The sequence below is a fragment of the Podarcis muralis genome, chromosome 6 (genome assembly GCF_964188315.1).
Source record: "Podarcis muralis chromosome 6, rPodMur119.hap1.1, whole genome shotgun sequence".
Classification (NCBI taxonomy): Eukaryota; Metazoa; Chordata; class Lepidosauria; order Squamata; family Lacertidae; genus Podarcis; species Podarcis muralis.
The window spans coordinates 52,020,930-52,093,018 of NC_135660.1; the positions used below are offsets into that span (position 1 = coordinate 52,020,930).

Here is a 72,089-nt window from a genome sequence, read left to right on the forward strand (position 1 = left end):
TCCCCTTAAAACACCAGGATGAACGGCCATTATTCATCTTCCCAAAGCTGCAAGCTTAGTTTTGCAATAGCACTGAAGTTCCTAGTTCAGGGGATGGTTATTCAAATTATACTGAACTGTCTGTCTATGATAATTCGTGGGATTGTTTGAAAAACCAGTTTTGTGCTTTTAAGATGAATACTTCCTCAAAATTAGCCACATGGAACTTTAGGCCTTGTTATTGCTTTCCATTTTTTTATTTTTTGGCTCTGTTGCACATTACCTCAAACCCAGCCTCATACATGTGTTTTCCAGTTTAACTGATATTTTCCAGCATTAGTTTATAATAACCACATGGAAGACTTTCACATCAGCAGAGTTCTTGTTAACTGTTTAATTCAGTGAACGGAGATCTGCAGAAATGACTTAATGACACCTGCACACTGAACCGTGCTTTCAATAGTTGAAAGTATAAAATGTATAGCAAATTAATATTTCTCCTTTCCCAGTCATTCACACTTCATCTCTGCTTATCTTCTATTTGCAAACAAAGTAAAGCAAAATAATTCATATCATATAGTAGAATATTAAAACACTACAAAAGAAAATAGCAGAAAAAGTTAGTTGAATCAGGCCCAGGGATCTCAGGTTGAAAAGAACTCAGGGTCTACTCCCATTGCAATTTAATATCTGAAGATGCTGCCTCAATCATAGAAATAGTAACAGGAATAGTAAGAGGATAATCTCTCTCTCTTTCCCCCCTCTCTGACTAACCCAGACATCACAAATATTGAGTAACCAGGAATGAATCCATTTATTTTATGGCATTTGCGTTCCACCTTTTTCTCCATTGAGCTCAAGGTGGTGTACTTGATTCTTCCCTCCTCATTAATCCCCACAGCAACCCTGCAAAGTAGCTTAGGCTGAAAGATAGTGACTGGCCATGGTAACTCATTGAGCTTCATGGCTGAGTGGGGATTTGAATCCTGGTCTCTCAGGTCCAACACACTAAGCACAGCAGTTCCCACACATCTATAGTACAGTGGTATCTCGGGTTACAGATGCTTCAGGTTACAGACGCTTCAGGTTACAGACTCCGCTAACCCAGAAATAGTACCTTGGGTTAAGAACTTTGCTTCAGGATGAGAACAGAAATCACGCGGTGGCAACGGGAGGCCCCATTGGCTAAAGTGGTTAGGAACAGTTTCAGGTTAAGAACGGACCTCCGGAACAAATTAAGTTCTTAACCCGAGGTACCACTGTACTGGTGGGATGAATTACAGACAGACTAAAGACAGTAAGACAGTATAACATAGGACAGTTAGAACAAAACTTTCTGCAAATGTGCCACAAGCTGGACAATCACCCTAGAGGGAAGACAAGAGCTGTAAAATCCTTCTGTCTGTGGGTGAAGAGAAGAACAAATTACCCAAGAGCTTCAGGATTGAAAGAGTTGGATGGTGGATAGACACAGGATTTGAAATATCTTGGGTTAACTGGTGGCAGTCCCTGTGTAAGGCTGATGAGGCAAAATGGATAGTCCCTTCCTTGGAAATGGCGTGGTTGTTTCTCTTGCAAAAAGGTGAAAAGGACATCTATGTGTCTGTTCATTGTGGGCTCAGAATTTCAGGTGTTCTCTCCCCCACCCCCAGTTGTTGTTTGTGAATGCCTGAAATGAGTGGTGTGTTGTGTGTGCAAGAATGAGGTGCAGTGCTGACAACTAAGGTCTCGTGACAAGTGGGAGCCTGAATCACAGAGGGGCCTCCCACTGGCCACATTGGGACCTTTGTCTCAGGTGGCAGATCAGGGCCCACCCACCCTCTGAACTGCTGGCCACAGTCTGCCACTGTTTTGCATGCTGCTGCCAGGCACTTTTGCCAGGTGGTTCCCCCTGTCACCTTTCCCCCCTGCCCACCCACAGAGTGCAATTCATTGCAGTTCTCAGTTGCTTTCACCCAGCACTTTAAGCTAAAAAGTGCAAAGGCACAGGAATTAGAGAACAGGGGGCAGAAATTTATGTATCGTAGAATATGAAGAATAATAGTCATGCTTTTGGTAGGAGTGTGTTCATCTCTCTAGGCTTTGTGCAAATTTACACCTACTCTGAATTGGATTTACTGCACCGTAGAGCACACACACTTTCCTGGGCTATTATATTATGGAGATTCTGAACCTACAAATACATCAGGGGTATAGTTTAGGAGCTGCAAAAGTTAACCAATCAGTCGAAATCCAGAGGGGGAATTTTGGATTATGTGATAGCCTGCTTTTTTTCCCAACACTTCCTATGGAAATTATTCCCAGATTTGCAATTTAATTTTGCATATGGACACATTTTGCTGATGCCAAATTGCATGTGGTTTTATCATAAAGAGGGAGCTCAGTGCTGTGCTTGCTTCAGTCAGATACTGACCTGAGTACAGAACACAGAAGAGATCCAGAATAATACCCAGTCATTGTTCTCGTCCCAGAGGACCTAATCACGCAAGGTGCTGAGACCCCCTGATCTCCAGCTAAGTCCGTGCTCAGCACATTCTAGAAAGGGGGGGCTGAAATACTTTCCAGCCTCCCCCCTTCCTGTCTGTGAGTTGAACACATATAAAAATCAATTGTTAAAATAAAGTTGATTTTTCCCCCCTGTCACCTTTACAGGTCTGTTCCCCAGGATCGTAACTATTTATGTTTTATCACATTTTCACATGGAAAATGTGTGACAATGTTTTTCTTTGGACTTTTCAGGATCAGATTGATGAAGCAGAGTTCAAAGCCAGACATGCAGCAAAAGAGACAAAGGTTTAGTAATGAGCTTGAAATTTACAAAACACAGAAGCAAATATGGCTTTAATACATGATGTGACCCTTTATAAGGCTTGAAATTACTCTTCAAAAATCATTCTGGCTCGACTTCAGAGCACAGTGTATTGTGGGATACCACAGATTGACTTTGAGTAGTGGGCTGGTATTGCAGGAATTTTTTAATTTCCTGTAACTCACAACAATTCTCTTGCAGTTAAACCTTAGAAATGATCTTGCTGCAGTCCTTTTCTGAACAGGGTGTAAGTCAGTTCAGACTTATGCACACATGGATGCAAATCAAGGTGAAGTAAAACATGAAATACGAAATTATACACTTATTAAATCAAAATTTGAAAGTCTATAAACCATCAGTTTAAGGCACACTTAAAAAGCAAATTCTAATAAAAAGTAGCTTAAAACTGCAATCCCATAGCAGTGGCCTGGGAGTAAGCCCCAGTGAACTTAAAAGGGACTTGTATCTGAGTAGACATGGGCAGGGTTGTCCTGTTAATATGCACTCACAGAGTGGGGAACAATTTGATACAACAAATGATCCTATTAGTAGCTTTGAATAATCCTTTAATTGACTCTTCAAACACGTTTCCCCAAAATATATCACGATGCTGGTCCTGCATATCCTATGTTTATTCTTTGAATAAATAAAAATATCCAGCCAACATAGTCTTCTTTTCATTTCTGCAGGCAAACCACCATGGTAGTGATAACTTCTTGAGAAACAATAAAAAGAAACATTGAACATTAGCGGAATTCCCACTTAAGTTCCATTTCCCCCTTCTGTATAGCAGCAGGACACAAGCAATTGGCTTGGCTCCTTGGCCACTCCTCTGGGGATTCCTGCCAGTTCCCTCTTTGGACTGTAGCCTCCCATCATCCCGTAGTCTACCCCAATCTTTGAACTTTGATCAGAAGCACTGAAATAACATGGGGGGGGGGAGGCAGGGTCCAGGGGGTTTCTCAGGCCAGCCCCTTTCCCCACCCTCACTGCACTTAGCAGCCAGACCCCTCCTACTCATGCATTTGGCCAGCATGTGAATGGGCTTTCTGCGAGTACTAAGGTACATGTATAGAGCTCCTTCTCATGTGTGGCAGTTTGGTCCAGTGTGCAGCCAGAATCCATGCAAGGGAGCGAAGTATCCCTATCAGTATGCTGAGCAGTTGACTAGCAGGGGTTTCAGATTCAGCACTGATTGGGTACTTATTATTATTATTTATTAAATTTATATACCACCCTTTATTCGAAGGGTGGTTCACAAGATAAAAATGCAGAATAAAAGAACACAAAAAATAGTTCAAACAAAACAATAACACCCTCCACCACCACACATTTAAAAGGCCATAGAATATTAACCAGCCCAAGGCTAGTTAATTAACAGTGTATAATGAAGGCGCCAGAAGAGCCTCCTTGGGGAGAGCATTCCACAAACAGGGAGCCACCACAGAAAAGCCTGTTCTTGTATTGCCACCCTCTGGACCTCTCATGGAGGAGGCACATGAAGAAGGGCCTAAGATGATGAACTAATGGACTACTGATATTACTGATGGACTGTACAGACCAAAGTTCACAGAGTCTGGCAGAATACACACACCTCTGCAAGTAGTGTCCTGCAACAGGAATCTGCACATACAGGTATGGTCAGAGTAGAGATCCTTCCTTCCTCCTCCTTTTCTCCCCTCTTAGGCGCATTTTGAACACACACACACACACACACACACACACACACCATAAAGCAAAAATTGGGTATGGCATTCCTCACCCCCATCATTAATTTAATATATTCCTGCATGTTCAAAACAAATTCATATTAGAACAAAATGATAACATGCACAACTGTAGCCTTTTCCAGAAGGGTAGCTGTGCTGAACTTTTGCAGTCAAAAGTACAAATATTTTTTTGGCATTGAAAAGGCTAACAAATGTGTTCATCAGGCACACGTAGTCCACAAAATCTTATGCTATAATAAATTTGTTAGTCTTGAAGGTGTTGTAAGAATCTTTGTTCTTTTTACATAATATTGTGTGTTTTTTTAAATTAACTATTTTAAAACTCAGTAAATTACAAATTGTGCTGGACAGAAGTGGGGAAAAAACAAACTTGCCTTACAGTGAAGGGAATTCTGTATACAAGAAGGATGCCAATCAAAATATTAAATGTTCATTTTAATATTTTGATCCTGACTTTATGCCTCTAAGAATCGGGAATGTGAGTTCTGGGTTGGGTTTTGTAGAAATGATATACAGCAACAACACTGATTAAAAAAGGTAACTTTATTTTATATGTTCTTGGAATTTCCCCTTTTTAAAAATAACACACAAATGATTGAAAGTTAAGCCATCTTAAGCAGACTAGAATCCTTCAAAAACAGGTCATAGAAAGAACTGAAGCTGAGCCAGTGACAAAACTTTAATAAGCAGGGAACATTTTATAATATCTGAGCCAGTAACAGAAAGATCCAAGCCCTTTGAAATGAGCAAGAATTTGATGGAACCATAAAGATTTTCTTTCCTGGAAAGAAGCAAGTAATTCATGTTTAAATATTCAGTGTAGTCACTTTCTAGTAGACTGCTCACCTCTTCACCAGAACCTTTGGGTTGTAGCCAGCTAAGTTATACACAGAGTAGACCCACTGAAATAGATCGAACTAATTTAACCATGGTCAATATTTGAATGGCTGTCCTATGTGTAGGACTGACATCAGAATAACCTATAGCCTTCCACAAGGTAGGCCCAACACCACCCCTTGAACTTTGTGGCTGAGTGGGGGCAGAGGTGGGTTTAGGGGAGCACGACCGGTTGAGTTTCACTGGGTGCGGAGCCTTGAGGGCACTGCAGCTGCTGCCATGAGTCTGAGGTAGAATGAAAGGTGAGAGGCAGGGGGGAGGGATTTTGGTGTTGCACTGGGCGCCACTGAAATTTGATACCCCAAGGTCCGCCACTGGTGGGTATTCGAACCCTGCTCTCCCAGATCCTAGTCCAGTACTCTAACCACTACATGACATTGGTTCTGCTGTATTCACCATAGGAACTTCATTAATTTCATCTGTTGTTTTTTTTAGTGGCATTTTGGTGCTGGTTTTTCTTGACCTTGTGCTATTCCACAATCCCATCAAATTGTGAAGGTTCCTCTATCTTTTTGTATGTTGCGTCAAAATTATTGGCAGCATAAGCTGTTGAAAAAGTGGACTTGAAGCAGTGATCTTGGCATGGTATGCAACTCCCCCCCCCCCCGACATTGGTCCCCTGATTCCAAGAGAAGTGTAACAGTCTGTATGTATGTTTGGGAAATACATGAAGGTAAATATGGGGACAGCTGAAGAGGGAGGGTGCTCATTTAGTTCCACCTCAGTATGCCCATGATGCCAGTTTATGAATTCCTCCATAATTCCTCTGGAGAAACAAACCATCTGTTAAGAATCAAAAGGAAGCAACATTTATGCATTTAGTCATACATAAGAAGAGTTGGTACATAACTTTCTGTTTATACAATTCCCATGACTTCTTCTCCGAAGAATCATTGGCAGCCGATATATCTTGTTTATAAGCCTTGAAATAACAATGTGGTTGCATACATTTTGAAGGGCTTCACAGAAAACACACAAGATAAAGATAAGCATAATAAAATTGAGCTTAAATAGGCCTTTTAAAAAGAACAAGTGCTGCCATTTTATTGGGATCATAGAGTTTACTCATGAAACTGCACTTCTGTTAATTTACCTGTTAAAGTCTAGGTAGTTTCCTATCCATGCTGAAATACGAGTTTCCCAGAAATGCGGAAGCGACATAATCAAGGAGTTATGGGCGTGCATATATGTTTGTGTTCTGTGGATCATGGTTTCCCAAAGTGTGGGTTGCCATTCCCCTAGGACTACGGAAAAAGTGGAGTGGGCTCATTAGCCCATCATTGCTGTGAGCCCGGATGTGGCCCCTTGAATCTCTCATACACTGTGTTGATTCAGAAAGCACCAATTAGGTAAGATTCATCTTCAACCTTCATTCAATTATGGCCACACAAAGCCTTCCCAACACACTTTCCATTGTGCAATTCACACATAAGTGAACCTACAGGGTCATCCTTCTATGACACTGTCACAAATGGTCACCTGTGCAACACCTCCAAATTTCACTCAATTGCCACTTACTGTTTTCCTTCTGGAAAAAACAAACACCTGTGGCATGAAATGACTGAAAAATGCATCTAATTTTGCCATGAGGGTGTGTTCATTACCTCAGCCAATGGGGTAGTAAAACACTTCATCATTTTTTCATAAGCAAATGGTCAGGGAAAGGTCAAGTAAGGTCAAGAAAGTGTGTGAGGTGTCAATTGGTTGTCGCAAACCATATTTCTCCAAGCAAGGACAGTTTTCTTGTACGTTTCTTAATGGAGCCAGAGAAACGGCCCACGAAACCATTAATGTTAGTTGATGTTAGTTCTGAATTGTAATAAAGTTTTTTTCTAGACAGCCTACAATATATTCATAACATTCTTACTGTAAAAGATAGTTTTTGTTGTTTGTAATTGAAAACAACCCCCTGTACAGTGGAAATATCATTGGGGTAGAAAATACACCCCCAAGCATTAATGTGGCTTTCCCACACACACATTGGAAACTGAATCAAATTCTAGGCCCTGTTCCAGTCCCAGCCCACCATTTGCAAGGCTAGAAGGTTGCTGAGCAACTGCAATGGGACGGCAACTCTTCCCTGCATTGCCATGGGGAGGAGAGTTGCCGTTGGTCTTTGGAGGGTAAGGAGGACAGGAGAAATTGAAAAGAAAGAGCAGCATAGGCTAGCAGGAGAAAGGAAGTTAGCTTGGAATATCCCCTCCAGTGCATCAAAAGCCATCCATCTGGTTTTATGCCATATATTGCATCTTACTGAGTGTAGGTGGGAGGGCCACACCTGCACACTATTTCTGTGCTGACATGTCATAATAGTAATAATAATAATAATAATAATAATCTCCTTGCTATTCAGAAACAGGAAAAGGTTTCTATTGGCACACACAGCACCAAACATCCGAACACATAAAAGTAAAGCTGAAGCTTTCATGCCAGAAAGGAAGTTGTTCTAAAGAGCCTCCAATAAATGCGAACAACACATGGCCCCCAGTTTGAGGATTTTATCAGCTGCCATGGAACAAGACTCATTATGATCTAAACACTTCTGACAGTTTTTCTCATGACTTCATCAAGTCCCCCTAATGAAATCATCAGCGTCGAAACCTGGGCAAGGACGGCTAAGGTATCACCTTGGATATGGGAATCGATATTATATGAAACAATGTCAGTGCTGGATTTTGCTGTGAGGAATGACCTCTCAATCTGGGGCTGTTATTGTAAATAGGGGATCAGCTTTCCACGGCTTTGTTGAGGAGGGCTACGAAAAGGACAAAAGGCTCGAGGCCAAAGCTGAAGTGCAGATGTTAAATGCAAACAAAATCAAGAGTTGAAGCATGACCAATTTAATGCCTGCCCTAACTTGTACATGAGATATCCACTTGCAAGCTGCCCAGGGAGGTTGTGATTTTGCCTTCTCCTGATGCCCTTCCATTTCCTTTTGATCTTTTGATAGCAAGAGCCAGAAGCTACTGTTCCTTTACTATAGCTTGCATAGATGACAGTTATATTCCCCCTTAATGCAGACAGATGATATGGGCTGAAGTGTCCATTTATTTGATAGCTAAACCCCAGTGATCTCTGCGAAAATAAAATAACATCGTTGTCTATGTGAGCAGGGAAACCACACAGAAGACAGCTTTTGAGATACTGGAGCCCCCAGTGGACAATTGTTCGCCCATTTCAATTTACACAGCTGGCTGTCATGTCCCAAGAAGATGCCTTAGGACTCAGAGCCATGGAAAGTAAATTACCATCTCATTCCAAACAACATCATTTCCCTTTGCTCTGGGCGAAATTTGAGGTATGTTAATACAACAATGTTAGGAAATCAGCATTGCTTCTGTTGGCACAACATTTAACCTGTGTAGAAATGCCAAACGCATTGAAAGAGTGAAAGTGAACTTTTCTTAAAGGAGGAGGGAGACGTAATGCACATAATTGATGAGGCTCTTCCATTTCTGAGAGATCAAAAATAAAAAGGAAAGCTCAGCGGGGGTAGGGGTGGGGTAGGCAGTCATATGAGAATAGCATTTGCTGTTATAGGGTTGCCATACGTCTGAAATTTCCTGGACATATCTGGAATACCGCATTCGGCAGCAGCGTGCAGGCGGAAATCGGCAAAAAGACACTGAAAATCCGAACGTATGTCAGCCCATGCTGGAGGTTTTTGCTGATTTTACATAAGAACAGCTAAAAAACAGCAATTCTTAATGCGATTATGCCAAAAAAGCTCCACTACTAAAACTAAAAAAGCTCAAAAATCTTGGCCCTCTGGTTTTTCATTGTTTGAAATACGGCAACCCTACTGTTGGATTAAAAGAGAGAGAGAGGGAATAAGAGTGATGTGAAAGAGTGCAATTATCTGAAAGAGCTAACTTTCAAAACAGATATGAATACACGAGTTTTAAAAATGTATATCATGCCAGATAAGTTCACCTTAAAGTATCTGCCATGCCATAGGTACTGTATAGAGAAGCCTGCTCTTTTAAAGTTTCACATACTTCTAATTCTCTTAATATGAGAAAAGTTCCTTGCAGAACATGGTCTTCGGAGCAGAACTTCAATTCCTAAGAAACTCAGTTTTCACCTACCAAATAAGGAAGGCATGGCAAAGCAGGGGTGTCAAAAGACTTGGGGAGGGGCAGGCCCATGACTTTAATTTGCATTCAATTTGTGTGTATTGATGTAAATTTAGGGTGACTTTCAGAGGGAAAACCATTCTGCAAACAAAGCAAATAAGGCAACACAAAATGGGAGAAGGGGCAGGAGGTCTGGGGGCTAGTGAGAAAGATCTGAGGTGGTGTTCTAGCTCTCCTAGTTGCCACTTTTTGATTCAAAGCTCACAAAGTCAGAAGTGCACCTGGTCTCATTCACTTCAGTGCTGGGGGCACTGCTGCACACATAATGGTGACTGCTGGCCTCTAGAGTGTATCTGGACCAAACCTCAATGTTCAGCTTTTCATTACATTCGCAGCTTCCTGCCTGTCTCTCGCAATCCCATTTATCTTCTGCGACTCATACTTCTTAATGTCCAGAGCTAGCTTCAGAGGGTAGCAAAGTAAGGCATTTGCCTGAGCCCCAAGACCAGCAGAGGGCCCACCACCCTAGCTGTGCTGTCATTTTCACTTTGCAAAGAATTATTCAAGAGGATCAGATGCAACCTAAAATAATGACCTTATCCAGGGGGCTCGCTGATGGTGCTGTGACCTACAGCCACCCCAACGGTGGAACCAGCACTGCATCAGTTTCTTGATGCTAAAGAATTCTCATCCCAAATGCTCCAAGTGCATAGAAGCTGAGAAAATTGAACTCACACATAAACACACACATGGCACAGACAAAAATACTGATTTCATCAGCTCTGAAAGAAAGATGTGAGAAATCAGGGAGAGCCCTTGTGTATCATACAAAAGCCCTATCTAACCCAGCATCCTATTTTCCACAGTGGCCAATCAGATGCCTATAGGAAGCCTGCAAGCAGGACACAAGGGCAATAGCCCTATCCCACTTTTGCTGCCCAACACCATGTGTGGAACTTCGCTGTCTGCACACTATTGGAGCACATTTCTGGTTTCACATGTGGAAATCCCATGTTTACATGCAAGCATACCTGGCGCAGCAGGTGAGGGAATCACATTTAATTCTGGTACGATATATATGGTTGAGAGCCTCGCTTTCTGTTGTTTTCTTTATTTCTTTATCCGCAGAAGAGAGAGAGAGAGAGAGACTGAACTTTGCACAAAACAGTGTAAAACATTAGATGCAAGCCAGTGCGATATATTTCAAGGATTATCAACAATTGCAAGGGAGTAATCTGACTGTGAATTCATTATCACTGAGGATACTTGCACATGCTGAGTTTATAAATTTGATAATGCTCGGTTTATGAGTTTGATTACTGAGCTGAATTACAGCTCATACTCATTATCTCAATTAATGCATGCTTTACCACTGTGCTGAAAATAACAAAACTCACAATCAAATGCTAATCAAATAAACTTCTCATAATCAATGCCTATTATATCTGAAACCTCATGGCACAGTCCCGCAAGAATGGAGAAGAGCAAATATAGACATTAGTCCCAATTCAGCAACACCAGTGCAAATCTCTCTCTCTCTCTCTCTCTCTCTCTCTCTCTCTCTCTCTCTCTCTCTCTCTCTGTGTGTGTGTGTGTGTGTTTATATGTGTGTGGGGTGTGTGTGTGCAAACTGCAGGGCCCTTGATCTGGATCAGGACATACTACATGGTAGAACATTTACTCAGCTCTCCACAGTGGTTTTTAATGAATTTATTCCCCTCAACCCCCCCACCCCGCCCAGTTATTTGCCCCAGTAGAAAAAGCTGCTTTTGGAGCCAATTTCTATTGTAAGGGCATCTAGCCCCCCCTCAATGTTACTGCACTATAACTTACATAAAAATGGGAAGTATCTGTTTCTTATTTTCCAGCCTTAAGTTCAGCTATTCAAATTCTGTATCACTTTGCAACATATATTTTTGCTCATGAAAATTTGTCAGCCTTTCTGTCTAAACAACTCCTAATATACACATTTTGAAAGCAATGTTCCTTAATACGATGCCTTTTATGTTATTTTCATTAACATATGCATTTTAATACATACCTCTCCCTGATGTAGACTGTCCTGGCTCAAACATAGAGCTCACACTTTACATGAAGGCCACCCCGGGATCAATCCCTAGCCCAAAGGAAAAGATAGCAAGTGGTGAGAAAAACTTTGCTGAGAATCCTGGAAAGCCACTGCCAGTCCTAATCGACAGTCCTAGGCTAGATGGATGAATTGTCTGGCTTGGTATCAATTACCTTTACCTTTATTCCTGAGTATAAGGCAGGTGATAGGCTCAGGACTAATTGTGTTTACCTCATTGTGCTGGGTGGAAGGCGGGAAAGAAGTTCTTACCTACTCCGGACTGTATAAAAGTAGGGAGGCTTTGCCATGGAGGAAAAGGCCACCAGTGACTACTCACCATGATGGCTATGCTCTGCCTTCATAATTGGAGGCAGTAGCCTTCTGAATACCAATCGCTGGAGGGAAGAGTGCTCTTGCGCTCATGTGTCTTGCTTGAGGATTTCTCACAGGCATCTGGTTGGCCTCTGTGGGAGCAGAATGCTTTACTAAATGGGTCATTGGAGTGATCCAGCTGGCTCTTCCATCTTCCGCATGGTGGCTCCCTTGTAATCAAGCTTGTGATCACTCAAATGGTGCAATCCACTCACAATTGCATCTCAACATTCATTATAATTTTCCTGCCACACTTGCCCCTCTGGAATATTCCTCTTTGCCCTCGCTCCTTACGGGCCCACAAGACAGCAAATTTGTTAATTATTAATACAGAATTCTCTAATGTGTTAATTTCCAACACGGAGAGACAGGCCCATTCAACTGAAAATAATGAATGTATGTGCTTGTGGGAGCGGACCAGCAGCCTGGTCTCCACCCTGAGCTGTGAGCATTCATTATAACAACAAGATTATCTATCCACTATCTATCTATCTGGAAGATATATTTTTTAAAGGAATCTTGCTTTTCACAGGTTCTTGGTCACATGGAGAAAGCTTATATGTGCATGGGCTTTCTACAGATGTTATAACAAAGGCATGTAGGCCAGAGTAGAACCTGCAGCACTGCCATCACCTGAAACCCACTATATCTGTTTATTATCTCCAGTTGGACAAATGTACCCATAACCATCCAAGAAACTCATGGTTTGAAACCAGGCACAGAGAAGATGCTACCTCCTAGAACAGAAGTTGGGGAACCATTTCTGTTCAGTGAGCCAATTCAGAAAGAGGCCACCTCTATGTAGGTCACATTTGGCAGGTGGGCCACCAAATTAATAGGAGTATTAATTTGGAGTATAGCATCTAGATCAAGGGAAGTAATAGTGCCACTGTATTCTGCTCTGGTCAGACCTCACCTGGAGTACTGTGTCCAGTTCTGGGCACCACAGTTCAAGAAGGACACTGACAAACTGGAACGTGTCCAGAGGAGGGCAACCAAAATGGTCAAAGGCCTGGAAATGATGCCTTATGAGGAATGGCTAAGGGAGCTGGGCATGTTTAGCCTGGAGAAGAGGAGGTTAAGGGGTGATATGATAGCCATGTTCAAATATATAAAAGGATGTCATATAGAGGAGGGAGAAAGGTTGTTTTCTGCTGCTCCAGAGAAGCGGACACGGAGTAATGGATCCAAACTACAAGAAAGAAGATTCCACCTAAACATTAGGAAGAACTTCCTGACAGTAAGAGCTGTTCGACAGTGGAATTTGCTGCCAAGGAGTGTGGTGGAGTCTCCTTCTTTGGAGGTCTTTAAGCAGAGGCTTGACAACCATATGTCAGGAGTGCTCTGATGGTGTTTCCTGCTTGGCAGGGGGTTGGACTCGATGGCCCTTGTGGTCTATTCCAACTCTATGATTCTATGATTACCTGATGTCATATGATGTAAGGTGGACTGGATCTTGCTAGGAAGCACCTGAGCTTGCATGCAACACCAAATTTAAAGCATGCTGGCTGCAAGCCCATCTGCAAAGGGAGTGCAGAGTGAATTTGGTTTGTGGGCCAGAGGTTTCCCACTGCTCTACCAGCAGATTGCACATGTTCACATATTCCTGTGAAGTGAAAATAAAAGATGTGCATAAGAAGCAGAGGAGTGATAGGTCAGGACCACAAAGGAACACTGTCCAGTAGCAGCTTCAAAGCTTTAGTTCAGATTTGTATTTTCTCTGACTTCACCTAAACTCTCACACCCTACATGAAAGAAACCAAGATCAAATGTTGACATTAAAATGGTCGTGCATCTTACTAAATCCCTGGGAAATCCACACTTATCATTTGTTTACAAGTGGAGCAGGAAATGATCTAAGCTTCATCAGCTGTAAATTGAAACCCAGATTTCCTTAGATCAAGTGGGCTTACTCTTCATGCAGAAAATTAGATATGATAGCTAAAGCACAAAAAGCTCGTAAGGTATTAGCCAACCTTTGTCATTCTGTCAAATGTGATCACCTGTTTAGACCATTCCTTGCACTTGATATAGGTAGTAACATTTTGCAAGATGGTTGTTAAAGGCACTGTGTCTCCAATCACTTTTTCTTGAATACAATAGCAACTAATTACTTAAATGGGGCTTAAAACCTCTTTCTTTGACTGCTTTAATGTGTCACACAGTGATCATGAAATGAGATAGCACTTTCTTTTCACATGTACTTTGATATTACATAATCATTACCATTGTCTGGGAGTCATTCTTTCCAATCCCCAGAAAATGTGGCCCCACCAGGATTCCCACCCAATTTTCTTTTCATGCCTCTGCATCTTTCTCAAGTATAAGAAACGCAGTATGCAGGTAAGCAAAACAGGGATTTTAATCTTCACCAGTGCAATGCTCCTTGCTTGGCTTGTTTGACAAAGGAACTGAATAAGCTCAATGGTGCTATTCTTTACAATTCTAATAAAATACTGCCAAAATCTCCATCACCACTTTAAGCCAAGGGTTTCATGCTCTTTGCTAAAAGGGTCCCATAAGGGATTTTATATTTTATTGGATTCATCATTTAACAGTCCTGCTTCTTGCTGTAGAAATCGCATAATTCTTTAGTTAAGGTATGCCTAGCCCGTTCACTCTCAGATTCATTTGCTTGGATCCTGACTAAGGCCACAATCCTATACCTGGGAGTAAGTCCCTCTCAACTTAATGGGACTTACTTCTAATGTAGACATGTAAAAGATTGTGCTGTCAGTCTGTTTGTTGCCACTGAAATCAATTAGCTACTTGTGATTAAATTTTCACATATTTTTTTCATGAGATCTAAGTGTGACTAATTTACTCATCTGGATCAAACCATCTTAGCTTCTTCAGATTCACAATTCAGTATTTTGCTAAACCAATGGATAAGTTTTGATTCACCATATGGTAGTCTTTGGCTACAATCTAAAGTAAAGTTTGCCGAATCACCTGGGATGTATTTCTGAACAAAGATTGGGCTTGTTGAATCACTGGGCCATTCCACAGCCCTTTAAACTGCTGCTCTAAAAAAGTAAGAATGTTCTTGGACTGAGCTGAGATTGGTCACGTTTTTGTCTCAGTCATGGCTGACAAGGGATAAACCTCTCTTCCTCCTCAGCTGAAAGACCTTCTCCCCCAACTATCCATTAATGAAGAAATAGCAAAGGAGTAACTGCATGCTATGCAACCTGTGTAATGTGTAACTTGGCCCTGTTCCTTGTGAAGTTTCATTCATGAATGATAGACTGTGGCTGCATACACACCAACCCCTCTCTAATCGTTTTTCTCATGGTCAACATGATGCTCTCAAAGTCGACTTATTCTAGATTCTGCCATCCACAAGGCTTCCTGGTTCATGCAGATTTTTCCTGCTCTTTGAACTACCATATTTGTGACTATGCAGCCTTCATACACACACAGTGTGGAATTTCATGTAGGACAGCGGCACTTCTGCAAAGAGATTTGAGGATCATTTGCCCCAAAGAATGGATGTTTCCCATTTTTTGCATGTCCAATGAAAGCTTCCATTATGCTCCCTTTCTCGAAGAAGCAATTTTCTTATTCAAACCAGTCAAGAGGCATTTTCCTATACAATAGGCTTGTCGTTGATTACTCTCATTATTGCTTCCATTCTCTGTTAGAATTGGAGTAATTGATACTTTCAATGCATGCCTATTAGAAAGGTAATTTCATATTGTACCTGGTATCTGGCCAGGTAAGGAGCAAGGTTCTGAAGGCAGTTTCATTACCATAATCATTTAATGAGGTCAATCACAAGTCCATACAAACTCAGATTAGTATGACTTAATTAAGCTTTTAGAAAATGATCAAGTACCATCTATTAGGATTTTCAGAATATGATTCAGGCCAATTAGACCGTTTCCTCTTCGATGAAAGGGGTAATAGGAGGTACTCAGGTTACTTTCCAGGTGAAGCAGCAATTTTGCCATTGTTGCCATAGAGTGAAAAAGCTTGGCCAGTGAGAAAACACTAAGCATCAAGGATCACAGACATTTCATATCGTGCAGCTGTGATGACATGCAGGGAGAAATGGTGTAATCTCCCTCCTTCTGACAAAGCATTGGTAATGACAGCCGAGACTGGGGCAGGGTTGTGCTTAAAGCTCTTCCAGCTTCAGCTCAAGAAAAAGGAGGCGACTGCGGCAACACACACACACACACACACACACACACACACACAGCTTTATAAGAGAGCAATCATTCAGTTTGAAAGTGCATCAAAACAATAACCGCTGGCAGAAAGATCTGAAGTACACCCTCATTATTTCCAATAGCCTGGAGAATATATAAAACAGCCAGTGCAGCAGGGACCCAGATGCACTCAGAGCTCCAGGATGGCCAAAAGCCTGAATTTGCTGCAGCAAAGAGAGGCAGTTGTGCGTCCCATGACTTGTGTTGCTTGTTTGATGATCAGCATGGAGGTGGTTGGCAAAAGGAACAGCCAGAGAGACCTGGAAAAGGAGAAGCAACAGGAGGCCCCAGTCAACAAGGTGTTTTTCCACGGTTATCCGCACTGTTTGAGTTTTCATTTCACCCAACTGCTCATTTGATGTAGGGCTAGGGAGCCTGCGGCCATCCAGATATTGTTAAACTCCATCTCCCATCATCCTTGACCAATGGCCATGCAGGCTGGGGCTGGTGGGAGTAAGAGTCAAGCAAGGTGTAAAGGAGCTGCAGGTTCCCTGAGTGAACGCTAGGTCAATGTATTCTGGAGCTAAAGAGAGAACATACTGCAGTAAACATTCCAGAAAGAGAGATATCATTCAGGGCTAGGTCAAGTGTTGAAGAAGAAGAAGAAGAAGAAGAAGAAGAAGAAGAAGAAGAGGAGGAAGAGGAGTTTGGATTTGATATCCTGCTTTATCACTACCCTAAGCAGTCTCAAAGCGGCTAACAATCTCCTTTCCCTTCCTCCCCCACAACAAACACTCTGTGAGGTGAGTGGGGCTGAGAGACTTCAGAGAAGTGTGACTGGCCCAAGGTCACCCAGCAGCTGCATGTGGAGAGCGGGGACGCGAACCCGGTTCACCAGATTACAAGTCCACCACTCTTAACCACTCCACCACACCCCCTCACAGGAAGTTCTTTTCCTGACCCCAGGCATGTGAGGGGCATTTTCTTGGATACTTGCCATCAATAGTAACACAAAGGCATTCTGCATATGCTCAGAGGCACTGCTTTAGTTGCTGTGCAAGTTTACAGGCTCAGTCCTTAGCATATACTAAGCCGCTGTATTTGGTAGCAACTTCTTTGAGTGTATATACATCCCAGGATCCTTCTTTGCTGTCATTTTGGAAACACATTTATAAATTCAAAACATGCTCTGGATCAGGGCCTGCTGGGCTACAGGAAAAGGCAGGGCTGCCAGGGTTGTGATAAAATTCCACACCAATCTTTGCTGGTTACTTGCTGGTACAGCTTCTCAGTGAGAAAGAAGTCTTTCACATAGCCTTGCCAACTTAGCTCTGGATGTGGCGGGGCAGTTCTCCTGTTGACCCAGGTCACTAATCACCTGTGTTCCACTCAGAGTTGGCAGGAATGAACATCAGCTGAGCAGATTTGGGATACTTGGGTAAGTTTGCATTAAAATTGAAAGTCTGTACGCTCATGACCCTCTAGTTTCAACACCATAGAAATGTCTTTCCAACCTGGTGCTTTCCAAATATTTTAGACAACACTATCTGCCATCCCTGACCATTGGGCATGCTGGTTGGGGCTGATGGGAGTTGTACAGGCATCTGAAAGGCACCAAGTTTGGAAAAGGTTGGCAAAGACCTTCAGCCAGGCCCAATAAAGTGTACATAGTGGAAAGAAAACAATCTGTTCTAATTACACTGGACAAAGTGAACATTTTGCTTCAATATGGCCTCATTTTCTAAGTGAACATTTCTGAGATGGTAGTGTTAATTAATGAGAATAATGTGTAATTTGGCTCTCATTTTCAATTTATGCAAGTCTTTTTATTTTGCAAGAAAAAAGGATACTGTCAACTTAAAAGTCACACTTCTCCATGATATATATATATATATATATATGCTTTCGTACTATATATATATAGTATTGCTTCCTACAGATTGTAATTAAAAATGTCACAGAAAACAGTGCCTCTGCATTTGTTTAGCTTCTCAAGTTTAATAAGTTAACAATGATGGTCATGCTGCTGGCAAGACACTATTTATTAAGGTTGAGGGTTAAAATGGAATGCCACCACAACATAAATTCTATGGGTTGCATCCAAAGGCTCATTTCCATTGATGGAAATACTCTGTCTGCTGAAGGAAGAGTCTTTCAGTAGAAAGGAGTTCCTTCCATAGGAGGAGAAAAACCTTTCAAACAAAACCAGATGCTAATCTGCATTAAGACAAGCAATGTATGTGAAATACCTGTGCTACATGGAAGTGAGTTGTATCACCTTGGTGTCGGTGACAGTGCCGAGTCTAGTTTTCCTCACATCATTTTTTAAAAGAAGGATAACAAATAATGGCTTTCATTACTGCTCATAGCATGTACACCATACACCGTGAGAGACAGAAAGGAAAGATGGGCATGCTAAAACAATATCGTGTTTTTAGTAAAGTTTCCACCCTTCCTCAAAACAGCATGTGCTTGTGGTTGTTATTTGCATATGTTAATTCATCCAAATATTTGCAAGTTTAAAATTAACCTGTCAGACAAGATGAAACTGATAGAACTGTCTGGTGAACCTACATATGAGTCAGGCAAGCCTCTAAATTTGCCCTATTCTCTTTGCAAAAGATGATTATCATATAAAGAAGAGTTCTAGCCATTTGGAAAACTGGACAGTCCAAACTAGTTTTCTTCTTCTTCCTTGTATGAAGTTCATAAACTCCCATTCTGCATTATAGACTTATTGCAGACTTAAGGGGTGCATTATAAATACATGTTATATTAAATAAAACTGTTGCATTTGAGGTGCATATGTATTTCTTCATCATGTGAACATTGCCCATATTGCCTACTTCCCCTGTGTTTCTGTGATATACAAAGAAACTTTGGAGCCTGTTTCACAAAATCCAAATATATACTTGTCTGAAGTGTACCTCACTTTTCTTCCTGATATGCCTAGTCCTGTACATGAAATAGGAAAAATGCCTAGGTACACAACAGCAAGTACACAACACCTGCAATACGCACTCTTTAAAACTTCAGTGTGTGATATGTTGTTGACCCATTATCTGCAAATTCTGCAGAAGAAATATGTCATAGATATTATTTAGATATTATACATATTGTTTACTAAATGAATTGCATGGTTAGGAGGAACTTGAATGGCAGCTGATTTTCTGCCAGACTGGGGAAGTTCCTGAAAGGTTGAAAGAAGCTCTGATGGAAGATTCTAGATCCTTTTAGGACACTGAAAATCTGAGACAACTGAAAAATGTATGTGAATTATTTCTTTGTCTGTTTTATGTATAAAACCTTTTGCACCTCTCCTTTCATTCCTTAAAAGGTTCCTCAGTTACAGAAACTGTAGCTAATAGATTTAGAACTGTTTGTGCATCACTTGTTTTCTGGAAACAAAAACACTCATATATTTATCTGTTCTGGGCAAGAGGGTGCCAATACTAGCACAGTCCACCTCAGCTTGGAACAATCATACCATTCAATACAGTGGCGGGCCTGATTTGCACATGCACCACTCTTTTGTATGGGGATCGTGTGCTTCCAGTTTAATTCATTTACTGGTTTATAATGTACATACCCCACCTTTGCTCTATGGAACTCAAGGTGGCACCCAACATAGACTGCCCAGTTGGTCTCCCATCTTAGGCACTGACCATACCTGGACCTGCTCAGTGTTATGTCCTCATCATTTGCCTTCAGGCTATGTCATGGGAGGCATGTTCATTTTGATTAGCATTTGAAGATTTCACCAGTGGGCAGCTTGCAGGACCAGTCCAAGACATTTTGCTGCCTGAGGCAAAGGGCAAGATGGTGACACCTCCCCATTCCATGTACAGAAGTTGACTCTGTTGACAAGTGAATCTTATTTCAGCAATGGCAACAGGATAGTGTCCCCCACAGCACTTGAAGTAGCAGTACAGGCTGTAGTTCTGTCCCCCAACAGAGGGAAACAGTGAGGAGTGGGAGTACAACAACAGCCAAGGAGGTACTGCCACTGCCTTCCCCAGCACCTACCATCTGGGGTGACAACCTCACTCTTCCTAATGATAGGGCTGGCCCTAGTAGTTTGAAAAGTGACACAAATGTGGAATTGAGGTTCCACATGCAAGATATTCAAGTGCAAGTTGCAGCATGAGTGTTTTGGACCTATTCATGTGTTGTTTTCCTCTGTGTTTTGCATCTGCCTGACTCCCTTGTGTCTCCGTACTTCATAAATGCCACTTTCAGTTAGATTCAGGTCCAATGATGAATTTTAGTCTGGACCAAGCTAGCCCCACCCGACATTCACATCCTACTGGTTTCCATCCAGAGTATGCCAAGGACCATGCGATTCCTATGACTGTAACATCCATCTGCACCGAAGTCCACTCTGCCTCTCTCCAGTTGCTCCCATGAGGAATCTGTTATGTATATTTGCTTCACACTGCATGTCATTTGCACCCCTCCCTCCAGCAAATCCCCATTTGTGTTCCCATTTGGACCCAGCAGTAGTTCAGATTTTGCGTCTTAGTGGTTTCTTAGTGGTAAGCATATGTTTGAATGACTCAATGAGTGGAACAGATTTGAGGCGAGCGAAGGACAGTGGAAAATAATAATAAAAAAGGCAATCTGGGGAAGCATGTGCCAAAGGTAAAAACAATTGCCAGCAAATTAATATTTGGAGCAAATTAGAACCTCATTTAAAGCCAATGAAAAAGTAGGCGCATGAGATACTCATCCTTGGTCTCATGCCTGCTCCAGGTTAGCTATAAATCAGTCCAAAATAAATAACTATATGAATCCTTTGCTTTGTTCAGTGGTATCTCCAGCAGGGATGTGAATGTTCATTATGAATAGCGGCTGAAGGCTTCACCACTCGGCAGTTTTATAAATACTAATGAGTGACATATTGAGAAAAATTGTACCTACAAAAGCAAAGTCTTCTGCCATGCAAATGAGGCCCCAATTCCCTACAGATAAGAATCTTTTTGATGGAGCACATGCAAAATCTACCGCTCTTAATTCTTTCATTAGTATTCCAGGCAGACGATTGCCAAATAACAGGGAAAACTGTCTGAATTGCTGTGTCTGAAACCTAATATTGATTTGTTTAATAGTGTCAGAAAGTCAAAATTCACAAATCTCTTGTCGATTGTTTATGAGGCAGTTAGCAGAGAAATGGATGCCCCTGCTTAATTAATAACTCATTACTGAAATTTGATTATATGCCTGAATGGTTTAAATAGGCTCTAATTCAGTATCTGCAAAGCAGCGTTGCAGCAAAGTAAAATGGATCTTAAAGCTTGTTTTTAACACAAGGGCTGCCAGTACTTCATGATCTCGAAGGCAGAGAGAGAATGCTGACTTTCCAGGGCAAAGTTCATCCTGTATAAATGCTTTGACACCAAAATGTATCATTCTAATGATGTGATCAACCGAATTCTAGGTAAATACAAGCACAGCAGCACAGAAATATTCTTTGTTGAGAGAGAGAGAGAGAGAGAGAGAGAGAGAGAGAGAGGACCGCTGAATGTTATTCTGTAGTGTATGATTATTATATTGAGGAAAAGGGCTGGAAAATGAATTGGAAGGAAAATCCTTCAAATTTTTCATTGCCTGTTACTTATAGGTTTATAGCCAAAGGGAGAGTAGCCTCCCTTTCTTGAAGTTGCAATACTGTGCCATGAGTTTTTATAAGGAAAGCAGTGTATTAATAATGTTTTTTTAAAAAAGCTACATGGAAAAATAATAGATTCCTACTATTACCACTAAGGGACTCGGGTGGCGCTGTGGGTTAAACCACAGAGCCTAGGGCTTGCAGATCAGAAGGTTGGCGGTTCGAATCCCCGCGACGGGGTGAGCTCCCGTTGCTCGGTCCCTGCTCCTGCCAACCTAGCAGTTCGAAAGCACATCAAAGTGCAAGTAGATAAATAGGTACTGCTCCGGCGGGAAGGTAAACGGCGTTTCCGTGCGCTGATCTTGTTCACCAGAAGCGGCTTAGTCATGCTGGCCACATGACCTGGAAGCTGTACGCCGGCTCCTTCAGCCAATAAAGCGAGATGAGCTCCGCAACCCCAGAGTCGGTCACGACTGGACCTAACGGTCAGGGGTCCCTTTACCTTTTCCTATTACCACTAGGAATTCAAACAGCACTTTGTATTGTGCATAGTATTTCACAGTCATCATGGTCTTCCAGGTTTTGAGGGCCCTTGGACAAGATGCCTTCAGTGGGCCCTCACTAGAGCTGGCCCCACCATTAGGTAGCGTGAGGTAACTGCTTCATGCACTAATGTTGGGAGGCAGTGGTGGCATCCCCCTGGCTGTTTGTCCTGAGCATTCTGTCCTGCTGCTGTGCCTGCTGCCTCTACTTGAGGTTGCTGTCCTCAAGTGTGCCGGAGGACACTGCCCTGTTGCCGGTACTGAAATAAGGTTCAACTGCCAGTCTAGTCAGCTTCTATACATGGAATGTGTGCAGTCCTTGGGCAGAAAAATCCTTTGGGCCATCCTTGCCCCCTCCCTGAGTGGGGCCCCTTCCTCTTCACTGCTGTCACCACTGTCAAGTTAGCTAGCGAGTGGAAGTTGCTGATCCATCTTGCCGCTTACATTGTTTGTTTGCTTAGAGAGGACAGGTAAACAGGCAGTGACAGCAAGGAGGGAGCACTGTGCACGCAGAATGTCAACCCTTGGCACCTCTGGGCAGACCCGGGAACACTGGAGAGCTGCTGCCAGTTGGCATGGGTAATACTGAGCTGGATGGATCAATGGTCTGAGATTCAGGATAAAGCAGCTTTCTGTAGTCTTATGAAGAGAAGTCACAGTGCCAGAAGTTCCAAGCTGACTGTGTGTCCCTGCTCTTGTGTAGGCCTTGGCAGGTGCCCAAGAAGGCCAATCCTGACCCTGGTCCACACAACCAACTTGTGTAGTAAGTTCAATTTTTGCATGGAGAACTGAAGCTGAGGAGGCCTTTCCATATCAGCTTTACTGGACTGAGAGTTTCTGCAGTACAGCTTCAACCCACACCACCACTTCTCATTGCACCGTTGTTCTTGTTTGAAGGAGGAGCATGGGAAGGAGCCATGGCAAAGGTCCTCCCCTGTGGCCTTACACTCTTGATGCTACTAAACTGGTGTGGGAAGGACTTGAGCTGCAATGGTGCCATTGGCAGCAAAGATAACCCTGGAAGAGGCTCTCAGACTCGACCCAAGTTCCATCCTTAGTCCTTCTGCGAGGCGGGGTAAATGTAGGCCGCTCAAATCCATTCCCCACCCACACTGACAAATGGTGAGTATCAACTGAATGTAATGGCTTGTTCTGTCTGCCACTCTCCAGATACTCCTGTGCTCAAGTGGTAGAGGCCTCTCTCAAGCACAGGACAAAACACAGCATTCTGAAGATTGGTTGTCGATACCTATAAATCACCCACTTAACTTTATGTGCATTATTAACCCTGCTCATTGCTCAGTCCACTCAGTCAGTCAACAAACATTATTGATGAGCTAAATCCAGCTCCCCTCCCCTAATCACTGTAATTAATGCAAAATGCCTTGAGGGGATTATTTTTAAATTTAGCCAGTGCATTAATTGCTTAATGTCTACAGATGTCTCTGGGGTGGGGGGATTGTAAGCACTGGCTTTTATTTCATGCACTGTTGAATACTTAGGAATTGCATGCACAGATGTGGTCAGGGTTTAACCCTGGCTTTGAGAAACTTGGCCCACACACTTAAGTATCCTCAGATTATCCTGGTATCCTCTGGAATATGCATTAAGACAGCCACCTTTACCTGCAACAATTCACACTGTAATTTTTCTGGGTTGTACAAGCACTCAACAAAAAATAGGAAATGCAATAGCTTGGTTCAAATAAAGCATGCATGGCCAAACTTAGCCCTCCAGAAGTTTTGGGAGTACAGTTCCCATCATCCCTGACCACTGGTCCTGTTAGCTAGGGATGATGGGAGTTGTAGTCCCAAAACATCTGGAGGGCCAAATTTGGCCATGCCTGAAATAAAGCAATACAGACAATGCAAACCAGTCTTCCCCGACCTGGTGCCCTCCAGATCTTTTGACTTACCATCACTATCATCCTTGACCATTGGCAATGTTGCTTGAGGCTGATGGAAGCTGAAGACCAAAACATCTAGAAGGAACCAGGTTCAGAAAGCTAGAATCAAATAATTATAGAGTTACAAGGGACCTTCGAGGTCATCTGCTTCATTACAGGAGCTACAATGTAGCTTTCCTGATATATAGCCAAGGCAGTCTCTAGTTTAAATATCCCCAGTGAAGATGTTTCCTATACAACAAGAGGCCTCCTGTATACACGTGGCCCTGGTCAGTTTACTAGTAGAGCTGATTATCTTTTCAGAGGTTGGGAGTTGTGGGCAAGGTGATGGATTCACCACTTCCATTTTTGTTTCTTCTAAGCAGATAAGTAGCACCATCATTGGTGAGTTGCTCAGAGATACACAGTTAGAACAGGGCTGATAGATCTTGACAATCATAGGAGAGAACTATTTTTAAGGACTACGGTAAGTATTTCAAGCGAAACAAAGTAGACAATATCTTTCTATTGTGAATTTCTTTTGCTGAGTAGGAAGTTAGTACTAAATGATCACAATTTACTGTACATGCAGGGTCTGAATTGAAAAAGAAAAAGAAAATGGTCATGAACATTTTTGCCGGGTGCGGCAATGATTCACAATATTGGACACTGCCAATTAACTTCTGCCAAAATATTAAAGCAAAGAGAAGTAGGAAAAATCAGTAAATGTTCATTAAAGCCAGGAAATCCTTTTTAAAGACCACATTTTAACTTTTGCTCAATAGCCACACTGGGGAAATATTGGCTTTTCTTAACTAAAAGTCTATTTCAGAGTGCCCTAAGAATTCCCAGTGTTTTGTTTTTTTTAAAAAATGGACTGAACCTTTATTTTCTTCCCCTAATTTATTACGCTTGATTACGCAGCTGGAATGGGAAGGTAGCTGCTGTTTGTAGTTAAATAACTCCTCACAATTTCTTAAAGAAATGATCTTCAAAGCTTCAATGGGTCAGTGGCTCAAGTACAAAGGAAAGATTGATTTTCATACTCCCACTCTTTGTTCCCAAAGTTTAAAACAGACACGTTCTGGTAAATTAGTTTGTCTATGTTATTAATGGAAGAACTTATTAAACTCCCATAAATACATGGCGGTATCTTGCTTAAAACACAGAATGCATTTGCTTTGAAAAAAAATACACGTCTAAAAGTAAACAAGGGGGTGGGTGGGTTTCTATTTTGATTTGATTTCAGAAATGTGAAGGCTAGAGAATCGTTGGTTTGCAAAATATATTAGGTATGCGTAATGATGTATGGTACAAAGAACTCAAGTCACTTGAAAATATGTTATTTGCATTTAATGAAAAGCATTTGCGCACTGGTATGTGGCAAATCTATGTATGAGAGGAAGGAATGCTTTAAACAAGAGATACAGTCTTGTATGCATGGCAGCTGCCTAGCAGGTAAAGTAACATTAATGAAATCTAATTTTCCATTAAAAATATATGTAGTAATATATGTTGTAACCCCCACCCTGTGAAAACCCTCTCTTACATTGTGTCCTCAGTCTAGCTATAATCAGCAATAACTAGGTCCCACTGAATGCAATGGAATGCATTTTGCATTTATTTAGGCTGTTCTGTAGGTAGACAACAGATGCACAGATGTTTGGTGGTAGCCATTACCTCACCATCCACACATGTGATGGTAGCTGAGCTCTACATAGTTGGGAACGCTGAGGGGGGGAAATCTAGGGCCCCTGATAGCACAGAATCTTTCTTAGGTACTAATTTTGCTCCCACAAGTGCTCATATCAGACACGTGTTTCACCATGTGGATGGTGGAAGGCAAAAGCTGCTGCTACCAGCTCTCCATAAATTCACTATACGTGTAGAGAAGGTCCCAAATGAATTGTTGTTGTTGTTTAGTCGATTAGTCGTGTCTGACTCTTCATGACCTCATGGACCAGAGCACGCCAGGCACTCCTGTCTTCCACTGCCTCCCGCAGTTTGGTCAAACTCATGCTGGTAGCTTCAAGAACACTGTCCAACCATCTCGTCCTCTGTCATCCCCTTCTTCTTGTGCCCTCAATCTTTCCCAACATCAGGGTCTTTTCCAGGGAGTCTCCATATCTCATGAGGTAGCAGTAATTAAACTGAACCAGTGGTTTTAATTGGACTTGCAGGTTATGTTGGTTGAATTGAGTCATGTTTCTTGTTTGTGGGCATATGTATGATGGAAAAGAGTTGACCAAGTTGTAAAAGCATGGTAATCTGGCCAACTTCTGTTACAATTTTAGAATTCATCCTAGTGGTCCATTTGAATATGTGATGAATTGGTTTTGTAAAAAACAACAACAGCTTCCCGTCTCAAAAGGTGCCTGCACTTGGGAAGCTCAAGTGTGAATTTTGAAAATGGGAATGCTTTCAGAGAAGGGTTGCCTCATGTGCATTTTGAGGTTGTTCAAACTTTAGGCCTACAAAAGAAGTGTACCAACTACCCTCCTGTCCTTTGAGATTGGCTCACACTGGTACAGTACAAATTTTGCACTGAGTTTACATTTGCTGGACTATTTTCAGTCATGGCATGTTTGAAGAACTTCTGTCTATCTAAAAAATGAACACAAAACCCTCATCTGCATAGAGAACTAACACACCAAGGAAAGGGTTAGTCTAAAAATCTTCTCCTTTGGATTTTTTTTAAAAGTAAATGTTATTTCTCCCTCCAATATTCTGAAATGAAAGTGGGACCTGTAATAAAATCTTGTAGTATGAAGTTTTCCTTGTTCAAAATCCCAGCAACTCTTATTACATTCCACCAACCAAGCAACCTTGAGATTCCATTCTTTCCCCCACATCCTAATAGTCAGCATTACATGACCACTGAACATGCTCAGTTCTCATTAGGCTATTTTTGGAGCACCCCCCCCCCCTTTAAAGATTTTTTGCATTTCTGTAAATCTTGAAATTCCCATGATTCAGGAGGTGGTGGACTCTCCTTCTTGGAGGTTTTAGCAGAGGTTGGGTGGCCATCTGTCATGGATGCTTTAGCTGAGGTTCCTGCATTGCATGGGGTTGGACTAGATGGCCATGGGGTCCCTTCCAACTCTGCTATTCTATGATTCTGTGATTCTACTGCTATCTCCCCTTCTTGTGTGTATGGTGCTGTTTTGGCCACATAAGCTATGGCACCCACATAACTGAGACTGCTATTAGCATATGCAAGTGGGACCCAACAACAAAACATCTCTCTCTGTGTGTGAATGTGTCAGAGGGTTGTAGCCTTCAAAACTTGACCTTTTAAGGCAAGAGGCTTCCCAGTGTGAATTAATGGATGTGTGCCAGTTACTGAGTGAGCAAGTGAATGGCTGGAGTGGTGTCCATCTCCAACTATATCAAAATCTTGAATTATTATTTTTGGTTTCTATGGGTAACTTGCACTTCTGTCCCCCAGGACATTTAGGAATAGTTCCTCACTGTGAACCAGAAAATTAACTAATCGAAATAATGGGATAGCTCTCTCTACTCTTTTTATATCAGTGTGTCCCTACTTTCCATCTCATTTCCCAAACATTTCATTCCCTTTCCATCTGGTTTTAGTGTTTTTCCTCCTCTCAATGACCGGTCAGTATTCCATGGTCACGGGGCATGCTCAGTCCTCCTTGAGCTATTTTAAAGGGATTCTTTCTTTAGATTCCCCCCCCCCACACACACACACTTCTGCAAAACATGGGGGTTTACCCAAGTGTGCCAGTGCCTTCCTTTATGGCTGGCCCAGCCACTGGCCACATTAAGATACTTGCTTCAGGTGGTGGATCTGAAATGTGTGCCATGCTGAAAGACTGTATCCTCACTTAAATTCCGAAATGAATCTGTAGAGCACACGTCTGATTTATGTTTGGACTTTCTTATTGAACAAGTGATAGGAAAACACAAACCTGATTAAGTATACATCCATTTATTTATGTGCATAATCTCCTTAGCAGAGCCAGAAGAATTTGTTCTTATAAGCCCACTATTTCCTGATATTCACTGTTATTGTGGAACAGGTGTTTTACAATGGAGGGCACAACAGTTTAAGGAGGAAAGCAAACATTGTTGACTTATAGAAGAAACAGAAGTGAAGATAAAATTAAAAATATGCTTTGGGAACCTAGAAAAAATAAAAGCCTATCTTGTATGGAAAATATTCATCTAATAGATACATGCCTGAAAATATTTGACTGCTATATATCTAGATAAGCATCATGAATCTCTCCAATAGCAGCTGTGGTGGAAGGCAAGAAATTTAATTTAATTTAATTTAATTTAGAAGGTCAATCTAGGGATGTTTAGAGTTTGGAAAAGGACTAGTACTCAATCAATATTAGGCACAATTTTTAACTTATGAACAGCCAGTGAGGAAATATAACACTAACTCTCTCTGTGTGTGTGTATGTGTGTAATGATTTAAAATGATTTATACTGAATTGCATTTTTCTATTTTCTTTTGCATTTTTAATATTACATATATTTATTGACAAATTATATTATTATTTTTTGCAAATGCATGTAATTCCTTTTTAAAGCCTAGTTCCCGGTTTCTGCTATACCCATAACCTTCATGATTATCAGAAAAAAATACCAGATACATTCACACAGATTGCATGGCCTATATTTTAATCATCAGATTATTTTGTAACTTCCAATGTTTAAATAATTCCTCCATCCTAAATACAAGATAGGTTTGCACAAACTTCAAGGCTCCTGGAGAAAAGTCTGCTGTGGTTATGATTTGAAGGGGAGCAATGGCACTGACCAGCGAGGGTTATTTAAATCACACAGATGTTAGCCATATTACCACAACTACATGGTGATGAAAATCATAGGCAAAGGTGAAGGGTTTGTGCAAAAAACCCCAACACACACACACACATATTGGATAAGGGAAGGACTTCCTTCAGCAGACATGATATTTAAATAAAAAATCATTTAAATGGCAGCACAGACTTCCACTCTTCATTGTATGCATGAATGTCAACATCTGGTACCAACATTTTGACAATTCTATTAAAATGCCTCACCATTCCCTATCTAACACCTGTTAGCTCTCATTTTCTTTCCTGAGACGCACACCAGTAGACAGTACAGATTCCAAATCATTTATCACTTTTAAAATACTTCCATATGGGGTATTTTGAAGGGCCTGCCTTGGCCTTAGGCAAATGTTTAGTGAATGCATTAAAATTCAGGACTCGGAGAGGAAGAAAACTGTAGACACTAATGTTTCATAGCATTCGTGTCTGGTAATTATTAGTCTAAATTATGGTTCACACATGACTTGACAAAGTGGACCGTGGATTGTGACCCCCTCCTGCCCAATCCCGCACCTTAGATATGCAGCACTGAATATGTTCCAGGTTATTGAGATGTCAATCTGTAATCATAATGCAAATACCCCTTACCGAAAGAGAACGGCTAAGAGGTGTATGAGGCCCTGGAGACTCTCTAGATATGTCAGAAATATTACATTTTAAATGAATGACATCAACAAGAGAACATGTGTTTAAAAATGTGCACAATTAGTGAATATATTGGAGAGCCAAGCTCTGAAGAGAACCAGACCGCAAGGGTAGAAAGGGAGGTGCTGTGTCACGTGACAAACTTTTCCAGGATTTGGATAAAATGTTTGCGTTTTGGCAATGTTAAGGTGACATGGAAAATGAGGCTTCTGTCATGGTCATATAATAGTGTTATGTCATGATTTATGGAAACAGTCAGAAAAGAGAGATATTCTGGCCTGTATTTACATATCAGACCTAGCTGTCATTTTCCATATCGAATTGGTCACTGAGTTGCTTGTAATATTGAAAGTTAAGGCATAATGTGAATTAATGCACTCAGCACCCCACCCAATCTGCATGCACACAGATGCAGGTTATTTACAGTACCTTATAAGGATAGTACAGTGGTACATTGGTTCTCAAACTTAATCTGTTCTGGAAGTCTGTTCCAAAACCAAGGTGCACATTTCCACAGAAAGTAATGTGAAATGGATCAATCCATTCCAGACTTTTAAGAACAACCCCTAAAACAGCAATTTAACATGAATTTTACTATCTAATGAAACCATTGATCCATAAAATGAAAGCAATAAACAATGTACTGCAGTCAGACAATCAATCAACCAATCAATCAATCAATCAATCAGTAGCTGAACTGACATAGTCACAAAAAAAGAGAAACAAAAACGCAAAATAAATAGCAAAAACAGACAGACCTCAGTGTAGCAGTCAAAACGGAAGCATAACACTCAAAATGGAGCACGTTCGGCTTCCAAAAATAGTTTGCAAACCAGAACACTTACTTCCGGGTTTGCTGTGTTTGGGTTCCAAGTTGTTTGAGTACCAAGGAGTTTGAGAACCAAAGTATGACTGTATTGTTTTCTGTTTCTTTCTTTTTTTCTGTGAGGCTACAGAATGAGCCTATTTTACAAAGGTTTGAAAAAAGTTTCATCACTGTTTTCAAGAGCTAGCCAAGAACAGCAGCTACAGTGACATGACTGAACGTAACATAATAACTCTCATGCCACTCGCCATCATAACACTGCCTAATGTACACTCTTGCTGGGAGAGCAGACACCAAGCAAGGGTCAGGAGAGACATGCTTTATTGTAGCTGGGGCAAATGAAGACACCTGGTTTCGCTGGTGCAAATGCACCATGGAGTCTCTTCTCTCAGCAGTCATTTTGCCTCTGGCCGTTGCTGTGGATATATGACCTGACTGACCTGTCTCCAGGCACAGCATGGTCTGCAACCGATTCCCACACAGCGGGGTTAATGTTGCCAGCCTTCATGTTACATTTGCAGACATCTTTATAATGCTGTTGGTCTGCCGACAGGCCTGGTGCCTGAGGCCAGCTTCCCATAGAGCACATCCTTGGGGATACTGCTGTGTTCTGTTCTGTACACATGACCAAGCCAGTGTGGACTTCACTGAGACGGAAGTGTGAACATGGTGGGAATGTGGGCTTGGAAGAACACATCTTTCTTTGAGTCTCTGTCCTGCCATGTGATGCCCAGAATCTTCCTGACGCAGCGCATAGGGAAGGCAATGAGCTCTCGCTCCTGGCGGGTGCATGTTGGCCATGACTCACTTCCATAAAGCAGCATCCTAACACACAAGCCTGGTAAACCTTCATCTTGGCATTGGTCATTAGAATCGCATTCTCCCATTCTGTTTGAGGTGAGCCATTCCCATAGCTGCCTCACCAATACACTTGTCCAGCTCAGTGGCAGTGGGAAGGTCGCTGGTTATGGTGGAGCCCAGGTAGGCAAAATAATCTACTCTCTCAAGTGTGTAGTCACCAATGCTGATGTGGGGAATGCTGGCGATGTCCTGACCCAGGATGGTGGTCTTTGTCTGGCTGATGGTGAGGCCAAAATCCACGTAGGCTTGGGCAAAACAGTTGGTGAGTCTCTGCAGAACTTCTTCAGAGTGCACTGTGAAGGCTGCATCATCTGCAAACAACATCTCATAGATAAGAACCCACCACACTTTTATCCTGGCATGCAGATGTGCCAGGTTGAACAGATGTTTGCTTAATCAAACTATAAACGGTGTATTGATTTTAATATATATTTTTGGCACAGTGTTTTTTGTTTATTTGTTTGTTTGTTTTACTCTAGCCTTGAAGAGCTTTTCCAAGGAGGGAGAAAATGGCTTTGTGACTAACACAAGGGGCAGTCAGTCAGTGCCAAACAAAACCCTGCTCCAAGAAAGCAGGGCAGGGTGACTATGGGTTAGGATAAGAGCTGGCTGATCAGCCCTATACAAATTCAGTTTCTTCTGCAAACCACATTTCCTATGAACTCCATTTGATGAAAACTGTGTAAATGTACCCAAAACAGTCAGTGTGCTTTAGCAGCAGACTCACCACTAAAATTACATACATCTCTCTATAGTCTTAAAGTGTAAATAGCCCTGGATTAGATTTTGTAAAAAATATGAAAATAGAATTTGTGTTAGGAGGTCTGTATAGTCTTTTGCATCTGACCATCCTACATGTTGTTGAAGAAGAAGAAGAGGAGGAGGAGGAGGAGGAGGAGGAGGAGGAGGAAATGGAAATATTAGTTCGCCAGGAAGGAATTTTCTCAGGGAGCTAGAAATAAGGCTTTGCCTTACTTACACAATTATTAAAGGTGCAGAAGGCGTCTTGTCCTACCTGGCAGATGGCTATCCTAAAAGCATGAATAAAAATTCAGATTTGTGAAATGAACTTGAAGTTGCATTTGAATGTTTTCAGTGCCAACTCTATCATGTGTCTGTTCAGATGTTTCTGCTATTAAGTTCAGGTAAGTATATACAGGATTGCAGCTTTAATTATCCAACACTCAGAATCTTGCCCCTGTATTTTATCATAGATGCAGAGAAGCAAATGGAAGACCCATGTTCCAAGAAACAGCAAATATGTACATCTATGGACAGTTAAATTTTCTGACAGTAAATATATGAATACCTACATTTTCACACATCTGCTGTTTACTAAATAACATTTCAGCACAGTTTTAATCTTATAAGGAAATTGTTTGAAACTTGAAATAAGTGCACTTAATTAAAGGAAGGCTGTGAAAATGTGCATTAATCTGATATGACTAATAGCAAAGTGCATGAAATTGCTAATTAGAATTTCATTAAAGGTGCTGCTTTATCAGACTGTGAATATCACAACCTTTAAAATTCTTTCAGGAAGGCTTAATTCCTTTTCAAACAGAAATATTCTTTAAAGACATTTGATTTGTTCTGAAGGAATTTATAGCTTAGTCTGAAACATTAAATGTTGCCAATATTCCATAGGAGTAATATTTGAATGAAAATATGTATCAGGTACTTTCTTTCATCAGTCAGATGAATAATCTCCCCACCAAAAAATCATTATTGTTCAAATAATGTAATCAGAACTTTTTTTTAGTCAACCCCCCAAAAAAACCCTACAATTTAATTTTAAGATTATTCAGAGAATATTTTGTTCATACTTAAAACTGTTAATAATAGATATATATTTAGCAGGGAGAAAAGTTTGTTTGAAAATGACAATAATCATTAATATTGTTTTAAAGATGTGGTGGAAATAATCAAGGCATTAAAAATAGAGGTTCTGGAAAATATACAAAAGGGGAAGGGATAATCCTGTGTTAAAAAAACCTCATAGAAAAACACAGTTGTGTGAATTACAAACTCAAGCTGAATAAAGCTCACTATGCACATATCATGGCTGGCTGTTTTGACTGTGTTGCATTCAGGCACAGTAAATTTAAAAAATACACTGACCTATTCTTCCCCAGTGCCCCTAAATCTGTTCTAGGGCTTCCTCCAACCCTCCAAGAATATGGGGTGCACATGATGGGGAAGAGGGGGCAACGACCTGTTGTGAGAGTGGAAATCAGCTAATGGGGCATGCTAGTTGGAATACCACCCAAGATGCCAACTACTGATGGCCAACTACTCTTTGCCTTTTAACTGGCCTTGGACCACACAGCCCTTCAAATGATCCTATGTGAAGTAGGACGTTAGAGCCACCTTAGGACCCATAATTGGTCAGATATTCATTCAAATGGGTACAGAGAAGTGTGAATGGTTCTGCACCCTCCATTAAGGTCAGCGTTGAAGACTTCACAGAGGAGCTTGATGTGAATGCACAGAGCTTTGAACGAGGGTATATCGGTGCAGCCCAGGTTTATATAATGGAAGTTTTGCAGTTGGCTTTAGTACATAATTAAAACTGTGATGTGTCAAGAAAGACCAGCCTAGAGCTTCAACCATGTGGCACCCAAAAGGCAGTGGGAGAGAAGGTCACTGATCTTTCACAGACAAACCACCTAATAGATCTCTCAGGCTCCTCTGCAGCCAGTACAATCCTGTGCCTGCCTCAGTGATTAATAAGACATTTGAGAAAGGCTTTCTTGATCTATGGTGCAACTACAAGGGATGTTGCAGGGTCCTTAAAATGACAGCAAAACCCAGCAACCTGCTGCTGTGGCTACAGAGACTGGTAACTTGTAACAGCTGCCTCCCACATTGTTTCTGCAGTGTTAGCAGCACTGAAGTGACCACCCTGGGGCACAAGCCTAGGCAGTATGCATGGAGGTCCTGGGTTGCCAAGATGACAAGACCCTCCTCTCAGCCTCGCTGGATGTGGTCCAAAGGAAAATAGAGCAATACATTTGCCACCAACTTGGCTACAGGAGTTACTGGAAGGAGGCGTAGAAGATGCCATCTAACCATTTTAGGGACTCCAATTCAGAATTGTGTAGGGTGTAGTCCTTAGCCTTTTACTCTCAAAGATGTTCCTCAAGGCAGCGGGTATGGATTTTTCCTCAGGAAGCCTTTCTTATGAGTGAGTATAGCCATAAGGTGGCGGAGGTTTAGGATCAGAGTTTTCCTTCTCCTAGATGAGCTAACTTCCCAGGTTGATGAGCCCCATCTACCCCTCATTTTCCTCTACAGCACATGCCGTAATCACCTTCTTGACTGTTGGACCCACTATTTGTCTCATCCGCTCAATCCATCACAGCCTGTCTTCGCATGCAGGGGAAGTCCCTAACTCACTGAGGGTTTCAGACCCATCGGCTACCGTCCCCTGGTTTAGCCAGCCAGTTGAAGCTGTTCCCGGGGTGTGGCTGTTGTCACATGCTGACAGCTCCAAGGAAACACAGGTGAGAGCTGAGTGCAGGGTGGGAACCAAAGGTGGACAAACTACCCTAGAAGGAGCACAATGTGTTCCCCACCTTCATTAACACCCCATACACCCCAATAATATTAAATAATAAAGACAAAATAAGTCATTGCAAAAAACAACAGAAGTAATCATCTCAGATCATCACATGCTTGTTTTCTATGTGCAGGGATTTGTTTGTTCTGGGAAAGTGTTCAGTTATCAGAGCTTTCATCCTACAGCTTGGTGACAAGTTTATTACCACAGTGAGAACTTCTGCTTTCTTTAACTACAATGAAAGGATTTCTCTCCCATTAATTTGCCCCTGAAGATTATTATCCAATCTCTGACCTTGGGCTGCATTCCCCCCCCCCCCTTAATGAACCCACACCTGATGTGGCATTGAAGTTATACTAAAGCAATGAAGTAATATTAAATTTTCCATGAATTAAATATTATTGTTGTAACTTACATTTCACAGGTGTGACAAAATATTCAAGGAGATCCACATCTGCAAATCATGATTATCATGGCCAATGATGGCAAAAAAAAAATAAATCATTTTACTTTTACTTTGATTTAGTATTCAGAGCACATTTTTCAAATTCAAATTAAAAACTCATCGCCTCTCATTTACATGACAAAAAGATTCTTGAAAATGGATAAAAAATGAACAGAAGAATTTTTATTGGGTAGATAGTTTATTATTACTTTGAGCATTTTAAAAACCACATATGAATAGCAGTTTGGTATGATTTCAACTCTTCTTATTGGTATATTTTCACACCAGTTGGTATTTTATCAGTTGGACAAAATAGAACATAAAAGCTGATTCAGCTTTCCTTCATAAATACTCCAACTTTCTTTATGTACGTTTTCTTCCTACAATAAATATACTGATAAAAAAAAAATCAGTCTAGACTCAAATGAATGAAAATTATGCTTATTAAATGTAATGTCTGGAGTCAAAAGTGAAGTGTCAATCTTACCTATCTAACTTCTAAGCAAGACAAACAAATGTGCTAATTATAATATTTAAACAGAAATATAAAATTATTTTTCAAATAGAAAGAACAGTGGCATTGTTGTTCACATTGTAACTATGTGATTACTATGTGATTACATAGTTACAACTATTATAACCATGTGGTACATAACTATGAGGCTTCTCCAGCCTCATTTTGGCAAGGTGGGGACCCTATGCATTCAATTTAATTTACTACAAGTAACTGGTTATAGGGATCTGTAACATATGGAATTCCAGATAGTTTCTATGGTTCCCTCCCACCTTGCTAATGACTGTATTAAAAATAGAACTCAAAGGTTATTTTTATTTCTACTTCTGATAACAGTCCTAAAAAGAACATCAGATAAACCTGCTATTAAAAAAAACCTACAACCATTTACACCCATCCAACTATTCCTTGAAGACATGCAGCCAGATTTAGCTACTGGGAGCCAACATAATGAATTTCTTTAGTGCAACAGTGATTCCCCTGCTTCCCTCACCCACTGCCCCTCAAATTGGCTCAGGATTGGTTTTTTGTGGTGTGGAGAACTTTCAGAGTAGTGCACAGAGGTTGATAGGAAGAAGGTTGGAAGATTAGTGGAAGAAGAGGGGAGACTGTTCTGCTGGACAAGCAGAAATGTTTGCGCTGACAGAACATTTGTAACAAAGCAACGTCGACTCCCTCCCAAAGGCTTCCTCATTCACTTAAAAGCAACGGGGAGCCTGTGGCCTTCCACATGTTTCTGGACTAGACTAGACAAGCTCTCATATATCATGGAAATGGGTGTCTATCTAGCAGACATCTAAATGCCAAATGTAACATAATAGCATTCTGAAGTGATAGCTGCCTCTCTCAATGGTTTCCAGTCAGGGCCAGCTCAGCCATGAGGCATGGTGAGGCAGTTGCCTCAGGGTGGCAGGCTCCAGACAACTTGAAGGGGTGGCGCTGGTGTCATGCACCTGCCAGCACACCTGCCAGTGCCACACTCCCACAGCACCTGCACATACACACACTGCCGCCTGTTTCTCTTTCCAGTGTATGACCCTCCTGTTCTGGTGAGTCAATAATATCTGGGAAGGTTAGAGGTTTGCAAGAAAAATCCTGCTCTTCATGGATTAGGTATGGTCATAGGCATGGATTATTTGACCTCAGTTGCATTCTATCAACCTCTGTTGTAGACAAAGGCATGTCAAGGTGATTCAGATATCTCCCCCCTCCTCAGTGAAAGTTAATAAGCTCCCCCAGATAGGATTAGGGCCTCCACAAAGACTCTTATTGCTCTATTCATGTCATTCTTTTTTAAGCCCTTGGCTGCTATTTAATATCTTCATGTTTCTTTACTTCCCAGAGCTTTGCAAGAAGAGAGACTGTCCAAAATGCTGCCTGTGGAGCATGGAAAAGCTTTGGTGTGTGTGTGTGTATATACCCACCTACTCACCCACCCACCAGAGTGGAAGATTTCTTTTTTTAAAAAGTTAAAATCACCATGTATTTTATTTTTTAAATCTTACATTGCTTTCCTTTAACAACAGCCCCCAGTTCTCCAGAACTTTACAGGCAGCATTCTAGACAGTCACACATTATAAAGTCTATGGGAGGGAACAAACACTAACCAGAAAGAATGGTCAGTGTCAGTGCCAAGTTTTGAATCAATGTACTGGCAAGAATGCATACCACTCAACCACAAGGTGAGAAAAATATGAAAAAAGGAAAATGAACAGAAAATAAACCCATAAGGGACTATGGAGAAAAGTTAAATCCTTTCCCCACAAAAGCCCCTGGACCTATTTCTCTATAATTTAGCAGATCCATTCTGAAGGAACTCCTATGCCTATAAAGTTCAGCCACTTTGGCTCGAAGTGAAAAAAGTTATAGCTGTTTTTAGATTCCCCCTTATCGTGAATGAGTGGCTTGGGACTGCAAACACAGATTGAAGTAGAGCGAGTACAGAGTAGCTCAGAAATAGATCTGCATTTTTTAAAATATACAAAAATACAGATACAAAATGAATCTTAGAGCCCATGCACATCCTTGCGATTTACGCTATTAAATAGCCTTAATCTGTATGTGTTTGGGAAATAGCTACATTCTCTATCAATATGATGCCCGTTTAACCCAACAACTTACAACAGATGATAACATATATGTACAATCCCACCTCCAACACCTGTGATTCTTCAGGATCGGTTTCTTAAAATACTATATAATCATTAAAGAACTGTGCACCAGCATGTGTGTGGGAGGCAGCCTTGTCTCCTTAAAACATTCTTCTGCATGGACTACAATTGGTGTAATGATACACTCAGCTATTAATGGATCCAAGCAAAAGCCACTGGCTTCTGCATCACATTTTATATATATAAAAACACATATGTAGCTTTTAATACCTAATTGCATTTCTAATGATAGTGATGCATTTCTCTATAAGAGTGCTAGGCTCACGTGCTCTAGTAAAATGCTGAACTATGAAAGATTCAAGTTCTTTATTGACTATTCCTTAAGCTGCCTGTGAATTAAACCTGCTAATTATTATGTTAATGGGTGTGCCCCTGTTTTTACACCCGTCATTAGTCGTTGGAAAAAGTTATGCAATGGGGCTTGCTGAAGTCTTTGGGGAAAGTTAAAAGCGAGGCAAAACCAGGACATACTTCTGTAGCATATGCCTCTTTCCCCAATATCATCCTGTAGTATCCTTCCAGAAGCAAGACAGATGTTCTTGGAATGGATAGGTATGATTTCCCATAGGATATCCCCTGTATCTACAACTGGGAGTTGCTCATCCAGGCTTGTGTCCAGTGCAGCACTAAGTAACCATCCCATCACTGCAATAATTTACATTAGCACAGTAGACTGGCCTACTCTCCTCCTGCCTGCACACACCTTGTACCCTCCACACATCTGCTCCAGAGTGATGGGGGGAACTCCTAGAAAAGATGTGGAGAGGGGGAAAAGAGAGGGGAAATTCTTGTGCTGATGGCGCAGTTACTTAGTGCTGTATTGGATACAAGCTCCAAAGAGCTTAGTCTGAACTGCCCTGCAATCCTCTTGGACAGTTGGGAACCAGCACGTAGACTATAAAGATGATGAGATGCATTGTGCTATTTCAACTGATGCTCACAACTAGCCATGCCTTTACATGCTGTATTACCCAGGTGAAATAGAACCTTTCTTCCCAATAGCATCCTAGAACCATAACCATTTCCATTCTAATGTGCCTCTACTAGGGGAACAGTCCGTCTTTTAAATGGTCCACATTAAATTTCTTGCAACCCTTCAACGGAAGGAATGGCTGTGCCATTTGATATCCAACTGACAATCGTACAGTCCGTTCTGTATCCCAGTTAAGGGAATATTCAGTAGTGCAGCTGGGACCTTGTGCATACATTTCCTTTAAAACAAACCACAATTGGTTGTCTGGTGGGAAGAAGGAAATGGGGAATGAAACCAGTTTCTGTTTCCACTCCATTGACTGGCTGGACACAGAGGAATGGTGGGAGGAACCAGCTGCAACCACCCATCATTGTTCCACCACCACTCCCCAGGTTCTGAGTCTTCTTCCCTTGGTGGTTCCCTAGCTGGTTCCTCCCACCATTCCTCTGCGTCCAACCAGTCCATGACAGTAACTTATTTTAAGTTTACATGCAAACAGCCCTAGCAACTAGATTTGTCTAGGGAACTGTACATGCAGCATCCATTTGAGACCTGCAGTTTCCTGTTCACCTAGGTCAGGGATGGGGAGCCACAAGCCTAGAGGCCAAATTTGCCCCTACAGGCCCCTCTCTCTGGTTTTTGAAATTCTCTCCAGGCCACAGCCTCTTCTCAGCTTTGCACCCTTTCCCCAGGCCACACACCTCAGCAGTGCTATTCCATACCTTCCTTAAGAGTTTTTGCCTGGCTGGAATGTGTCCTTTAACTCTGATAATGCATCCTGCTTGTCTGAATGGAGGACAGAGAGGAGTGTATGCTGTGCGGGTGCAGAAATTAGCCTACTGTTCCAAAGTAAAATTCACATTGGTTGACTTGTCCACTTTTCCTCATCAATAGCATCTGTCCCCCCAAAGGGATGTGGCCTTCAGTCCAAAGAAAGGTTTTCCATCTCTAGACTAGGTATATATGCTAGGAACTCTGTTCTTGTGCACAGTGCCCCCTATCTGGATTAGACTGAGTAACTTCAAGGCTGAAGGTGCCTCTGTGTGGCAATTGCTCTCCATGGCCGATATCACTATCAGCAAAAGGGACAGTACACATCATGAGTAGCTCTCTGCATTATTGCCTTTGCATGGAACACTTGCCTTGTCCAGGTAGGTACTTGGGATGTAGAGATACTAAAGGTAAGGCAGAGCCATCTAGTATGTGCCACAAAGAAAACATTTTCTTCCTGGTCTTCCGGCATATGTCTGTATTAATTTTAAGCGAGGAAAAATAAATGTTGATTAATACGCTGACTGTACTGATACACAAAAGAGAGAGAGAGAGAGAGAGTGTATTTTGAGGCAGAGAAGTGTATGTGTTTATGGGGGAGGGGGAGTAGCATTTATATAATTAAGAGGGGTGGTGTAAGGGAAAAAAGGGTAGGGAAATATGTCCTTTCTTTTTGTTCACTCAGATTTGAAAAGCTTTGTGGACAAGCTGTCAAAATCTGGACTGTTCTATCCTAACCTTTATAAGTAATCCTAAAAGCCCAGCTAATCAATTGAAGATCATAAAATATTAGACTTAATGCTGCAAAGTGCTGCTATATAATTCACATAACAAGCTCCTACATAATTCAAACAGCAAACATATCCTTCTACTCAATGATGGGAGGTTGTTTAGATCAGCAGGAGAATGTCAACACATGTCACATTTCATGGATCTACTGCTTTTCGAGAACCCTATTAAGTTAATTGCTGGTTTCTGACAGCAGAGAGCATGCTGGGAACACAGCAAGCTTTATTAGCCTTTCGGGCATTTGCAGACATCAGCCATTTTGCCCCTACTTGCATACATGAGTTGCTGCACAGAGGAGCTAAATCAAATTACAAGACAATCAACGCTCTTGGCATCACCTTTATGCAAGGTTCCTTTGACATTCTAAAGAGGTTCCAGTGCCAAACATTTGCCTGTTTGGTTTAATAATAACTTCCTTATATACATTTGCAAGAAAGGGAGGGGTGGGGAACTACCCCAAAAATAATCAAGCCGTTTACATCATTTTTCACTGTATAGGTAATTCATATAAAACATGCAATCAAAAATGTGCTGCCTCACGTCTTCCTAATGAAGCTCCGTTGGTAGCTATTAATAGAAAAGCAGCCTCCAAGTATAATAGCAACACATTATACTTTCCATTAACTATGTGCTTATAGGCATTAATGTCAAGAAATGCCATAGAACGCAAGCTTCTCACCTCCACCTCCCACGCTTAGGGAGGCTTAGGGCTTTAAAATCTGAACTGGTTTCATAAGTGTGACTTCAGGTTTCAGTCCATCTATAGCTTTTTATGACTGGTTGCCAGGAAATATAAATTGGTGGCCTTACTTGGCGTCAGTGGGCATTTCCTTCCCAGCTTCTGACATCGTCCAACACACACACACACACACACACACACACACACACACACACACACCCCTAAGAAAGAAAACTTTTATTTTTCAGCAGTCTGATCCAAACCCATGATTTGGCTACATCTGTTTTTTTAAAACAACAACAACACTGTTTAAATGTTTTTTATGGTGCTAATGATAATGATGATTATGTAATGCTTTTAAAATATGTTTTAAATTTTTATTTTACATTGTATTTTTTCTCCCACATGTGTGATTTCCACTCCTTTGTGAGGAAGGGTGGGATATACATTGAATAAACAGATCAACAAAGGCAAAGCACCTGATGAGCAGACGTTTAGGGCTAATTCACAGATTGGAGAGCCACTAAATAGATATCTGGCAAACCAGGCCGTAGAGTATCCCCCAAAATGTCACAATAGAAATGAAGACCAAGTCTTCACTTGGGAGAAAAGAATGCATAGCCTTGGTCACTGAAGCCAACTCCAGGGTGCTGTGGGTACTTTGGCACCCACAATAATATATTTGTGGGGCTGGGCCCACAAGTCAATGGGCAAAGTTGAAACCCTTCATTGTGGGCACTCACAATCTCCGGCATTTATGGCCTCAGCCACTTCCAGATTTGAAGGGGCCTACTTCAAAGTGCTCTCTGGTGGCTCCTCTTTCACATCAGTGCACTACAGGTTCACCCACCTGGTGACAGAAGCAGCGGGCAGCAGTGCCCCTATGGAGTCATCATTTAACCCCCCTCCCCAGAAGTTTGCTCCTACTATAGTGCTGCTCCAGAGCATTGAGGGAACATTTTGTCACCCTCCCCACTGGTGGCCAACATTCTAATTTCCTTCACTGCCCCCAGTGAGACACTAGGGAAAATGTGGGAAATAAAAATGGCAGCTCCTCTTCCCAGCTACCTGATGCTCACTGGTCAGCAACGTCTGATTAAAAGGGATGAAGACATCTGGGGTGCAAATGAGGCATTCTTTTTTCTGCTTGGAAGAGCTTTACAAGAAATTTTGTGAGGCGTGATTTTGTGGTGGTGTTGCACTTACCTTATTAACTGAAGGAGGTGTGCAAGAGTTATTGTCTCCCACCTCCCAGTTCAAATATTTTATGCAACAATCCATGGCACTTTGGTACTGAATAGACACCCTAATTAATATCTATTGAAGAGGCTATTTTTTCTTGGAAAAACTACAATCAGCCCATGAGTTTGGAAATTGAAGGGGCACTGGAAGTAGACATGGAACAAAAAGACTTTCAAAATCTGGGAAATGCACAAGGCCTATTTTCCATCATAGAAATTGGGCCAGTCTGTTCAAAAGCCAAAGGATTCCTGTATTTTTTTGGGGGGGGCAAAACTCATGTTTTGGGGTTCAGAATTCAAGTTGTCGTATCTTCATTATCACCATTTCCAGTTTATGAGGGGGGTGGGTGGGAATCAAAGCTTTCATTTCAGTAGCAAGTGGGTGCAGAATATGGCACCTACAGGCCATACATTTTGCCACAGCTTCTCTTGGCATATGATAAATATGCAAGCTTTATTCAAGTGCTTTTTAATTCACAGAGTTGATCTTTAATCTTTGTGTGGAGACATTATTGAACGAGAAGTCTCTTTCCCCCTCAACTTATGTGTATGCTCCAAAAGGTGTTTGTGGTTTATTGGAAAGTGACTCTTGAAAGATGAAACCCTAAGTTGTACTTGAGAACATAACAACAAATGCAAAATTTCAACTGTAGTGCCACGGTTCATGCAGGAAGTGGCTATAAAATACATCATAAGCACTCATTAGTAGCGAGTCCCTGTGGGCTTCAGGCAGCCGCTCATGTGCGGCAGTCATTAAGAAGGTGGCAAAACAGAAGCTTCAGTTCCTTTCTCCTGCAGTTTCTTTATCATTGCAAACCAAACAGTACAAATGAGTTGATGAAAACAGAGTTGAACCATGTTGGATGCGTTACAAAGAATGTTACTGCATAGATTATGCTAGAGGAAGAAGGCAAGAGAAAGGCTGCTGATCATCTTCATCTTCTGCTACTCTGATAATAACACCATGGCAGTTTAAGAACAACAAAACGAATTAAAGGTCTTCAAGTTAAATCTCTAAAAATGGCACTGGTCCCCCATTTTTGAACCAGAAGGGTGAGATGTAACCCTGATTTAGGCTTCACAGTGCCTAGTATAAGCCGAGATATGCTTGTGAGGTAAAGCAATGTGCTCCATTAAATCAGCAATGGTAAGTAATGAGCACCTTACAATGGCCTGGGGATTGTGTGGGATGTAAATCACTCCTTCGAAACCTCACAATTATCCTTATAGTTCCTGACTGGGGTGGAATGCTTTTAGCCATCAGGTTTTTTCCAGGCACTCTCAAGACCTGGCCTGTCATCTCACTCATATGAACTGCCACACCAGCGAACTGGTGGGCAGGTGCAAGGGCTGTCATGTTGGCGCAACACCACAACTAAGGGCATTGCGCCATTGTTGCAAGATAACAAAGGGTGTTATACAGATAAAGCAGTGTAGGTCAGCAGTGCTACATTGGCACCAACTGAGCTGCCAGGGATCGTGGAGACTTGCTTGTAACTGAGACAGGCAGAGAAAGAGGCAGGCCATAATAATAATAATAATAATAATAATAATAATAATAATAATAATAATAATAATTTATTCATACCCCGCCCATCTGGCTGGGTTTCCCCAGCCACTCTGGATGGCTTCCAAAAAAATATTAAAATACTGTGATACATCAAACATTAAAAGCTTCCCTAAACAGGGCTGCCTTCAGATGTCTTCTAAAAGTCTGGTAGTTGTTCTTCTCTTTGACATCTGGTGGGAGGGCGTTCCACAGGGAGAGCGTCACTACCAAGAAGGCCCTCTGCCTGGTTCCCTGTAACTTGGCTTCTCGCAGTGAGGGAACCGCCAGAAGGCCCTCGGTGCTGGACCTCAGTGTCCGGGTAGAACGATGGGGGTGGAGACGCTCCTTCAGATATACTGGACCGAGGCCGTTTAGGGCTTTAAAGGTCAGCACCAATACTTTGAATTGTGCTCAGAAATGTATTGGGAGCCAATGCAGGTCTTTCAAGACCGGTGTTATATGGTCTCGGCGGCCGCTGCCAGTCACCAGTCTGGCTGCCGCATTCTGGATTAGTTGTAGTTTCCCGGTCACCTTCAAAGGTAGCCCCACATAGAGCGCATTGCAGTAGTCCAAGCGGGAGATAACCAGAGCATGCACCACTCTGGCGAGGCAGTCCGCAGGCAGAAAGGGTCTCAGCCTGCGTACCAGATGGAGCTGGTAAACAGCTGCCCTGGACACGGATTTGACCTGTGCCTTCATGGACAGCTGTGAGTCCAGAATGACTCCCAGGCTGCGCACCTGGTCCTTCAGGGGCACAATTACCCCATTCAGGACCAGGACCATCAAGTAGGTAAGGCAATGTAGAAGCAGCTCAATCTATGACTTAGAGGCCTGCCAAACTGTGGACCCAGATCAAAATCAGCCATGTGTTGGACCAGGTAGCAGCGGAAGACCTTGGGGTCTCAAATTTCACTGTGGCCTTGTGTGATGCCCAAATTCTCTCATGCTCTGTTCTAAATCATAGCTGCAGTGTCCCTTGCAGATGCACTCCCCTAAATTCACCTTCGCAGGTAGAAAGAGTGTTATTGGCACCCATCAATCATTGCTGAGCTGGTAGCAGCAATCTGCAACAGTGGTATTCAAGCCCAGCAGAAAGCAGCCACTTTCAAAATGGTGCAAATATTAAGGAGTCCTGCTGCTGGAGTCCCAAGTTTGAGGCTCCAGTGCCTTACAAAGTACACTATAACGGTGCTATAACGGTGGTCTGCAAAGCCACCACAAGGAAACGAGAGGAGTATCTTTGTAGCTTGATGGGGCAATACACCTCCCACACTAAAAAAACAACAACCTTTGGTCCTAAACCAGGGCTTTGCTCCCCATGAATGTCTACTTGACCATATGCAAGTATTGTAGTGCAGTATAAGGTTACCAAATGTCCCCGTTTCCCGGGGACAGTCCCTGGATTTACAAATCAGTCCCCTGACAAAATCCATCTATTTAATACAAAGTTGAAAAGTGTCCCCGGATTCACTGAAAAAAATCTGGTAACTTTATTATAGTAAGGATGCAACTGATAGCAGTATGGATTTGCTATTGTATTCAAAGACTGTTGTTACAGCTGTGTCAGCACAAGCCACTGCCTGTGTAATTGCCACCCATGGATTTGGGTGAAAACAGAGTGGGTAATGACTAGGGTGAAGGATTTTTCTGCTGTGGCACCCAGGCGATGGAACAGTCTCCCAGAGAGGCTTGCCTTGTCTTTTTGGTGCCAGCTGAATATCTTTACATTTACCCAGTGTTTTAAAAAAATATATTCTGCTGATCTGTCTGAGTTTTAAACTGAGCTTTAAATAATATTTTATTTTTAAAAATTAATTTGTTATTCTTCGTACTATTTATGCAGTATTTCCACCTCTCCTCTTTCTTTTTCCCTGTGAGCTATCCAGAGAACCTCTATTATAGGCTGGCTATATGCAGTTCATAAATAATCAATAAAAAATAATAAAGAGTTTGACTAAACTTCTGTGTTGACAAGCTCAGATTGGGCTGACACAGGACCATACTCAGAGATTTGTGTCATGCAAACTCAGTAGGGAGAAAAAAACGTAGAATTTGAGAAGACTTATCAAGAATTTGGTAGAAAGTACATAGCACAGGGGGAATTGCCTCAAGAAAACAAAGGGCTGTGGAATCTAAAGTATTAGGCACCCAGCAGAGTCTTATACAGCAGTTGCTTCCTAATTTCAAAAACATCTGTTCATTTTAAAAAGTAAGTCTGTACACAGTTTACATTTCAAGGAGGGTTAGCTTCCACTTTTCAATTTCCTTTTGTTTTTTTGATCAATCACTGTATTTGTAATCAGTTCATTCCTTACCCTTCTTCTTTTTCTTCTGGTATTCCCTGCTCCCTTTGGGAAGAAGCTAATTTCACTCCCTGCAGTCTATTTACTGTTTAAAACTAACATGAGTCTATTGTTTTTTGGCAATGCAACACAAATCCCTTTAAGAGAAGGAAAGTCCCCTTAAGGGCACCTCTGACAAAATACCTTTATATTTTTGCCGCAATCACCCCCTCCAAGCAAATGCCATTCCCAGATCCTGCTAGTTGCTTTTGGAAGGAGGAAAGGTACAGTGAAAAATGCCAGAGGGAGTAAACTTAACAAAGCCTAAATGAAATCAACATACTTTCTGACAAGCTGACAGTCTAACAAGCTAATTACTATAGTCATAATTAACACCTAGTAAAGCACACAGCACAGCACCTCAAAGCAGCTAGGAACCTGTTAAGCGAGAATAGGATACACTTTAAAAGCAGCCCATTAACCTGCAGAGAAACTCATTGCTCATAGCTTTAAAAAATAAATAAATTGGTGAACAATTAACTAACCATTTCAGGGAAGCAGTCCAGTGGACAACACAGAATGCAGTAAACTGATCAGTACCATGTTATGCCACCGTCATCTTCAGCTATCCTGATCTGTAGTGAATGGATACTGGCATTTTTTATATATTTGATGTTTCATAGATGTACCTTATAGGTACATTTATGCAGGGCTTTTTTTCAGGGGAAACTCGCCAGAACTCAGTTCCGGTACCTCTCAGGTGGGTGCCATTGCCATTCTAAGAGAAAGATGGAGGCTTTCATGGTGAGTCCCGGCACCTCTTTTTCTAGATAAATAGCACTGCATATATGTGTTGTTGCAAAATAAATCCGTTTGGGCAGCCTCAAGGAAAGCGATTCATAAATGTGTGTGTGTGTGTGTGTGTGTGTGTGTGTGTGTTTTTCCAAATGATCAGTCACAAAGCACTTTCTGTCTTTATTGTCTATGCAAGGAAACATTGTTCCCACAATTGATCTGAAAGGACCAACCTTTGCCTACTCAAAATACCAACGTTTTGAATCATTGATGCTGAACGAGAGCAGACCAAAACACAATACTCTGGCATTCAGGTTTTGTGAATATTAATGAAAAGTTTGAATGAGCTCATGAATGAAATGAAAAGAACAAGATAGTTCTGCCACTACCCACTGTGCCTTCCACACCACCTTCTCTTGAGAATTGGGAAATGTTTCTTCCCCTTCCATCTTTGTAAACAGTTGGAGCAGATGGCATTGTATCAGTGTTCTTACCTGCTGATGTGTGGGCCCCGTCACTGTTGCAACTATCCAAGGACTTAGAAGGGAAAAGGCCCCTCTCTCCAAATTCCTAGAATCTGTGAAATAAATTGAAATGAATTAATCTACTTTGTGCACTTTGGATTGATTTTGTTGTGATGGCAGAGGAATCATAAAGGTAAAGGTAAAGGGACCCCTGACCGTTAGGTCCAGTCGTGGATGACTCTGGGGTTGCGGCGCTCATCTCGCTTTATTGGCCGAGGGAGCCGGCGTACAGCTTCCGAGTCATGTGGGCAGCATGACTAAGCCACTTCTGGCGAACCAGAGCAGCACACGGAAACGCCGTTTACCTTCCCGCTGGAGCGGTACCTATTTATCTACTTGCACTTTGACGTGCTTTCAAACTGCTAGGTTGGCAGGAGCAGGGACTGAGCAACGGGAGCTCACCCTGTTGCGGGGATTCGAACCACCGACCTTCTGATCGGCAGGCCCTAGGCTCTGTGGTTTAACCCACAGCGCCTCCCGCGTCCCTTAGAGGAATCATAGAACCATAGAATTGTAGAGTTGGAAGGGACCCTGTTGATCATCAAGTCCAACCCCCATGCCATGAAGGAATACGCAGCTGTCCCATACGGGGATTGAACCTGCAACCCTGGCATTACAGTAACAGCTCCACGCTCTAGCCAGCTGAGCTATCCAGGTGGCTTGGAGGACATGACAACCATGTTGTCTTATAGATTTTGCAGGGAATATCTGTTAGCAATATTGAGGCAGAATTTAGATTTCTGCTTGCTGAATTTATATTCCAATGCAACATTAAAAACAACAACTATTCCTTCTTCTCTACAGGAAATAATGTTATGCTAAAATTGCTTATTATTCTTATACACCCCAAAACATATCCAGTTCTTCACAGCTGATATTCTTTCTTCTTTTATTTGGCTTTAATATTAGCATAACATAGAGATTCATAGTTTAAAATACTTATCTTTCTCTGGATTGTACTCATTATACATACCATTCGATTTCTTTAGATTTGTGCCCATTGTATGACATTAAGTTTGAAAGGAATAATAAAAAAATGTTGGTTCATTGATATCAGGATTTGTAGTAACTTCAGTGGATATGGACTATTTGTTCGGAGTTGAGCAAAAGGCATATTTTGAGAATGGGGATGGAAGTTGCATTAGGAATTAAGAGACTACCTGAGTGTTATGGATCTTTCCCTCTATAGTGGGTGGAAGAGTTGTTAAAAATATTGCATCTGAATATATGGACATTATTGATATGAAGTGTAAGCCCTTTACAAAAAGTATTTTGAAATTCTCTGCTTTCTTTTAAAAATATCAACATGTGTTTTTCTGTTAAAACACACACACACACACACACACACACACACACACACACACACACACACTGCCCTTTAGCTGATTTGCCTTCCAGGTCTTCTCATGAATGCAATTTCCACATTGCTGCAGGATAACAAAGTCACATAAGAGAGCCAGTGGAGGGGTGTGTTGCTGGGAAAACCAACTGTAAATCCCTGCTCACCTGTGAAGCTCCCTGGATGTCCTTGGGGAAGTTACTGGAGCTCATCCTAGCCTACCTGACAGGTCAAATGCTTGTCTGAGCTCTTTGGAGGGGAAAAAAGAGCAGGATGCAAATGCACCCAATGCTATGAAACTGATCTAACAATGAAACTGATCTTTGTTTTTAAAAGGCTCCATTGGCCCTCTTCTTGAGCTATTTGCTGAAACTTGACTTCCACTCTCCACTTTAAAAAATAAATCAATCAATCAGTTCATGGGTCAATCAGACTAGAGAGCGTCATTGCCAGCTAATAAGCACAAGCTGACCTCATTTTGCTTCCTGTGACAATAGCTAGTATATGTACCAAAGAGAAAACAGGAACACTGATGGGATGCAAGGATATTTAGTCTGACTGATACGGCAGACCTCCTTTTTCTCCCTGCCTGCCACCGTCTATGCCAATCAAAGTATTTTTTTTTTGCCATGTAAAATAATAATTAGAATCTGAATGGATGTGGAAACTACAAAAGCATAACACATTAGCAATTGATAATCGTTTATATAATAAAACACTGTGCATTTCCCCTATACATCTCTAGACTGATGCTTCATCTAAAAATACTCCCATGAAACAAAACCATCCAATTACTTGTTTCGTGGATGAATCCCTTATTAATGATCTTGCGGTGAAGGGAAAAAAACATTAATTACTGGACACAGTGGGATCTTTTATATTCCGCCTAGTCTGGACAGCACCAATTAATAGTACAATTATTATCAACTAGCGTGGCAGGTTCACTGAGCAGAACTTTCAGCTGCTGATTGGGTGGGGAATGTGGGACAGCATCCCCACTGTGCAGATTCCTCACATGTAAGGGCTATTATGCTGCTAATGTAAGACCTCAATGTATGTATTTAGGTATGTGATTTGCTTGGTCCGCACGAAGCTTCGTATCACCTTCATTGATTTTAATAGGTTCAAGAAGGTTACAGCTCTTGCATGTAAGTGGATAATAAAACTGCGAGAAAGGCATATTAAGAGGGAGAGTTCCACTTATCCTTCATTGATGCAAGCACAGCTAGGCAAATAGCTGGTTATAGATTCAGGTAGGTAGCCATGTTGGTCTGATGCAGATGAAATAAATAAATAAATAAAAATTTTAAAAAATGTTCAGTAGCACCTTAGAGACCAACTAAGTTTGTTATTGGTATGAGCTTTCATGTGCATGCACACTTTTTCAGATACACCAAAACAGAAGTCACCAGACCCTTATATATAGTGGGAGGGTGGGGTGGGGTTTTTCTCAGAAGTGTAGTGGGAGATGGGTGATTGACTCAATGGGTATGGTAAACCTGTTGATGACTGTTAATGACTGCAATTAGTCCTACAGGAAAAAGCAAGGGATAGTATGCAGATGACCAAAAATAGCTTCAGCACATCTAATGAAACAAGAATCCAATATCTCTATTCAGACGAGGTCTCTCCATAGTTTTCAGTATAGGTTATAAGTAAGGGATGCAGGATTTACTTCATATATATGAGGTGGAACATCAGCTGGCGTATATGTATACTGAGTTTCTGGGGAGCTGATGCCTCAGTTTGGGACACGGATGCGGGACTGAGTGGATATGGGCTAGATTATTGGTGGGAGTAAGCATCTGACAGCATATAACACCGGTTCTGTAGGAAATGCAAGCCTCTTTGTATGCTACTGGGCCAGGTTCAGGTTTTGGTACAAATACACAAAACTCAAAGCAACCTGAGATCAGGGTATCTTAAAGACTGCATCCTCATTATAGGCTGGCTAGACCACTGAGACTGTCAGGGGCTGAGATTTCGGAGGTGTTTCATGGCCCAGAAAGGAAGTATCTCCTGCAATATGGAACACCATCCCAGTGGATTTGTGATTTCCCCTTCCCACACCATTCTGGAGGGTCCCGCAACTGATAGGCTTTCTGTTCCACCTTTTACTGAACTTTAGCAAAAAATAAGTGCAAAATTTGATTGCAAGTTTCATGGCAACTTTTCATATTCTGTGTGTGCATAATGTCATTATATAGCTTAGATGCCACTGGATTTAAATGTGTCTGGATGGAGTCAGGAGTTTCTTGTCGCTGTTCTGCTCTTGTTTGAGAAAAGCAATAAAGGTCTTGCCTAGCTTCCTGAAACTGTGATATAATGAATAATAATAATAATAAAGCTTTCCTTCGTGTGTCATACCCTGCCCTCAGTGGTCCACACCTGCTTGTGGGGGATCAGTTGTCCTAGGGTGTCCAATGTATGCACATCTGCAAACAGACAATCTCACACAGACACATCAGCGGACAATAATCTGTGGCTGTGAATTTTATTATCCAGTATATGATCATAATCCTTTTGCAACTGCTTTTCTATCTAACCATGCAGTATGAAAGCCAACTTGTATACACATCACTCTCTTACTTACACCCACACCCACCCCACAATGCACCATCTATGCTTAAAAAGAAGAGGTGATAAAATGTTCTCCACTAGGGGATAATCCGTTTTCCCAATAAAATTTAATTCTGTAAAGCTTCACATCTGGGAGATACATCCAGAAACTACATTTTAACACCAGGGAGTTGGCATATCCAGTTCTGAAATATTACCCCTGGGAAAATATGGACACTATGTCTGAGAAGGTATTTCTTCTAGAAATATGTGGAATAAGATGCTAGCAATAAATGTCTGGGCATGATTGCTATGTCATTCCCTTCAATTAATAGGAATAGACATAACAGGTGAATAAATGTTGGCTACTCTGGCAAAAGCCATGGTGTATTATTTTACTGCAGTTAATTAAACCAAGTGTTCAGAACCCAGATCCATTCTGCAAGTTTTCTATAAGCAGAATATGCTATGCAATTGTGGATTTGATCTAAACATCAACCACACTTTATTTATTGGGTCAAAAGCTAAAGGGCTATGAATGAATTTATTAATTTCAGCCACAGACCAGTTCCAGCTCACATACAATATCAGAGAAGTCATAAAACACGATAGAGATACATTTAAATTTGCAATTGGGTATAACAGGGGCAATACAGATATAGCAGCAGTTAAAAATATATGTTAAATCTTAATCACTAAAATATAACCTAAAATTGTCATTTAAGGGCTTAGCACAGATTGTTCCCTAAGTTTTATGGCAGTCGCACATAATTTAGCCACCGTTAGCATGAGCTCTGGATCCTTGTCCTCTACCAAGGATTTTAGACATTGAAATTCAGACCCATTCAGAGATTTTTGTATAGCAGGGATGATAAATGCTGAGCATATATCCCTGTAGAAACGACAGCGTAAAAACTAAAGGGGTAGCAGTAATATTGAATTATGATGGCACTGAATTTGGGGGCCATACCATGAGAAAATGTACCTACTGTTCCCCAGGAAATCCAGCCTCCAAATTTTACAGCACCCAGTTAGAAATGTGGAAAAGTAACATCTGAATGTACTTTGACTTCTACTTATTAAGAACAGAGTTGATGGAGCAGTCAGCTTGCCAATAGTGGGGCAATTATATTTGCATGACTCCACTTCCTGTGTCATGGGATGCTCTCCTTGGACAGAAATGTCTGCTGCAATCACAGCTCAGGAAAACTGGCTGGTGGAAAGAAGCTGGGGAAGAAGAACCATTTTAAAATCTTTTAAAATAGCATAGATTGGTTTTCATTTCCAACTAAAGGGGAAGGTTCTCAATTGTACCGAATTGTGGTAATAGTAGTAACAGTAGCAACAGTAGCAGTAGTAGCAGCAACAGTAGTAATACTTTGCTGACCAGCTAAAGCCCAACAGAAAATAAAGTATTTCTTGGATTGTAATTGTCCTGTTCTGGTCTCCGGTATAAAAAGCACCATCTCATCATTTGCTTTCATTTCAGAAGTTTCATGCCATACCTAAAGACTTGTTGTTCTGTCTAGTTAAACACTAATGTATTAAAATGCTAATAATTAAGCTGTTACGACTGATTAATGAACTCTGCCAGGTATAAATGATGGTCTTGTTAGATTCACCACACAGCAAGGCTTCCTTTGTACTGAAAATGTTAAAGGTTAAAGAGCTCTTGAAAACAACGAGTAGCATCTAGAAGCAATTACAGTTTCCCACCTGGAAACTAATCGGCGCTACAATAATGTTTCAATTCGCACTTGGCGCGGGGAAAAGAGTTCTATTCATCGGGAGTATCTTGACTTTCAGTACCAGGACAGTAATTTGCTGACCACCACAGTCAATGAATATCTGCATCTCCACCCCAAAGCATGTTACACGGCTGGCTCAGCTTAACGTCACATCAAAAACAAATGCAGTCCTCAAAAATTTCGAAAGGACAGTGAAATTGCACACCTTAATCTAATGCACTGGGCTCTAAAGTCCACATGGAGTTATTTTTCCTGTAAATGTTCAGCATTTCTTCAGCACAGGGGTCAATAAAGGCAAAGAGCTGCCTCTTTCACTGAATGGGGAAGCCAGTATGTTCAGAAGGTGCATCTGCCCACAGCACTGCACAGAGAGCTCTCGATTAAGGAGGAATTCAGTTCTCAACCCATTGCTTAGAGGAAGACCCTCAGACACTGTGGATGACAACTCTCATCAGCCACTTCCAATATGCAGAATGGTCAGGGAATTGAACCTGGAGGACAGCACATTGACTACCCCTGCCATGTTGTTGTTGTTTAGTCGTGTCCGACTCTTCATGACCCCATGGACCAGAGCACGCCAGGCACTCCTGTCTTCCACTGCCTCCCGCAGTTTGGTCAAACTCATGCTGGTAGCTTCGAGAACACTATCCAACCATCTCGTCCTCTGTTGTCCCCTTCTCCTTGTGCTCTCCATCTTTCCCAACATCAGGGTCTTTTCCAGGGAGTCTTCTCTTCTCATGAGGTGGCCAAAGTATTGGAGCCTCAGCTTTAGGATCTGTCCTTCCAGTGAGCACTCAGGGCTTATTTCCTTCAGAATGGATAGGTTTGATCTTCTTGCAGTCCATGGGACTCTCAAGAGTCTCCTCCAGCACCATAATTCAAAAGCATCAATTCTTCGGTGATCAGCCTTCTTTATGGTCCAGCTCTCACTTCCATACATCACTACTGGGAAAACCACAGCTTTAACTATACAGACCTCTGTCAGCAAGGTGATGTCTCTGCGTTTTAAGATGCTGTCTAGGTTTGTCATTGCTTTTCTCCCAAGGAGCAGGCATCTTTTAATTTCATGACTGCTGTCACCATCTGCAGTGATCATGGAGCCCAAGAAAGTAAAATCTCTCACTGCCTCCATTTCTTCCCCTTCTATTTGCCAGGAGGTGATGGGACCAGTGGCCATGATCTTAGTTTTTTTTTTATGTTGAGCTTCAGACCATATTTTGCACTCTCCTCTTTCACCCTCATTAAGAGGTTCTTTAATTCCTCCTCACTTTCTGCCATCAAAGTTGTGTCATCTGCATATCTGAGGTTGTTGATATTTCTTCCGGCGATCTTAATTCCGGCTAGGGATTCATTCAGCCCAGCCTTTCGCATGATGAATTCTGCATATAAGTTAAATAAGCAGGGGGACAATATACAGCCTTGCCGTACTCCTTTCCCAATTTTGAACCAATCAGTTGTTCCATATCCAGTTCTAACTGTAGCTTCTTGTCCCACATAGAGATTTCTCAGGAGACAGATGAGGTGATCAGGCACTCCCATTTCTTTAAGAACTTGCCATAATTTGCTGTGGTCGACACAGCAAACCCCTGCCATAGCTTGAATGAATTAGCTAGTCTGACAGGGATTCTTTCTCTGGGCTCCTGAAACTAGCATGTACTGCTGGACCCAGAAACCCCTAAACAACTGATCTATCTGGGGCCTTCTGGTTCCTTCTGAGTCCTTGGTGGGCAGTCTTGCAAGTGTGCCAAGTCTGTTATTGAAATGCCATGTGCAAGTGGTGGTTGTTGGAAGAAGGAGACGTTGCCCCTGGCTAAAGCACAGCCCTGCTGCAGAATAAACACAGCAGCATCCTACAATGTTAGTAATGCATGAATAGGGCTTCAGCGTGTGCTTCCATTTAAACTGCATTGATGCAACAGATGGGGAAAGGACGTCTCCTGCTTATGTGTATTTTAAATTAAAAAGACACATTTGTACTAAGGGATCCATAACTGAGTACAGAAAATACCTTGCAAGAAACAGCCTTCAGTGAGGTCTGCAAATGAAGAAATACATCCAGCAAACCATACCCAGATGGCCTAGGAAAAAGAGTCATTTGAGATTTACTCAGTCTCAGTTGTTACGGATCAAAGCCATATTACTTGCAAACAGAAACTAGTAGCAGTCTCTGAAGAGAAGAACGGATATTTCCAAGGCACAGATAAAGTCTTGCATAGGAAAGAAACATTGGCGATAAAGGCTGATGTTTTATCTGACTTCATGAAGAGCTTAGGTGCCCAGAGCTACTTCAGTTTGAAATTAATATTTGTATTTTTCAAAACACTAGATTCACATACGTAGGGACCTCAAGTATTTCTCCATCCATGGCTTTATTTGTTTTGCTTGGTGTGGCATCATTTGACCTGAATATGCGAAAGCATCAGCCAAAGAACAGTTGTAGTTTAGGTAAATATTATCCTTTCCTCCTACATTAATTAATAGGTACATTTCGTCTAGTATTTTTGTTGGTGAAGTACGTAACATTCAAGGCACATTTCTTCAGGAAATCTGTTTCAGTATACAGTGGTACCTTGGGTTACGAACTTAATTCGTTCCGGAGATCTGTTCTTAACCAGAAACCGTTCTTAACCTGAGGTGCGCTTTTGCTAATGGGGCCTCCCGCTGCCGCCATGCCACTGGTGCGCAATTTGTGTTCTCATCCTGGGGCAAAGTTCACAACCCGAGGTACTACTTCTGGGTTAGCGGAGTTTGTAACCTGAAGCGTTTGTAAGCCGAGGTACCACGGTACAATTAGAATATTTGCTTGCACATATTTCAGAGTTATACAGGGGATTGGTTGTCTAAGAGTTTATTAAATGGCCAGGTGTTGTCTTTTCTGCTGAGAGATGGCTAAAGCCCAATTCTGCTATTCCCTGCAGCTCTCCTATACCGCCATCAATGTGGTTCTGTTTGGTCCCCAAAACTTCTGTAACAGGCTTTTGCTGCAGCAGGAAGGGGGAGTATCAGAGAGAATCATTCATCCTTTTCTTATGTTTGCAGATGCCATCGCTAGATCAAAAGCCATTTTGCAAACAGAACAGCAGCACTGGATTTCACCCACATACCCACCAACTTTCCTCAGATGAAAACAAAGACATTTCTCACTCCCCACAACTGACCCTCCTTGGCCCCCCATTTTTGTGTGCCCCCAAAACAGAGCATTTCCTATCAGAAGAAAGGTGAGTGTCACATCACTCCACCAATATGACACAGCAAACATGACCTCCAACGTCCTGACCCCCCCTTAATTCTGATTTTATTTAATTCTTTGGTAGAAAATGCATACCAATAGCGCACTAGCAGGAGAAATAGGGACATTTCAGGATTAAATCAGAAGCCGGGATGGCTTTTTTAATACTGGGACTGTCCTTGGAAAATCGGCACACTTGGAGGGTACGTACCCATATCCTCCTTCTCTTTTTCTCACACAAGGACCTTCCAATGTATCTGAAGAAAGCATTTGTTTAAAACATTATGAGGTATTACAAAAATCAAAACAAACAAGCATACTTAAAAATAATAAAATCAAGATTAAAAGCTCTCAGATTGCAAAGCATGGTAGAATAAAAGCCTGCTTTTACCTGCTTTCTAAGAGCAAATATATATGTAACCAAACCAGGCAGTCCAAGAGTGGAGAGTTTTAAGAGGCCAATTGTGTGCAGCTATAAGGCTACTCAAGTTTTGCAGCACAGGTTTATTCTGTCAGGGGCACAGCTATTCTAAGTGTGGATCAGGGGAAACAGAAGCTTATGGAACCAAATGGAAGCAAGGAAGGATGAGTATTTTGAATACATACACCAGCCCCAGGATGGCATAGATTTCCCCGTTCTGGAGAGGCATGTTGTAGGAACGATAAATCTTTAGATCATTTGGATCCAAGCCTTCCCCTGCCATGGCTCCTATTTGCCCCTGGTACACTCAAGGCTTGTCTCTACTGAAGTCAAAGCTTGGACACTGGAAAGGTGAGATCCATGGAAGGGGCTGGAAGGGGCCTTACAAAGTTTCAAGATCTCTCCCTCAAGTGTAAGGCCTCTGTTTGAAACATTCTATAACTGGTCGGATATCTTCCAGTTGAGGGGGCATTTAATGTCATTTCCATGGGTTTCTTTTATCATATCATTGCTTAAAGTAGTATCGCAAGCTCCCTTGGGGACTGATCCCTGCGCAAAAGTGAGACCTAAATATTTTAAATAAACAAATACAAATAAATAAATGCGCAACATAAAAGACATCCCCATCATTCCCTTGGTTCACCAATATTTGTTTATTAAACTTTTGGAGAATTAAGACAAGCATTCAGATCAATAGTCCTTTGCAAAATCCATGGCTTCTCTTTCTCTGTGTGCGTGTTGGTGTGTGTGTGTGTGTACCTTCAACTCTTTCCTTCTGTAATCCACAAAAGTTAAAGGGTGACTTGGTGTGAATACTTAAAGCAACACGGCTCATTCTGAGTTGACAGGTCAGACTTCTTTGGTTTGAGAAAGTAACTTGGCCTCTCTATGTAATTAATTTTAAGGGCACCTTGGAGGAAACCCTATCAATTGTGTGATTTCATGCTGATTTGTTTTCTCAGTGGGAGCTGCTGTTTCTTATTGGGTGGCTGAGTAGTGAGATAATCAAATTCATGTCACCTGCAAGGGGGAGCAGGGTTGAAATGCCTGTCTAAAGTTAAGGGGAAACAGTGTAGTGTGTTGGTGGGAGGAATAGTCTTTCAGTGGACAAAGTCAGAACCTAAACTGAATTTGGGCGACATAATGTGGCCCGAGGAATTCTCAGAATTAGCAAAGATCAAATTAAAATTCACATTGAAGGGACAACATGGCTAGAATTTTGAAAGTATATTTCCACACATGGCACTGCTGTTAACTAGGCTAGGCTGCTAGTCAATAACATAGAGAATTCGTATTTTGTTGAAGGGACATGACAAATACATCAGCAAATATGAATCCATGTTTGAATCACAGACCCTCCAAGTGTCCCTATTTTCTAGGGACATCCCTGATTTAGAGAAGCCATCACGGTTTCTGATTTGATCCCCAAATGTGCCACTTTTCCTTTGGGTGCCCCTATTTTCATTGGAGAAATGTTGGAGGGTATGGAATCAGCCACAGCAAAGATCTGCAAAGACTTTCTAGGGATAAATAGAATTAGCTATATTATGGTGCAGTCATATATGTTTAGGGACGCGGGTGGCGCTGTGGGTAAAACCTCAGCGCCTAGGACTTGCCGATCGTCAGGTCGGCGGTTCGAATCCCCGCGGCGGGGTGCGCTCCCGTTGCTCGGTCCCAGCACCTGCCAACCTAGCAGTTCAAAAGCACCCCCGGGTGCAAGTAGATAAATAGGGACCGCTTAATAGCGGGAAGGTAAACGGCGTTTCCGTGTGCTGCGCTGGCTCGCCAGATGCAGCTTTGTCACGCTGGCCACGTGACCCGGAAGTGTCTTCGGACAGCGCTGGCCCCTGGCCTCTTAAGCGAGATGGGCGCGCAACCCCAGAGTCGGAAACGACTGGCCCGTACGGGCAGGGGTACCTTTACCCAATGGAGCTAATTCCCAAACCAGTGAGAATGGGATAGCAGCCTTAATTATTTAATATAAACTTTTTTTCTTATTATGTTATCCTTAAAATGTGTTTAAAATGTTTTGTCATAGAAAACAATACCATTGTAATAACTGCTGGCTAAAACATGTTTTTTAACTTAACAGTGCAAACCTGTAAGTTTTACTGTGTTACTCCCTAATTGTGTGTGTTTAGGATTGCAGCCTAACCGATCCTTCAGGCTTTTCTTTGTGTGAAGATCTAAACAAAATCATTTTTTTTAAATGGACTCTACATTGTAGTGAAAATTTCAGGACCCTACATTTAAATTTCAGATAAGGTGACCCAAAAACCAAGTCAAAAGTTACATGTTAACAAAAGTCAAGGGTCACCAGAGAGAATCTCAACAGGGTCACTTTTGTAATTTACATATCTTCATGTTTGCTGCTGTTCTTTATTATATTTTCTTTGCAACATGAGAGTCACAATCTTAGGCCACCAAGTTCCGCTGCCAGTGCATCAGTGCAGAAGTACAACCCAAGTTTAAAGGGATTTTCTCCCTCTCTGTGAGTTGCTTTGGAGTGATGCATTGACACCTCAAGAAGGAGGAATTAGAAGGAATCTGTCTTACCACTGTTGGGATGGTTGGTTGCTGAGTGACCAGTTGCCTTTTTCAATTTAGAGTGCCTTTGGGAGTCTGTCTCCAGTCTCCACTAGTTACCACCAAAAGCAGCATTAATGAGAAAGATCTAGAAATATGGTCAAGGTTGAGACTTTCCTTGTTAGGCCGAATTGCTGTCATTAAGATGAATGTATTGCCTAGAATGTTGTTTTTATTCCAGACACTCCAGATCTTGGACAAGATGGACTGTTTCAAGAGGTGGCAAAAAGACATAACAAAATTTGTCTGGCAGGGCAAAAAGCCCAGAATAAACTTTAAGATTTTAACTGATGCAAAAGACAGAGGGGGGTTTGCCCTGCCGGACCTGAGACTTTATTATGAATCGGCAGCGTTTTGCTGGTTGAAACAATGGCTGCTTCTTGAGAACACAGACATTTTGGATCTGGAAGGGTATGACAATAGATTTGGTTGGCATGCATATATATGGTATGACAAGGTAAAACTGCATAAAGGCTTTAAAAACCATATTGTTAGGAAAGCATTGTACAATGTTTGGATAAGATACAAGGATCTACTGGAAAGTAAAACTCCCAGGTGGCTATCACCAATGGAGGCTAAAGAGACAAAAAAACTTAATATGGAGTCCAAATGGCCAAAATATTGTGAAATTTTAGAACAAGATGGTGAAAGAGTTAAATTACAGAGTTATGACAAATTAAAGTCTAAAGTACGAGATTGGTTGCATTACCTTCAGATAAACGAGGTATTTAAACAGGACAGGAAAATAGGTTTTCAGATGGAGAGGTCGAAATTAGAAACAGAATTGTTAGAACCCAATACTAAGAACTTGTCAAGAATGTATAATTTGCTGCTGAAATGGAATACACAAGATGAAACAGTAAAATCAGCTATGATCAAATGGGCACAAGACATAGGTCATGACATTATGTTTGATGATTGGGAACAGTTATGGAACATAGGTGTTAAGTTTACGGCTTGTAATGCTTTGAGAGAAAACATAATGAAAATGATCTATAGGTGGTACATGACCCCAGTCAAACTTGCAAAAATTTATCATTTGCCCAATAATAAATGTTGGAAATGTAATGAGACTGAAGGTACCTTCTATCACCTTTGGTGGACCTGCCCGAGGATTAAGGCCTACTGGGAAATGATCTATAATGAAATTAAAAAGGTCCTCAAATGGACATTTCCTAAAAAACCAGAGGCTTTTCTCCTGGGCATGGTGGGCCAATTGGTGCCAAGGAAGGACAGAACTTTTTTCATGTATGCTACTACAGCGGCAAGAATTCTTCTGGCAAAGTATTGGAAGACGCAGCAGCTACCCACTCTGGAAGAATGGCAAGTGAAGGTGATTGACTATATGGGAATGGCAGAGATGACCGGCAGAATCCGTGACCAGGGGAGTGAGACAGTGGAAGAAGATTGGAAGAAATTTAAAATATATCTTAAAAACTGTTGTAAAATTGATGAGTGCTGAGATGTTATGGTGTTAAGAAACAGAGAATTGCAGCTGTAAATCATAAGTTTAAGGAAATTATAACGAAAATGAGTTAATTAATTAAATGGAGGGTTGCTGAGAAAGGGTAAATATAAGGATGCAGAAAAAGGGAGGTATGGGGAAGTCCGGGAAGTAAGGTGAAAGAAAATAAGTTTAAGAAATTATATATGTTTATTTGTTTGTATGTTTTGTTTTGTTTTATTGTTTGTTTTTATTATATGTTTGGAAAATTAATAAAAATTATTTAAAAAGAAAAGCAGCATTAATGGTAGGACACTGACTGGGAAAGTGAACTGGCTGGCTCATTGACTTGATTAAGTAAAATGAGGTTCCCTCTATTGTTTTGAGGGGGAAGGCAGATGGGAAGATTAATAGGGAGGGTCTGGATAGGAAATTAAGTTGGGGTTACTTGAGTGAAGATGAACTGATTTTGGACAATCTTGATAGAAAATAAATTGGGGCACAATATATGAAGGGGATTCAGAGTAGAAATTAACTGGGATAAATTAATTGAAGAGACATTACTTAGGAAGGGATCTGTATGGGAGATCTGTAACTCAACCCTCATTCTGCAGAAAGCAAATCTTCTGCATATTGAAAGGTTGGCATATTATTGCTAAATTGGATAAGTCACAAGGGATACACCAGGCATAGGCAACCTTCGGCCCTCCAGATGTTTTGGCCTACAACTCCCATGATCTGTAACTAACAGGACCAGTGGTCAGCGATGATGGGAACTGTAGCCCAAAACATCTGGGGGGCTGAAGGTTCCCTATGCCTGAGATACACTATTTATTTACAAAAGATATAATGTTGCTTGGGTTTGGGTAAGGTACCCCTTTGGACGGGCTTTGCAAACCACACTGGCCTCTCTAGTCTCTCAGACTGTTTGGGGGGGGGGCGAATCAAGATGGAAGTCAAGGTTGGCCCCAGAAACCACTTGGCTTGTGAATGTCAGTGCACCAGAGATGCAAGTGAGCAAATCAACAAATGAGCTGTGTGTGTGAAAAGTGCACCCCCTAACAAACCGTCACCTTCTTATCCCAATATAGTGGAATAAACAGTACACAGCCAGATGCTAACACAAGCCCTTGTGCTTGGCCGTTAGGCTCCCCTTGCATTCCATTTATCAAGGCAACCTGGGAGACATGAAATTAATACCAAATAGAAAAGGTTAGAGACAGGAGAAGGGGCACAAAGCATCCGAGTTCGGGGGAGGAAGATGCATGAAATGCATTTGGTATGTGAAAGGAGCCAGATGTTTGCAATTCAGATACATGCGATTATCCTGCACTCGGACATCCAGAGACAGAAACAAATGTATCCCTAATATATTCTTCAAACATGAAATGCCAAGAGTATATGTGAAAACATCTGTAACATTTTTGGGTACACTTACTTCCCCCATCTTTCGAAATGATATGAGATAACTTGAAAGACACGCAGCAAAATGCTTTAGTCAAGAGCAGCATCAGCAAAGCTGGATGCTACTGAAGCTGGGCTTCAATGGAGTGGGGGTGAGGGGGAGGCGAATGTGAGGCCCCTGGCAGTTTTGGAGAAATAAAAATAATGGCTGGACAGAGCAAAGTCTGTTGTAGGCAGTGACTTTATTTTCTTTAGACCTGAAATACAGTATGTTGGTAAAAGGGATATAATTTGATTATATATAATGCTTAACTGCTGCGTATGCAGAATCACAATGGGTGCATCATCCTAACGTTTAGTGTTAGATGCATTTTTTACTATTAATAAACAGCATTGCACTAGAACTGAGCAGGCATTCTGCCAATCGTGAGACAGTTTAACGGTGTAACAATCCCTAATCAACTCACAGGAGGATGACGTGGAGCAAACTAGATTCCAGAAATGCCAAGTCATTGGGTATACATTTACTCAACTCTGTTACATTATCCTGACTGCAGACTGAATAATAGGACTCTGGAGCTGGAATGTCTGTCTTCTTTTTCAACCTCTTGCACTGAGGGAGGATCCTCTGTACCAAACACTTCTAATATCTTAGCCCGCAATGTGGAAGACAAGTTGATGCTCCTCCGGAACTCAGGGATAAATATATAACATGTAAAAACACAACAAGCCTCGAATGACAACAACAAAACCCTGTGGGGGCAAGGAATACATTTATTAAAAAAACTCCCAGAGGCATTGTTTGAGTGGGGTGTCAAATAAACCTTGTGTACAAATGCTTGTAATGGAACTCTGATATCCTTGAAAGAAAAGCTGTTTGGGCAAATCCAAGCTTCGAAGACTTACTGGATGCTCTTGGGTAAGTTGCTGTTGTTCTGCTTAGCCTACCTCTTGAGGCTGTTGTGAACAGAAGTGACCAGTAAAGCAGTTCATCAGTTGGAGCTACTGGGGAAGAGGAGAATTGCCAGTCTTATTTTTGGCAGCCAGAAGGTGACAGTAAAGGCAGGGGAATCCTGAGCGGATGTGAAGTTGCTGATTGGCTAGCATTCCTGCTGACATCACCAGCCTATTGCCAGTGAGAAAACAGCTAGCCAATCAGTACAGTGGTACCTCGGGTTAAGTACTTAATTCATTCTGGAGGTCCGTTCTTAACCTGAAACTGTTCCTAACCTGAAGCACCACTTTAGCTAATGGGGCCTCCTGCTGCTGCCACGCCGCCGGAGCACGATTTCTGTTCTCATCCTGAAGCAAAGTTCTTAACCCGAGGTACTATTTCTGGGTTAGTGGAATCTGTAACCTGAAGCATCTGTAACCTGAAGCGTATGTAACCCGAGGTACCACTGTATTGGTAGGCCTGCATGACGCTGACTCAGATATGTGCCCCTGTTTCTCGTGAGCAAGAAACCCCCTTTAATCTCTCATGGAACAGACAGATAGGCATTCCTCCTAGCAAACTGCCCCTTAGCTGTGAGGCTAAATGGCTGCTCTGAACCACTGGGAAGGAAGCTGAGATACAAATGTAAGAAATAAGGCAAGGAGCAGTAAATGGAACACTCTGAATACATCTTGGATTTTTCCCATCAATAGATCAACAACTGGGAATACTTTAGCCTGAACGGCTTTCCATACTAAAGTAGTCCCAGGGGACCTGTGGCCAGGAGGGACCTACATATTACAAAGGTCAACTCATGCTACTTCCATGTTTGTTTTTTGAATCCATGAACTTTAAAATAAGAACCAAAGTTCATTCTGCAATTGAAGAGATCCCTCCGTCAGGCAAATGTCAGGAATTAGGCGGTATTTTCCTTCCCTTTCACACTCTCCCGCTAGCAGACCTTCATTCCACCCACCACTTATTTGTGCACAATAGCAGATGCTATGGTTTGTGTTTTCAGATCTGTCGGACTTTTCAATAAAGTTCAAACATCCTAATTTAATTAGCATGGATTTAACAATGAACTAGCTGTGACCTTTCCCCTTAAACCCCTTCCCCTTGAAGCAGTTGTGCGTCTTATTGTTGGAAGACTCATGTTCATATCCTATTTTGGCTTCCAAATGGAAGTCAAGTTTGGTGGCCATGGGCAGCCCTCTTCTCTCTACCCCCTCCCCAAATTATGACCCATTACAGTCGAGTCTGATTTAATATTCTCTGGTAATCCCCCCCCCAACCCAACCCCCCCCAGAATTCCAGGAGTCTTGTTTTAATGGATGAGGATAGAAAGATGTGGCTGGGTGCAGATTGCTGCAAGGCTGGTTTGGCCACTCCTGGCTGCCTTGCCTTATTGCCCATGTTCCATTTTTTATTAGCATAATGCTTACATAACTTTAATTTTTTTAAATGAAAGATCAAAGCAGCTGCAGGTAATATCCAATGAAGGTACTGCCCACTTCATACACTGCAAGCATTTCAGCAAATGAACTGAATTCCATTGCTCTCTTGGAAGAACTCCCACATGATCTGTGTGTGCAGTGGGGTGTGTGCCAGGAGGATGTATTGTAGAAGAGTTAATTCTACTTGTCTATTCTTATTATAATTCATTAGAAAAGGGAGAAACGGCAAGGACAAGGATCTATGTGGGGTCCTCATGAACTCAAGAGAGGGACCTAGTAGCAGCAACGGGAGACAAAACATCGTCCCTGCCCCCACTCCCCACTACTTCCCGTCCTTATGAAGATGGAAATTAAGGACACACATCTTTTCTCATCTAAAATCATGCATTTTTATGAAGTATGCCCAGCGTTCCCATAATTCAGCCGGGTGCACTTTGCAGACCCTAAAGTGCTGTCACTACAGAAGGTTTCATTGCTTGCACCTGCTAAAACATTTGAGGCATTTGAGAGGCAGTGAAACACATTTGCTTTTCATTTTATCTGACTTTGAAAATCTTTGAAGTGTTTAATAGTAGTTCAGGAAAGATTTCTGCCTCTTAATCATTTACTTGTAGGGCACATTCTCCACTGGTAGCCTGTCAAGCAGAAAACGAGTTTAGTCCAGTTTTATTAAGTGCCGCATGCCGAGTCAGTGTTCATTAAAGGTGTTTTAAGGTTTGAATTATGTAATTTATGAGAAAAAAGAAATAAAAAATTCCATTGTTTTATTAATATGCAGCACAGGATACATTGCTAATATAACATGCATTTTAAACCAACTCTTTGATATAAAAAATATACTTTTTTTTATAAGAGGCCCTTGATACTTTTTTAAAGCTCCCTTTCACTGTTCAATAAAATTCAGATATTTTAATTCAGTCAACATAGATTTGGGAAAGGAACTGTTCTTGACCTTTCCTCAATGCCAATTTTCCTTAAAGCAGATTGCACTCGAGGGAGAGATTTGAGGGGGGGGGGTCATTTTAAAAACACACACACACAGCCAACAACTAGAAATTACAATACATATAATGCTAAACTCAGGTCAGGAATTGTTTTAATTTGTTCCCCATATATTCTGAGCTAATAGGATATTTTTCAACGGTGCTTTGGTTAAACTCAAACAGTTTGGTAGCCCACCAAAATATTTTAAAGCTGGTCCTGGATTAATAATGTAAATATACTTTTTGATAAGTATGTAGGGAGGGAAAATGCGGGTTTTTTTTAAAAAAAAAATATCTGCCAGCAGATATGGGGGGAATCTGTTTTCCCTGAAGATTTGCCTGACTTAGGTTACTCTGACGCTTGAAAGATACAAATCAAGTCAAACCCAAACTCCTCCAAATACAGACTCAGATGCTCAAGGCTACCGTGCCAGAAGAGGCTGTGAGTGATAGCATGAGGCTATGAGTGAACATTCTTCAGTGGTCACTCCTAAGTTTTAGGAAGGGAGGAATGCATAGGGAGGTGGTGGGAGGAACCCATGAAGGCTGAGGTGCATGTGGGGGCAGCTAGCAGGGCTTTGGGGAGCAGAGAGGTAAGAGGTTCAAATCAGAGAGCTCAAGTGCTAAGAACATCTCCAAGTTATCAATCAGTGCTACCATACTAAGAGGCATCCAAAACTGGGGAAATAGTTTAGTTGTTCCATGATTTAGTAAATAGGGCAAGGGTCTCTAACCATTTAGGCCCCTGGGGGCATTTTTGAATGAGTGCTCTGGGCAGCACCAGCCACTCATTGCCTTCTGCTCCAAAACAGACCCCCTTCCCAGAGCCAGAAAGTGATCTCTCTCTCTCTCTCTCTCTCTCTCTCTCTCTCTCTCTCTCTCTCTCTCTCACACACACACACACACACACACCACTTTTCCAAGTGATCTGTGTAAAAGTCAGATCCAGCAGAGTTAACCTGAGTACAGTGGTACCTCGGGCTACATACGCTTCAGGTTACATACGCTTCAGGTTACAGACTCTGCTAACCCAGAAATAGTGCATCAGGTTAAGAACTTTGCTTCAGGATGAGAACAGAAATTGTGCTCCGGCAGTGCAGCAGCAGCAGGAGGCCCCATTAGCTAAAGTGGTGCTTCAGGTTAAGAACAGTTTCAGGTTAAGTACGGACCTCCGGAACGAATTAAGTACTTAACCCGAGGTACCACTATACTGAAAAGCACATAAAGGTGAAAGATGAAGTGGGAAAGAGCAGCTCTCTTCTAACTTCTTGGCAGAGCTTTAGGTACTTTTTAAAAAGGGAGAGTCACCTTTATCACCTGATGGCCAAGAGGGCAGTGAATGGTGGGCCTCTGCGATTTTATGGACACCAGAGGAAAGCCCACAGGCACCACACTGGTGATTCTCAAAATAGTGCCTCCATTAGCACTATTATATATATAGCTGGTGATGTGGTGTAAACCACAGAGCCTAGGGCTTGCTGATCAGAAGGTCAGTGGTTCGAATCCCCACGATGGGGTGAGCTCTCATTGCTCGGTCCCTGCTCCTGCCCACCTAGCAGTTCGAAAGCACATCAAAGTGCAAGTAGATAAATAGGTACCACTCCGGCGGGAAGGTAAACGGCGTTTCCATGCACTGCTCTGGTTCGACAGATGTGGCTTAGTCATGCTGGCCACATGACCCGGAAGCTGTACGCCGGCTCCCTCGGCCAATAAAGTGAGATGAGCGCTGCAACCCCAGAGTTGGCCACGACTGGACCTAACGGTTAGGGGTCCCTTTACCTTTTTATATAGCTTGTGCCAGCTCCAGATTGTTGTTCTTTGGCTAGCGGGGTGGCCTGGGCAAGGTGTTCAAAGTAAGACCCCTCTGTGAGTGTGTCCACTTGCTCCTTGCACATTCACCTGCTGCTCCCTCTTGCTCTGAGCCACACAATTTCTGAGAGAGGGAGAGGGAGAGGGAGAGAGAGAGAGAGAGAGAACAAGGTGCATGGAGGGTACTGCTCCTTCTCATTGCTTGCACACTCAGAGAGGGCAAATGAACAAGCAACAACGGTGAGGAGAAGGTGTGATCAGGCCAGGAGGCTCCACAAATGAGCAGTGGGGCTCCCACTGAGTCATGGGCCTTCGCAGCTTCCTGAAGAGGCTGGCTTCTGATGCTGACCTTGCATGTAACTGTCCGAAAAGGACAGGGACAGGATCAACACCAGCATCTGAAAGACTCCAGGTTGGCAAAGTCTGACCTATGCTATAAAGTCTTATGCAAGCAATGAAGAGGAGAAATGGGAAGCTAACCACTAACAGTGTGGGCTTTGAAAACGGTTTTCCCTTTTTTTTAATGAATAAAAGTCTGACCCATTTAGAGGCAGAGTATCAAACTCCTTTGCATATCTCTGTCATCCTACACACAACTTCTGCTCATTGATTTCTAAGCCAAGGCAGGATCTGACTCAGAGGAAGAAAACATGTGACATGAACCTTACCCACGCTGCTTCATCCTCTCTCTCTCTCTCTCTCTCTCTCTCTCTCTCTCTCTCTCTCTTAGATTGCGTCTAAGAGTCAGGTGAAATATTACGTATTGCCATGAAGATTATATATATATATATATATATATATATATATATATGCTTTCGTAGATTTTCACGGGTACAGGAATGCAGGTTTTGGTGTCCTCGGGTGTCTTCCCGTGTAAAAGTTGGGGTGTCTAGGCGACGTTTCGACGAGGTCTCACTCGTCATCTTCAGGCTGGTGCTTTCGGCTTCTTGTTACTGGAACAGAGCAGGATCTCAGTGTTTGAGTTCCTATAAATCCCTACACAGATCCCTACACAGATCTGGCTGGCACAGGCCACAAAACCACAGCTCGCCCCTATACACGAAGCCAAGCCAGAGCACAACTAAATGCAGTACAGCCATCTTCTCAGAAAAACTCTTCACAAAGTTCAAGAGGTCAAGACACAAAGGCTTTAGCAACTAATCCATACCTAATGACCCACCTAAGTGGTACTCAGGATATCACTCAAGAAATCACTCAAGATATCCCTCAAGCAATTAAGGAACAAAAGAAGAAAAGGCACACTAGCCTGGGAACTTCCTCTCTGCCCAGAACATTGGAGGCTATACACCACACCCCTCAACAGTATTTATAGGAACTCAAACACTGAGATCCTGCTCTGTTCCAGTAACAAGAAGCCGAAAGCACCAGCCTGAAGATGACGAGTGAGACCTCGTCGAAACGTCGCCTAGACACCCCAACTTTTACACGGGAAGACACCCGAGGACACCAAAACCTGCATTCCTATACCCGTGAAAATCTACGAAAGCAAATATATATATATATATATATATATATATCCGTCCATTCATTTCAGAATGCAGTCGGAAAGCCTATGGAACCCATAAAAAACATCTGGAAACAAACAAACAAACAAAGCAGGTTAAAATGCAAACTTAAAATTATAGTGCAAGGACTGAACAGTGATCAAAAATAAAAAGCCAGAATATCAAAAACACTGGCATTTTGGCATATTTTCAGGGAGAGGGTGTTGCGGGCCCATCCACAGTGTCACCCCCTCCTGGCATGTCAAACTGCTGAGTGGTAAAATGAATGGACACAAAAACTGTCTGGGATTTAAACTGCCACAACTTTATTGATTGCAGATACAGGAAGCTTTGGCATAGGCATTGGGTGGGTATCCCTCTCAGCCCCGCCCTGCTGGGGGAACTGAGGCATGGCAGGGTCTATTTAGGGGTGGATCCATCACAAAATGCAGGTTTACATGGCTGGTCCCCCAAACACTGAGGGAAGCTCTATGGACCACTAGCCCTATGCCAGGCATAGGCAAACTCGGCCCTCCAGATGTTTTGGGACTACAACTCCCATCATCCCTAGCTAGTCAGGGGTGATGGGAGTTGTAGTTCCAAAATGCAGTCGGCTCTTTGGATAGAGACTTCTTTCCAGACCCCTTTAATGGGGTATCCTGTTAATACTGCTGCAGGGAACAGGGAGTGGGTGAGTCACCACTTCACACCCCAATTGGATGAAAGACTCTAGGATTCCGCCCAAGGCCTAAACCACCAAAGTTGTGACTAGTGCTATGGGGAAGGCAGAACCTGCAGAGCAGGGAAAATTCCTTCATGGCTCCAAATATGGCAACCGTCAAAAGACTGCAGCAAAGTCTGGCTAGCTGTAAAGAAATGGCTAGAGCCGTAACCAACTATTAATGAAGGGAGGGGAAGGGTGGGTGAAGCTCCTGGCAGACTGGATGCTGTACTGAGTGCTCAGCCGGGCTAGGTAGATGGCCATGGCCCACCGTGGATTGGCTCATTTGAAGGACGGATTTGGTGGGAACCAGCAAACCTCCATAATATCCACAGGGGACAGGGAAACATAGTAAGATGGCGCGGTGTGTCCAGGTGAGAGAGGAGGTGCTGCGCTGGGGCACGACCACCACTCACCAGCAAAACAGTAAGCGGTCATTTCTTAATTGGTAAGCCCGATTCTCATTGTGAAAGCAGCTCCTGCCATTTGCTTCAATGAGGACTCATATCTGTGAAAGGGGTAGAATCTCCGTCCTGCTCACCGAAGGGGAGTGCAAAGACAGACCTGCCCATCATATGTGCTGCTTTTCATAGGGTAATTCATGCAACAGAAAACCTTGATGCTTAAAACATATAATTGTCTCTGTAATTATGCCCTTTTCTGGCTGCTAGCATTAAAGAGGAGGGATTTTTATTGGACTCTGTGGAGGACAATTTATATCTCAGTCTTCCATGAAAAAGTGTCCAAGGCAGCTAATGATACGTGCCTGAAATCATGTCAAAATATAAGAAAACACAGTGGAAAAAATGTTACAACTTAAAAGCTAGGATAAAAAGCTATGGTCAAAAAGGAAAGGGTGAGACAAGCCCTCGTCTGGATGATGGTCCCACAAGTGGGGTGTGGCAATGCAAGGTGCCATAAGGATGGCACAGAACTTTTATTTTACCCCCACCAGAAAAGGCCAGGTTGCTCTTAAATGGCTGTTTCCAGCATCAGCAAAGCAACAAACCAGCTGAGTTTTGCAGGAGCAAAATGCTAAGCGAGGGTGAAGTTTGCTGTAAGGAAATCAGTTCATCGGTGCTTTGCAATTGGCCTGTTTAATGCACCCCATTTGATTCTCCTCATCGGTTATGAAAGGTCTCTTTGAGGTAGGAGGAGATAGCACCCTTTCTTATGAAAAAAGCAAATTATACCCAGGGGCAACATCCCTGCACAACAGGAAAAGGCCAGCCTCCTCCCAGGAGATATGGCCCCAAATTAAATGCAAGTAATTTCCTGGCTAACCTGTGATTTCTATCTGGTTGTGGCTTCTGGCATATAACTAAGTCTCAAGTTCTGCTATTTCTGTTTAGCAGCCCTCACATGTGCTCCTGCTTTCATTTCCAAACTTTAATATGCAACAGCCCATCCACAGAAGGCAGTGGAAGGCCAAAAGTTTTGGCTGTGCTAGTCAGCTGCAGCTTTGCTAGGAGACAGGCTGGTTGTTCGTAGTCCTGTAGCATTTTGTCTCTTTTCTCAGAATGCACCAACACATGTGCGCATTTGGAAGCTACAGAGCTGGCAAAAAAGCACAGGATGGTTTGTCAACCATCGATTGCTCTGCTCTCCATAAATCCTCAGTGTCATAACCATCTCTTTATACCATTCGCTAGAATCAGGGGGGAAAACCTGGCCTGTGACAGAAGTGGAGAAGTCTTACGACTTAGCCTATTGTTTTGTCACTAACCTGGCTGAAAGCGAGACCCAGCAATGCCTTTAAATCATAATGCAAAACCCTTTATCACGGGCAGTTTTAAAAGTCCTGTTAATAGTGTGTGTGTGCTTAATAATTCTTTTCTTGAGATACACATAACTGTGGCAGTCAGTGTTATTTTTCTAGAAAAAGAGGTGCTGGAACTCACCATGAACGCCTCCCTTGTTCTCTTAGAATAGCAATGGCGCTCACCTGAGAGGTGTTGGAATTGAGATTCAGTGAGTTCTGGCTAGAAAACAAAACAAACAAACAAAAAACCCTGGTGGCAGTGTAGGTAACATTCTGTGTGATGCATCATAGCCAAATGCAGTCATCTGTTCTGCAACACTGGCTGCCAGTTGTAATACCACCTGATTGGTCATGAGTTTCACTGAAATAACTGATTCTATCATGACCAAGGATACTTCCAGGTTTATTGTGAGAGGGGTGCACCTCATTCAACCTGCGTTTGTTTTTGTTTGCAATGTCCAGATGACAGCCTCTATTTCCCACGCCACAGTTTAATCCTGAGTTACCCTTTTCTGGGAGAAATCCAATCAGCTTTTTAAAAAACTCTACTGCCCACAACCCATTAAAAATATCGGAATTACCTGTTTACAA

General features: G+C 42.0%; 3 long non-coding RNA genes across 3 annotated transcripts in view; all 3 read right to left on the bottom strand.

Annotated features, from left to right (window-relative positions):
* Nucleotides 1-5,086: 5,086 nt before the first annotated feature.
* On the bottom strand, nucleotides 5,087-13,015 carry LOC114597444 (uncharacterized). Its single transcript, XR_003706822.2, has 3 exons — nucleotides 11,897-13,015; nucleotides 11,533-11,607; nucleotides 5,087-10,607 (listed from the first exon to the last, which is right to left on the bottom strand). It is a non-coding gene; the product is annotated as an uncharacterized LOC114597444 (long non-coding RNA).
* Nucleotides 13,016-15,674: 2,659 nt separating this feature from the next.
* LOC144328006 (uncharacterized) lies at nucleotides 15,675-24,554 on the bottom strand. Its single transcript, XR_013393212.1, has 2 exons — nucleotides 24,151-24,554; nucleotides 15,675-16,405 (listed from the first exon to the last, which is right to left on the bottom strand). It is a non-coding gene; the product is annotated as an uncharacterized LOC144328006 (long non-coding RNA).
* A 37,996-nt stretch (nucleotides 24,555-62,550) lies between these two features.
* Nucleotides 62,551-72,089, bottom strand: part of LOC144328007 (uncharacterized) — an 11,665-nt gene continuing 2,126 nt past the window's right edge. Inside the window, exons 1-2 of the long non-coding RNA XR_013393213.1 lie at nucleotides 71,638-72,089; nucleotides 62,551-63,080 (exon numbers count right to left, since the gene is read on the bottom strand). The exon at nucleotides 71,638-72,089 is cut by the window's right edge and continues 2,126 nt beyond it. This is a non-coding gene — a long non-coding RNA (uncharacterized LOC144328007). The remainder of the gene's footprint in view (nucleotides 63,081-71,637) is intronic.